The following is a 62,581-nucleotide window of genomic DNA, read 5'->3' as shown; positions in this document are numbered from 1 at the left end:
AAAAAAAAAAAAAAAAAAAATATATCTCCCTCTACGTACGTACATATTTAAACGGAGAGGTATCATGGAATTCTGCTTTCCAACATGTACGAGAATATTTTTCAACTAATTATTTCATTGATAGACAGCTAACGAAATTATAATATAAATATTTCTACTGACGAAGACGTCCAGTGTAGAAAAACGGCGATTTCAATTATTTTCACTTACTAAAAGAAAACTACATGTGGACCTACAGAATATGTAGGTACCAATAATACCACAGTAGGTAGGTAAATGATGTATTTAGCACAGTTAAATATTAATAGGAGTGTCATTATTATGTCAAAGAAAATAATGTTCTTACAGACAAGAATATATACCTACATATAGTAATTTCACACAGTGGACAGGTAAATATGGGTTCTAGCCTGAGAACAGATTGACATATTAACATATGATTCAGCATACCCATATAAATATGTAGGTACACCGCCAGGTATGGAGTTTGAACAAGCAGGCAAACAGTTTGTACCACATACAATTGTATAGGTATATGTACAAATAAAATTTTCGTTCTCGGAACGGCTGGCTTTCTCCTATCCTGTCTTCCTTCTCTCTTCGGTTTCGGGACGATAAGACCATAGCAGTTACAGTTCCCCCTGTCAAACCTCTTAAAAAAAAAGAAAGAAAAACTTAGAAGGCAGACACGCTACCCTCCAAGCTACCCTAAGCTGGTGTAACTTCAGCTTCCAAAATTAAAAGAATATTGCACATTGCATACGTAAATATTTATTAGGCGATCATAAAAATCTTTACGAATTTATTCATTCATGTAGGGTCCCTATGAAGTAGTGAACCTACACAGACTACACTCCTACAGGTAGGTACAGGCAAATACTTAAGAAAGTTTTAAAATAGGTACAGAACAGTTTGGTGAGGCAAAAAGTCTTCTAGGCTTCTAATGGCCCTGGCAGTAAGTAGTAAGTTGGTACGGTACAGGCAGTTTAATTAAATTGTCAAGTCCAAACGGTTAGTAATAGTTTGTTAGGTGTCAACTCCAAGATCCAATAATATAACAAGGTGTTATTTACAGATTTTTTCCGAGATTTATTTTACAATACGATGTTATCGGATCCAAAAACTTTCCACTTCGAGGTAGGATAACAGTTTTGCGGTCACCTGATACAAAGATTATACTGGTACACTGGTAGGTACCTACGACCTACGAGTATGTCAATAGCACAATAGCTGATATTGATATCGCTTTAATGGAAAATCACTCAGCTGCTGAACTTAGCACCAATATTAACTGAAACCATATTATCCACTTATAAGTATCTACATTTATAAGTACATAATTATGTAGCTATGTACAACATCTGTGTATTTATTTTCCGCGTATATTTACCGAGTATGCTATCGTTTAATTGCCCCCCTTCTTACTGCGTCTGTTAATCTATGAGTACCACGCTATTACTTTTAATTGCTAGAGTGCGCCAATGCACTTTTTGGGTACTTTTACATCGGAATAGGACTCTACCTCGAAAAAAATTGTCATTTGGTTGTGCCCCATTGCCCCCTTCTTTCTGCGTATATTAATCTATGAGTACCACGCTATTAGTTTTAATTGCTCGAGCATTGTGTACTGACGTTTTGCTGTGGTAATTCCATCAAATCCCTCTGTTATCTTCCTGGCTCTGTGCAACAAACAGGCTCATAAATCCATGCACTGACATTATAGTGAGTGGGTCAGGATAGATATTTTGTCCTATGGGGAAAATCAGCTAATCTTTTAGTTTTGTGAATTGTGTTGTTGTTGAGATTGTACAATAAGCAGTCAGTACTGTCCCTACTGTAGATTACAACAGTGCAATAGCCCTAAACGAAAATGAACGCGGCACACAAGGGATAAAGAAGAGACCGCCCTAACATAATATGTAGTCAGTACCTACTGTCCCTACTGTAGATTGTACTCAGAAAAGAACCCCCAAGCCCAAGAGCCAATAAAGCTAAAATTAAATGAGCAAATTGAGTTCATCTCCCACTTGCAAAAAAAAGCTCTCTCTTTTGATGTGGGTAGCCATCGTAATATTTAAATTGGTCCTTCGTAACAACATATTTTTCGGATCTGACTGGGATAAAAAGGGATTTAGGGATTTTAAGGGATTTTTAACCATTTTAAGGGATAATAATTTTTATTTACCTAATAAAAATACATTAATTACCTATTTATTTAAAGTCAATATTTAAGGGTATTTGAGTGAAATTTCGAGTGCATGGCCGCCATACACGCCCTACATGGACGCTACGCCACTGTACTCTATGTCCTATGATCTAGTCTCACAGGTTATCCAATCGCAACCTTATTAAGGTATTAGCCTTGTTTGTTTCCAAACTAGGTTAACAAGTTACGCCAATGTTTGGATTCCCGTTATCTCAATTAGGTCTCGGTTTCAACACAAAAGATTAGAGCATTAGAGACTGGATATAAGAAATGTGTCAGTGATAAGGGTCTGTCTTAATGAATTGGGTCATACAGCATACTCTATGTCCTATGATCTAGTCTCACAGGTTATTTATGCCAGGGGTTCTTAATAAATGCTTAACAAGGATCAGTCAGAATTCAAAAATTTCCAGCCTTTCAAAAGATAAAGGGGAAAGGGGTATCTTACAGGACTTCGGGGACTGTGAGGTAGCCGAAAGTAGTAGAAGAGAGAGAGAGAGAGAGAGGGAGAGGGAGAGAGAGAGAGGGAGAGAGAGAGAGAGAGAGAGAAGAGTTACCTACCTTGTACGAGTATTTTCGAATTTTTAGTGGATGTGTCAAAAGAACCAAAATTTTGAGTGTATGCAACGGTAATGGAACCCGAGCTCTCAATACGTAGGTAGGTACTAAGTAAGTAGGTACTTAAATTACGTAGGTATGTACCTACTATAGGTACATATTTCCCACCCATTATTACATTATCGTACCCACCTGGATGAATAAATTCATCACTAAAGTGATTTTATCTACGCAAAATTCATATTGTGCCTACCTAACTTCTTGAAGTACCTGCTTACTTGATATTTATTGGAGTTGTAGTAGGTATACAACTAGAAAGTTCAATAGAATTGATGAATATAGGTAATACCATGTGGTGTGGCAACCTCATAGTGTTAGGAACTTACGATGATGTAAATATTATGATTTAGGACTTTTATGACATAACATCAGCCTTGTGGTCTTCTGTGAGAAGATAACACTCGTTTATCGGTAGCCTGTTGGGAATTTGGGTTCGATTCAACCCCGTATAGTTCGGCTTTGTTATGAATCTAAATCTTCTTCCTCTTCTTCTCTCCTTTTTCTTCTTCTCCTTCTTCGCCTTCTCCTCTTCTTTCTTTTTCTTCCTCAACCGGTTACCGGATCAGTCGGTCCCTAGTTTTCCCCGTCTCCTCCACAGATATCGGTTCCAACATTCGTCGCTCGTAGAATTTCGAACCTCTGACCTTCACACTACCAGACCACGACAGAACACTCCGACCAGACACAATGCGAGGCAAACTATCAAAGGTTCCTATTTCCAACAAGACAGCAATTTCACGGCTGAAAGCACACTACTGCCAGTTATTATTTCGGACCCGATAGGTGGCGCCAGTTACCAGAAAAGTCCAGAAGACCAAGGTACAACGGGGGCCAAGGTACGACTAGACACCCTACATGATGCAAAGGGTTGGATTCTCCAAAATTTTGGAGTCTGGCCTACAGTAAACCCCCCTGAATACGGCAATCGAACCTGTTACCTTGCCAGCCTAGTTAGCTTAGTTGGTAGTGCATCTGCCTTGTAAGCGCTAGGCCGTGGGTTCGATTCCCGCCCGGGGCGGATTTTATCCTGATGGGATAATGTTCGTTCTCGGAACGGCTGGCTTTCTCCTATCCTGTCTTCCTCCTCTCTTCGATTTCGGGACGATAAGACCTTAGCAGTTACAGTTCCCCCTGTCAAACCTCTTAAAAAAAAAACTTAGAAGGCAGACACGCTACCCTCCAAGCTACCCTAAGCTGGTGTAACTTCAGCTTCTCAAAATTGAAAGAATATTGCACATTGCATACGTAAATATTTATTAGGCTATCATAAAAATCTATACGAATTTAAACATTCCTGTAGCCAGCCTAGTTAGCTTGGTTGGTAGGCTGGTAGCACGTTTACCTTGTAAGCGCTAGGCCGCGGGTTCGATTCCCGCCCGGGGCTGATTTTATCCTGAACGGATAATGTTTGTTCTCGGAACGGCTGGCTTTCTCCTATCCTATCTTCCTTCTCTCTTCAATTTCGGGACTATAAGACCTTATCATCAGTCAGTTCTCTCTGTCAGAACCTCATTTAAAAAAAAAATCTTGTTAGGGTCCCTAGGAAGTAGTGAGCCTACACTCCTACAGGCAAGTACAGCCCAATACCTAATAATAATAGATAATAATAATAATAATAATAATAATAATAATAATAATAATAATAATAATAATAATGAGAATGGTTTATTTTAACGTACCGTAACGCTACCGATTGGTAGCGGTTTCAGTTAGATAAAGTAATAATAACTTACCTTCCAATCAAAACAAATCGGAACGGCTGGCTTTCTCCTATCCTATCAATTTCGGGACTATAAGACCTTTTCAGTTACAGTTCTCTCTGTTAGAACCTCATAAAAAAAAAAATCCTGTTAGGGTCCCTAGGAAGTAGTGAGCCTACACTCCTACAGGCAAGTACAGCCCAATACCTAAGAAAGGTTTAATATAGATACGGTACAGGCAGTTTAATTGAGGAGCTGGATGCAAAAAGGGCAATAAATGAAAATCATCAAACTGAGATATTTAACGTTCTATTCAAAAAACCGTTTTACGCAAAAAGGGCAAAAAATCCATATTTCCCTTTTTGCACCCATGAAGTCCAAATGGTTAGTAATACCTATCTCGTTAGGTGTCAAGTCCAAGATCCAATAACCTAACAAGGTGTTAGAGCTGCGGATCCTATTACAAAAGATACCTATACCTAGGTACTCGTACCTATACTTACTCCTACTATCAGATAGTTGATAAAGCCATCTAGAATAACAATATTTTATTTATGGATTTTTTTCCAAGATTTTAATACATACTTACTATGTAGAAAATATTAAGTGTTTAGATGAGTCACTTAGGTGAGAAAATTACCATTGAATTTTGAGAGCATGACTTAACTTAAACTCATTCTCTCCCTCTTTCTCACTTACCCCTCTCCCTCTCTCTCCCCCCCTCTCTCTCTCTCTCCCTCTCTCTTTATTATTATTACCTATCTCCTTCTAAGCTACCTCTAAAATGGATAGGTATTAAAGCTCTTTTGTAGTTATCAATACCTATACCTACATTAATAATGGGAAATTTCCATTTTACTCAAGTACCTACTTACCTACCCCATTATTATAATATTAAAAAACTCTTTAAGTACTTACTGATTTATGTATACCTACTTAGCTATTTACTAGTAAGTTTTTAAGTAGATAGGTACTTAGTTACATATGTAGGTGTCCAAAACTTAGCACCAATATTTGTTGGATCCTAAGACTTTCCACTTTGAGATAAGATAACAATTTTGCGGTCACCTGACACAAAGATTATAGATAAGTACTGGGTAGTACTACGTCAATAGCTGATATTGATATCGCTTTAATGGAAAATCACTCAGATGCTGAAAAATAGGATTAAGTGAGATAAAGAGCCTGAAAGACTGATTAGGTTTGGAGTAGGTAGTCACCTACATTTGTCTGTTATATTTCGACGAATCTTAGACTGTGTTTTGGAGTAAAGTTATCTCCATGGAGTAATCTAGCCCCAGGTTACGGTAACTATAAAAATATCTTCCTTTTGTTCCCATAAAAGTACCCCCAATGGTACTTTACAGGAACGGTTTGAATTATTTATTTCATTAAAATTCTTGCTTCTGTCTTGATTCTATATTTAGTTTTAATATAGATACGGTACAGGCAGTTTAATTAAATTATGAAGTCCAAATGGTTAGTAATACCTCGATAGGTGTCAAGTCCAAAATCCAATAACCTAACAAGGTGTTAGAGCTGCGGATCCTATTACAAAAGATACCTATACCTAGGTACTGAACCTATACTTACTCCTACTATCAGATAGTTGATAAAGCCATCTAGAATAACAATATTTTATTTATGGATTTTTTTCCAAGATTTTTTATTATTAATATTTTTTATTAGAGTGTGCCAAATTTCCAAGATTTTAATTTTATTTTTTATTTACAATACCTACGATCTTGTTGGATCCTAAGACTTTCCACTTTGAGATAAGATAACAATTTTGCGGTCACCTGACACAAAGATTATAGATAAGTACTGGGTAGTACCTACGTCAATAGCTGATGTTGATATCGCTTTAATGGAAAATCACTCAGCTGCTGAAAAATAGGATTAAGTGAGATAAAGAGCCTGAAAGACTGATTAGGTTTGGAGTAGGTAGTAACCTATTCAGAACTCGGTTACTACTTTGGAGGCAATATGAAAGCAGAAAGAGATAGGCTACATCAACAAAAGCCTGTGTCCTAGCATGTCTATTTCATATCTCGTACTTCGATAGCATGTCCTCTATAAATCACGTGTGAAGTTATTTTGACAATAATCAGTGACTTTTAAAGGCCAAGCATAGCGTGTTTCGTTATGGGCCAAGTGACCAACGAAATTAAAGTTTAACTTTCAACTAATTGATTAGCATTCTTTTTGGCCAAATTTACGTCATTTTAACTTTTTATTATTATTATTATTATTGTTGTTGTTAACCAATATTAACTGAAACCATATTATCCACTTATAAGTATCTACATTTATAAGTACATAATTATGTAGCTATGTACAACATTTTATTTTCCGCGTATATTTACCGAGTACGCTATCGTTTAATTGCCCCTTCTTACTGCGTCTATTAATCTATGAGTACCACGCTATTAGTAGTTTTTTCCCCGAGGATGATGGAAGGGAGGCACCTAAAAACTGCTATAGAGTTAGAGATATATTGTTATCATTGCTCTTGACATAATTTCCATACTATGAACACTGTCTAGAGACTCTAGAGATATTATGAAATTTCAAATGCCTACCATTATATGTAGAGAGAGGCATGAGGAGTGACAGAAAAATATTGTAAATACTAAGTAATATTCCTTAGCATACTGAGATAAATAAGTATGTATGTACATTGTACCTACTTGGTAAATAGTAATAACTTAATAAGTACATAATAAGTAAGTTACATACTTACTATGTAGAAAATATTAAGTGTTTAGATGAGTCACTTAAGTAGGTGAGAAAAAAATTACCATTGAATTTTGAGAACATGACTTAAACTCATTCTCTCCCTCTTTTTCACTTACCTCTCTCCCTCTCTCTCTCTTTATTATTATTACCTATCTCCTTCTAAGCTACCTCTAAAATGGATAGGTATTGAAGCTCTTTTGTAGTTATCAATACCTATACCTACCTACTTTAATAATGGGAAATTTCCATTTTACTCAAGTACCTACCTACCCCATTATTATAATATTAAAAAACTCTTTAAGTTCTTACTGATTTATGTATACCTACTTAGCTACTTACTAGTAAGTTTTAAGTAGATAGGTACTTAGTTACATAATTATGTAGGTGGGAAGGGGGGGGGGGGGAAATACCATGGTAGAAAATGTTTACGTAACACAGTAAAAAAAAGGCAAGTAACTTTTGAACTTTTTATCACTGACATAGCATCATGTACCTACCTACTAACATTTCCTATAAATTACTACAAATCATGATTAGGTACAATGTACATAGGTATTGATTTTTCAGCCCCCATAGTTTTTTCCCCGAGGATGATGGAAGGGAGGCACCTAAAAACTGCTATAGAGTTAGAGATATAATGTTATCATACTTATCATTGCTCTTGACATAATTTCCATACTATGAACACTGTCTAGAGATATTATGAAATTTCAAGTGCCTACCATATATGTAGAGAGAGGCATGAGGAGTGACAGAAAAATATTGTAAATACTAAGTAATATTCCTTAGCATACTGAGATAAATAAGTATGTATGTACATTGTACCTACTTGGTAAATAAGTAGTAATAACTTAATAAGTACATAATAAGTAAGTTACATACTTACTATGTAGAAAATATTAAGTGTTTAGATGAGTCACTTAGGTGAGAAAATTACCATTGAATTTTGAGAGCATGACTTAAACTCATTCTCTCCCTCTTTTTCACTTACCTCTCTCCCTCTCTCCCCCCCTCTCTCTCTCTCCCTCTCTCTTTATTATTTTTACCTATCTCCTTCTAAGCTACCTCTAAAATGGATAGGTATTACTTAAAGCTCTTTTGTAGTTATCAATACCTATACCTACATTTTTTTATATAAAAAAAAAATAAAATACCTACATTAATAATGGGAAATTTCCATTTTACTCAAGTACCTACCTACCCCATTATTATAATATGTATTAAAAAATTATGTATACCTACTTAGCTACTTACTAGTAAGTTTTTAAGTAGATAGGTACTTAGTTACATACATCGTTCTCGGAACGGCTGGCTTTCTCCTATCCTGTCTTCCTCCTCTCTTCGATTTCGGGACGATAAGACCTTAGCAGTTACAGTTCCCCCTGTCAAACCTCTTAAAAAAAAAACTTAGAAGGCAGACACGCTACCCTCCAAGCTACCCTAAGCTGGTGTAACTTCAGCTTCTCAAAATTGAAAGAATATTGCACATTGCATACGTAAATATTTATTAGGCTATCATAAAAATCTATACGAATTTAAACATTCCTGTAGCCAGCCTAGTTAGCTTGGTTGGTAGGCTGGTAGCACGTTTACCTTGTAAGCGCTAGGCCGCGGGTTCGATTCCTTATCCAAGAATCCCTGAAGATTATCGCGTTTTGAAACAGCTTTTATTAGGTTTTAATTGAGAGAACGGTCACAACAGAAGTCTTATCTTCCCTAAATCGGAGAAGGAGTGCAGTATAGGAGAAAGCCAGCCTTATCTGATGAGGACAAATTCGGGCGAGAATCGAAACTGCGACCCACCGCTTACAAGTCAGTCGTACTATGTACCTTCCAAGCTAAGAGGCTGGCAACAAAGTTTCAAGTACAGTACTACTGTAATATTGTGGGAAACAAAGACTTTTTAAGATTTCAATTTTTTTAAGGGAAGTAGGTACAAACCGTAGATACTTACAAAGTCCTTGTAGAGGTAGATTTCTATACAGCATATGCAGGTAAGATTATTCTGGGAAGTCCAGAAAACAAGCATGGTATGTCCGATTATGCACTAGGTATGCAGATGCACAGTTTAGTAATTAGTACACAGCGTAACTGTATAGAACTAGCTTATCATTGGAGACTTCTTTTATGTACAGTTTGTAGACGTGTTTGTTGAAGACCTTACCCAAGACAAGTTGCCTTTAAAGGGTTTTCATAAGAGTCAAGTCTTGAATAAATATTTACTGACACTACACTTGTCAGAACGGGAATTGTGAAATTTGTGCGCTATGCTATGACCTGTGACTAATTGCCAAGGATGTTTCACACCTCTCCGGACAGGTCCTAGCAAAGGGTAAAGGTTTAAGGCCCATTTCCACTTGTGAGTTTAATCCGATTTATTTTCGAATGTCCTGTAGGCAATGTAATGTGACCCAAAGGACCCAAAAAACAACCCCAATCCCCCCGTCCGGGGCTGATTTTATCCTGAACGGATAATGTTTGTTCTCGGAACGGCTGGCTTTCTCCTATCCTATCTTCCTTCTCTCTTCAATTTCGGGACTATAAGACCTTATCATCAGTCAGTTCTCTCTGTCAGAACCTCATTTAAAAAAAAAATCTTGTTAGGGTCCCTAGGAAGTAGTAAAAAAAAAAAAAAAAAAAAAAAAAAAAAAAAATGTGCATGTGTGAAAGTTGTAGCTTACTTAGCTGAATCCTGCTCATCATCTTTAGTATGTAACAATTGTAACAAACTAGTCAGTTAGATCGGTAGGACATACAACATCTACCTATACTTCCTGCTTACCTGCTAAATATGCTAGAAGGAGGGGGGGGGGAAATACCATGATAGAAAATGTTTATGTAACACAGTAAAAAAAAGGCAAGTAACTTTTGAACTTTTTATCACTGACATAGACTACCTACTAACATTTCCTATAAATTGCTACAAATCATGATTAGGTACAATGTACATAGGTAGGTATTGATTTTTCAGCCCCCATAGTTTTTTCCCGAGGATGATGGAAGGGAGGCACCTAAAAACTGCTATAGAGTTAGAGATATATTGTTATCATTGCTCTTGACATAATTTCCATACTATGAACACTGTCTAGAGACTCTAGAGATATTATGAAATTTCAAATGCCTACCATTATATGTAGAGAGAGGCATGAGGAGTGACAGAAAAATATTGTAAATACTAAGTAATATTCCTTAGCATACTGAGATAAATAAGTATGTATGTACATTGTACCTACTTGGTAAATAGTAATAACTTAATAAGTACATAATAAGTAAGTTACATACTTACTATGTAGAAAATATTAAGTGTTTAGATGAGTCACTTAAGTAGGTGAGAAAAAAATTACCATTGAATTTTGAGAACATGACTTAAACTCATTCTCTCCCTCTTTTTCACTTACCTCTCTCCCTCTCTCTCTCTTTATTATTATTACCTATCTCCTTCTAAGCTACCTCTAAAATGGATAGGTATTGAAGCTCTTTTGTAGTTATCAATACCTATACCTACCTACTTTAATAATGGGAAATTTCCATTTTACTCAAGTACCTACTTACCTACCCCATTATTATAATATTAAAAAACTCTTTAAGTACTTACTGATTTATGTATACCTACTTAGCTATTTACTAGTAAGTTTTTAAGTAGATAGGTACTTAGTTACATACATATGTAGGTGTCCAAAACTTAGCACCAATATTAACTGAAACCATATTATCCACTTATAAGTATCTACATTTATAAGTACATAATTATGTAGCTATGTACAACATTTTATTTTCCGCGTATATTTACCGAGTACGCTATCGTTTAATTGCCCCTTCTTACTGCGTCTATTAATCTATGAGTACCACGCTATTACTTTTAATTGCTCGAGCATTGTTTACTGACGTTTTGCTGTGGTAATTCCATCAAATCCCTTTGTTATCTTCCTGGCTCTGTGCAACAAACAGGCTCATAAATCCATGCACTGACATTATAGTGAGTGGGTCAGGATAGATATTTTGTCCTATGGGGAAAATCAGCTAATCTTTTAGTTTTGTGAATTGTGTTGTTGTTGAGATTGTACAATAAGCCGTCAGTACTGTTCCTACTGTAAATTACAACAGTGCAATAGCCCTAAACAAAAATGAACGCGGCACACAAGGGATAAAGAAGAGACCGCCTTAACATAATAATATTATTACATAATATGTAGTCAGTACCTACTGTCCCAACTGTAGATTGAACTCAGAAAAGAACCCCCAAGCCCAAGACCCAATAAAGCTAAAATTAAATGAGCAAATGAAGTTCATCTCCCACCTGCAAAAAAAAGCTCTCTCTTTTGACATAGGTATCCCTATGAATAGTTCAATATGTTTATTTAATGTTTATCAATTTGACAAAAAATTGATAAACATTAAATAAACATATTGTCTTGATAATATCTTAAAACTACATAGGAAAGTAATAGGTAAAAGTAAGAAAACAGACAAAACTTAACTACAACTACAACATAGGGCTGCTCCGGCGCAGCGATACCGGACACGTAAGTGCCGCGACATCAGACGGGCGGATGCCCACCGCGTCCATACTCATGGGCACGCAGAACACCCAACCCACCCAACACCACAACACAGAGGTACACAGCTATCGTAATATTTAAATGGGTCCTTCGCAACCTTATTAAGGTATTAGCTATGTTTGTTTCCTAACTAGGTTAACAAGTTACGCCAATGTTTGGATTCCCGTTATCTCAAATAGGTCTCGGTTTCAACACAAAAGATTAGAGCATTAGAGACTGGATATAAGAAATGTGTCAGTGATAAGGGTCGGTCTTGATGAAGTGGGTCATGCTCAATGCTCTAGTCAGGTTATCTATGATTCTATGCCAGGGGCTCTCAATAAATGCTTAACTAGGATCAATCTTCTTCTAGTGAGTGCCATATCTTCAATAGATCTTGGTGTTCTTAATATTAAATTTTATTTCCTTCCTCAGAATTCAAAATTTCCTAGCCGTTCAAAATATAAAGGGATATTTTGTGTGGTAGTCAATTACCATTCGTCCTTTCGAGCATCGACCATCGCAGAAAAATACTAGGCTCAATTTCTTCATTTTCTGCGAGGGTCGGAGCTATGGTCAAGGCTCCATTGAGGACGCTTCTATTCATTAGCATGGTTTGTTAATTTTCTCTTGGGTCGGTACTAGGCTATGGTCGAGGGTCGGGACTTCATGGACGCCTACTAAGGGTTTTCCTCTGGAGCTCAATTTTCTCCATATTAAAATAATAATAAAACCTCACAGGTTTGATAAACCCTGGTTTGTTTTGTGCCAAGCGGAGACGATCGTTGGCTTCTCAATCAAAGATTCCCCACATAGAAAAGTAAATAAAATACCTCTCTGCCAACTCTTGGCCTGTTTGCCAATTTCTAGTCTATGGTCTATGTTTGTGCCAAACTCTTGCCCAACACAGACAGGGGAATTCCCATTTTTACTTTCTATTACTATACAGTTATAGCGAATCTAGAGGTACTAGTAATGAGAAAGTATTGAATAGGTCCAAATTTTCAAAATCGGGAAATGGGTGGAAATATCCGTTTTAGGGTCCCCTGATTCCAAAAAAGTTTTTACTTCTTAATTTTCACATTAGCAAAATGGGTGGAGATATCCATTTTAGGGTCCCCTGGTCAAAAAAAAGTGATTTCTGTAACTTTTACAACCCCTGGCCCCTGGGTCTGTTGTGCCAAACAACCTGATAGGGAGTGACGGAATGCCGCCATTACCGTAATGATAACAATGATATGAGCCGCATGCCGCACGTTTCAAACAACACGTGAGCACATGTTTTTCTTTACCATTATTCTTACCGTTTTTATTATTACTGGATACTAGGTATACCTAGTATCCAGTAATGAACTGAAGCGTCAAATGTGAGTGAAAAATTACATTGCCTGTTAAATTTTACTCAACACATTATTTCCCTGAGAAACGAATTCTACCTACCTCAATACAGTTCACTGTGGCCCAGTTAGGTTGGAAGGTAAAGCCTTGTAAGCGCCAAGTGGCGGGTTCAATTCTCGCTGGGGCGAACTTTAGCCTTTTTCGTTTTCCGTCCTCGTTCTTTCTTCGTTTTCGTATCGGAAACCCATTTCGTCGCTAATATCCACTGCGGCCAAACAAAATAAGAAGAGGTGCCAATAATTTATGAACTGAAGCGTCAAATGTGAGTGAAAAATTACATTGCCTGTTAAATTTTACTCAACACATTATTTCCCTGAGAAACGAATTCTACTTACCTCAATATAGTTGACTGTGGCCCAGTTGGCTTGGAAGGTAAAGCCTTGTAAGCGCCAAGTTGCGGGTTTAATTCTCGCTGGGGCGAACTTTAGCCTTTTTCGTTTTCTGTCCTCGTTCTTTCTTCGATTTCGGAACGATAAGACCTCCGTTGTTACATTTTTTGATGGCTACAAAAATTGTAAAGAGGATTTGATTACTTGATCAGGCAGGGAGGTGGTTATCTTTTGATGGCTACAAAAATTGTAAAGAGGATTTGATTACTTGATCAGGTAGGGAGGTGGTTACTTATCTACGTATACCTGTCATCTGATTAGCAAAATGAACTTGAGGAGTTATTTTCGATCGAATGGAATATTTCCAAAAATATTCCATTGAGCGTTTGAGCAGTTTGACCATCAATCAGTAATCCTTATGATTTGCGTGAATCATTCAATCAAGGACTCTGCAAATTATTGAGCTAAGGACTTGCTGTGTAGTTTCATCAATAAAGACTTTCTAATGAATCAGTTCCCGGTCCATGACTGTTGGTATACTTGCATAAGTTGTTGGTAACTTATTTTACATTGAGTCATTTCTTATCTTACTGTCAATGCTGTAACCCGCGAAATTTCCACTATATTATACTTTTCATTTATATTAGCTATTAAAAACAAGCAAATTACAAAGCAAACAAAAATAAATATAAAATGAATTTTAAAAATTGCCGCCGGGACAGCTATCTCACGTCGTCCGAGCTCATCTCAGCCCTGTTCATAAACACACCCTTAAGAAGGACACGAGATTTTGGTGATGGGGCCCGAGGGGTCTCCTGTTTATCCAAAACCCTGATGATTGATAGACTATTAAATTAAAGTGCCTGTTATCTTTCCTTGTTTACGAAGATACCACGTTATCACACATGAAGGTATTGGAGAGGGGATTTTCCACTCAGCCTGTATAGTGGGTCTATTCAGTGGTTTAGCATGCTAACTCATTCAATTAACAATACATATTAACAATAACATGGTGAATAAGATGATAAGCCATAATTGAAGGCTTTTTATCCAAGAATCCCTGAAGATTATCGCGTTTTGAAACAGCTTTTATTAGGTTTTAATTGAGAGAACGGTCACAACAGAAGTCTTATCGTCCCTAAATCGGAGAAGGAGTGCAGTATAGGAGAAAGCCAGCCTTATCTGATGAGGACAAATTTGGGCGAGAATCGAAACTGCGACCCACCGCTTACAAGTCAGTCGTACTATGTACCTTCCAAGCTAAGAGGCTGGCAACAAAGTTTCAAGTACAGTACAATTGTAATATTGTGGGAAACAAAGACTTTTTAAGATTTCAAGTACAGATTTTTTAAGGGAAGTAGGTACAAACCGTAGATACGTAGGTACAAAGTCCTTGTAGAGGTAGATTTCTATACAGCATATATGATATATGCAGGTAAGATTATTCTGGGTAAGTCCAAAAAACAAGCATGGTATGTCCGATTATGCACAAGGTATGCAGATGCACAGTTTAGTACACAGCGTAACTGTATAGAACTAGCTTATCATTGGAGACTTCTTTTATGTAGAGTTTGTAGACTTATTTGTTCAAGACCTTACCCAAGACAAGTTGCCTATAAAGGGTTTTCATAAGAGTCAAGTCTTGAATAAATATTTACTGACACTACACTTGTCAGAACGGGCATTGTGAAATTCGTGCGCTATGCTACGACCTGTGACTAATTGCCAAGGATGTTTCACACCTCTCCGGACAGGTCTTAGCAAAGGGTAAAGGTTTAAGGCCCGTTCCCACTTGTCGTGAGTTTCATCCGATTTTTTTCTGAATGTCCTGTAGGCAATGTAATGTGACCCAAAGGACCCAAAAAACAACCCCAATCCAAAGTATTGTCCCTCTTCTCGCCCATCTGATGAGAGGCATACTACGGGATGGGCATGCTACGACATAACGACACAGACCACATGCGTCCAATGTAGCAGTTGTTTCGTTGCTACGAAATAAAAACGGCGGTGAAACACTCATCTTAAAAAAAAAAGTTGTAACTTCGCCGAAAAAACGAATCCTCATCCCTATTAAAGGAAATGTAGCTAATTAGTTTCGTAACTCGAGATTATCGAGAATTAAGTGAGAGGAAAAGTGAAACAAATAATCACTCATCATTCTCATCAAGTTATCGCTTAACTAAATTATTCATCAATCCATTCAGACATTTTTCCATTGAAGAAATTATTCCATAGTTCGCAAAAACCCCACGCCAGATAACAGAGAAAGAATCTCTAGTCTCTCTCCGCACTTAGTTGTATGTAATTTTCTTTATTTGTGTGATGGGTGTGGTGTGTGTGGGGGGTGTATTTGTGTGTGTGTGGTGGTCCCGTACAAAGGACGGGTCAACCACTAGTACTTACTGAAACCCTAATTAAGTATGTAGCTATCAACATCTGTGTATTTATTTTCCGCGTATATTTACCGTGTACGCTATCGTTTAATTGCCCCTTCTTACTGCGTCTATTAATCTATGAGTACCACGCTATTACTTTTAATTGCTCGAGCATTGTTTACTGACGTTTTGCTGTGGTAATTCCATCAAATCCCTTTGTTATCTTCCTGGCTCTGTGCAACAAACAGGCTCATAAATCCATGCACTGACATTATAGTGAGTGGGTCAGGATGGATATTTTGTCCTATGGGGAAAATCAGCTAATCTTTTAGTTTTGTGAATTGTGTTGAGATTGTACAATAAGCCGTCAGTACTGTCCCTACTGTAGATTACAACAGTGCAATAGCCCTAAACAAAAATGAACGCGGCACACAAGGGATAAAGAAGAGACCGCCCTAACATAATATGTAGTCAGTACCTACTGTCCCTACTGTAGATTGTACTCAGAAAAGAACGCCCAAGCCCAAGACCCAATAAAGCTAAAATTAAATGAGCAAATTAAGTTCATCTCCCACTTTCAAAAAAAGCTCTCTCTTTTGACGTAGGTAGCCATCGTAATATTTAAATGGGTGAATGGGTCCTTCGCAACCTTATTAAGGTATTAGCCTTGTTTGTTTCCAAACTAGGTTAACAAGTTACGCCAATGTTTGGATTCCCGTTATCTCAAATAGGTCTCGGTTTCAACACAAAAGATTAGAGCATTAGAGACTGGATATAAGAAATGTGTCAGTGATAAGGGTCTGTCGTAATGAATTGGGTCATACTCTATGTCCTATGATCTAGTCTCACAGGTTATCTATGCCAGGGGTTCTTAATAAATGCTAAACAAGGATCAGTCAGAATTCAAAAATTTCCAGCCTTTCAAAAGATAAAGGGGAAAAGGGGTATCTTACAGGACTTCCGGGACTGTGAGGTAGCCAATCGCTGTTTTGGGGACAGTCATTTTGTTGCAGATACAAGAGAGTTTTTGAAAATCTCTGGTTTAGTTGAGGTTTAATCAAATTGTGGTTTACTTAATTTGAGGTTTAGTTTGTCCAGAAGTCTAGATGATATGAGAAAATTTGCGTCAGAATTTCATGCAGCTCTCTCGTTTAGGTACGCGTTGCAGCATGCAGCATCTGAAATCATTCAATTGTTATAGACATTGATTGGCTCTTGGGGTTTTCTCCATATTAAAATGAAAATGAAACCTCACAGGTTTAATTACCCCTGGTTTGTTTTGTGCCAAGCGGAGACCTCCGAGACGAGCATTGGCTTCTCCAAAGGATTTCCCCACATAAAAAAATTAACACCTCTCTTCTAACTATTGGTCTCTTTGCCAATTCCTAGTCTGTGTTTATGCCAAAGTCTTGCCCATCACAGACGGGAATTCCCCATTTTTACTTTCTATTACTAAAGTTTGCAATCGGTCCAAAATTTCAAAATTGGAAAATATGTAAGCTTTAATATCCATTTTTGGAAGGTACCTATTAAGAAAATAGCCGGTAATGATTGGAAGAAAACAGCAGAAGATAGATTTGTTTGGAAAAACTTGGAAGAGACCTTCATCCAGCAGTGAATTAATAATGGTTGACAATATGACAATGATGATGATGATGAATATCCTTTTTAAGGCCCCCTGATTCCAAAAATGTGAATACTTAATTTGAGGTTTAGTTTGTCCAGAAGTCTAGATGATATGAGAAAATTTGCGTCAGAATTTCATGCAGCTCTCTCGTTTAGGTAGGTACGCGTTGCAGCATGCAGCATCTGAAACCATTCAATTGTTATAGACATTGATTGGCTCTTGGGGTTTTCTCCATATTAAAATGAAAATGAAACCTCACAGGTTTAATTACCCCTGGTTTGTTTTGTGCCAAGCGGAGACCTCTGAGACGAGCATTGGCTTCTCCAAAGGATTTCCCCACATAAAGAAATCAACACCTCTCTTCTGACTATTGGTCTCTTTACCAATTCCTAGTCTGTGTTTATGCCAAAGTCTTGCCCATCAGTCCCATCACAGACGGGGGGGATTTCCCATTTTTACTTTCCATTACTAATGTTTGCAATCGGTCCAAAATTTCAAAATTGGAAAATATGTAAGCTTTAATATCCATTTTTGGAAGGTATTAAGAAAATAGCCGGTAATGATTGGAAGAAAACAGCAGAAGATAGATTTATTTGGAAAAACTTGGAAGAGACCTTCATCCAGCAGTGAATTGATAATGGTTGACAATGATGATGATGATGAATATCCTTTTTAAGGCCCCCTGATTCCAAAAAAAAGTGTTTCTGTAAATTTGACAACCCCTGGGTCTATTGTGCCAAACAACCTAATAGGGAGTGACGGAATGCCGCCATTACCGTAATGATAATAATGATATGAGCGGCATGCCGCACGTGTCAAACAACACGTGAGCACATGTTTTTCTTATTATTCTATCACCTGTGGGCAAAATAATGAGCCCAGCAGTTTTCTAAATTAAGTGATAGGTTTGTTATTTACATAGTAGTTTGACTGAGATTTTTCTATTAAAAATAGTGGCGTAGCTTGAGATTTTCTTAAAGGGAAGCTATTATGGCGTAATTACTCGTATACAGTATGCCTATGGTTTGTTATTTACATAGTAGTTTGACTGAGATTTTTCTATTAAAAATAGTGGCGTAGCTTGAGATTTTCTTAAAGGGAAGCTATTATTGCGTAATTACTCGTATACAGTATGCCTACCTGCTGGCGGTCTTAGAATACTGGTTCGACCCCAGAAAGTGGTAATTTTTCGGGGAAAATTCAGGGGAGAAGGAGAAAACCCGTAGAGAAGACGGGAAGCTGTGTGTCCCCTCGATTTCATGGATAAGACGCCACTGGTTTAAAATTAAATGATGGGATTGATATATTTACATAGTAGCTTGATTGATAAATAGGATAATAATTAGTAGCTTGACTGATAAATAGGATAATAATTAGTAGCTTGACTGATAAATAGGATAATTAGAATTGAATGCGGTTAATTTGCTCATGCTGAGATCTGAGATAGAATTGCTAGGGCAGGGGATAATGTGGAAGTTTTGTGAGGGGCAAAGAATCCTGGTGTCTTTTTTTTTAATTTTAGTACCTTGACTGATAAATAGGATAATTAGAATTGAATGCGGTTAATTTGCTCATGCTGAGATCTGAGATAGAATTGCTAGGGCAGGGGATAACGTGGAAGTTTTGTGAGGGGCAAAGAGACCTGGATTCGAATCCTGGTGTCTTTTTTTTTAATTTTAGTATAACGTCACTGCCAAGGTTTTTATTGACGGGGTTGATACCATCCCTTCACGAACAAGCTATAACCGTCTTCCTGGGTGAGGCCAGAAAAGTTAGCTACATGCGCTTGTCCTCGTGGTCACCCTTGTCCTCATGGTCACCCTTGTCCTCATGGTCACCCTTGTCCTCATGGTCACCCATTGCACCAACTACTAATTATGACCCTTGATCGTTTAGTTCTGTTTTGAACGAATCAAGAACAGGTGCATCAAGTAACGCTGGACCAAAAATCTAGCAAGAGTAAAACGGAAAATCTATATTTGCTCCAAAAGCAGTCCTATTTTGATGAAATTTGTTCCTTAAATTTTGGGTGCAAGTCGGCCTTGATAAAATCCGCCCCGGGCGGGAATCGAACCCGCGGCCTAGCGCTTACAAGGCAGACGCACTACCAATTAAGCTAACTAGGCTGGCTAACTATGACCCTTGAACGTTTACTTAGTCCTGTTTTGGACGAATCAAGAACAGGTGCCGCACCAAGTAACGCTGGACCAAAAATCCAGCAAGAGTAAAACGGAAAATCTATATTTGCTTCAAAAGCAGTCCTATTTTGAAGAAATTTGTTCCTTAAATTTTGGGTGCAAGTCGGCCTCTAGGGGCTTCGTATATAGATATAGGGACCCGTTCTGCGAGTGAGTTCTCCGTCCCACACTTCACAGAACCACTAGTAACTCGCGACTCGCGGCCTTAAAAAAGAGGGTACTTTCTTGTGAGAAGGACTCGAGATTTTGGTGATGGGGCCCGAGGGGCCTCCTGTTTATCCAAAACCCTGATGATTGATAGTATTAAATTAAAGTGCCTGTTATCTTTCCTTGTTTACGAAGATACCACGTTATCACACATGAAGGTATTGGAGAGGGGATTTTCCACTCAGCCTGTATAGTGGATCTATTCAGTGGTTTAGCATGCTAACTCATTCAATTAACAATACATATTAACAATAACATGGTTAAGTAATAAGATGATAAGCCGTCCCATCAGGATAAAATCCGCCCCGGGCGGGAATCGAACCCGCGGCCTAGCGCTTACAAGGCAGATGCACTACCAACTAAGCTAACCAGGCTGGCACCGATTTTCTTTTTCTTCACTATGACCTGCGTGAAATTTGGAACGCTCAAATATAACCTGCGGACAAAAAAGTTGAGAATGGCTGCTTAGCATTATCCCCCATTATCGTGTGGTTTACTTTATGGATGCCTGTTATCTTTCCTTGTTTACGAAGATACCACGTTATCACACATGAAGGTATTGGAGAGGGGATTTTCCACTCAGCCTGTATAGTGGGTCTATTCAGTGGTTTAGCATGCTAACTCATTCAATTAACAATACATATTAACAATAACATGGTGAATAAGATGATAAGCCATAATTGAAGGCTTTTTATCCAAGAATCCCTGAAGATTATCGCGTTTTGAAACAGCTTTTATTAGGTTTTAATTGAGAGAACGGTCACAACAGAAGTCTTATCGTCCCTAAATCGGAGAAGGAGTGCAGTATAGGAGAAAGCCAGCCTTATCTGATGAGGACAAAGTTGGGCGAGAATCGAAACTGCGCAAAAAAAAAAATGTTTAATTTGTGTCAGTCATTCTCAACCTGCGGTCGCTGTCTACTTCCGGCCTGCCAAGCTTAGCTGTCTGGCCTTTGGCAGCTTAAGCTGATACACTATGTCGAGTGGTACTCAATGCCAGTAAAAATATGACCAAACGGGGTCCACTCAGCCTCGTGAGGAAAATGAGTAGCTATGACATATAAATGCGCATAGCGACCGGTGTCAGCATTGGTAGGTAAACATGGGATGTTAGGATTATTGAGATATCGAAAAAAATGCTACAATGCTGCAGTGAGCACCAAAGTTGTGATGTAATAACACAAAGAAACTGCATTTACATTTTTTTTTTTTACAATATGACCAAACTTATTCACTTCGGTACCAAAGTACCAATCCAATTACGGGCCGTTCCTAGGAATCCTAGGTTCGTAAAAGCTTATCCCGACCTTTAGGGCTGTTCTCCCCTACACCTAAGCCTCAGAGTGGGATTTTTATGTACTAGTTACAGACCATACTTGACGGTACCTAACGAGTACCTACGTTATCCAGCTCTCAGAAGGGACCTTTACCGATTTTCTTTTTACTTTCCTTATCCTATAGGAAGGAAAGTAATGTAATCGGGTCAAATTTTCCGTGTAGACAGACTGGACTATACTAAGGGACTGGTACATAGGTGAGTGTGGGTTCGATACCCATTGCTATACCGTGTTATAATATTTCACACCTCTATTTTCTAGAATCAATACAGTTGCTACAGTGGAATCTAATGTCTCCATACTCTAAATAATATGTCATTGGTCCTTAGTGTAGACAGACTGGACTATACTAAGGGACTGGTACATAGGTGAGTGTGGGTTCGATACCCATTGCTATACCGTGTTATAATATTTCATACCTCTATTTTCTAGAATCAATACAGTTGCTACAGTGGAATCTAATGTTTCCATACTCTAAATACTATGTCATTGGTCCTTGGCTATACCTTCATCGGTGGTGTAGTGGTCAAGACCCTTGCCTGGTAAAAGGAGGGCGCGGGTTCGATTCGATGGAATGGGCATGGAATTTTATCACAATTTATTTGGATTACATAATAATGGAGCTCTAAGGGTTAGGTGGTAGAGAACGTTTGTACCTCACATCCTGATAATTTTTTCTCACCCAGGTCTTGATTCACACAATCTTTGCACCTTTACTTTGGTTTCCCTCGCCCTTTTCTCCCCCTCACTTCCACTCTCTCAACTCATTTCCCTAATCTAAAACACTAAACCCTCTATATTACAGATTGAAAGCATTCGAGACTCTGCTAGAAAAACACCCCGAGCACCTAGAGAAGGTCACCCTGCTACAAATTGCCGTCCCCAGTCGTACGGACGTCAAGGAGTACCAAGACCTCAAGGAAGAAATGGACCAACTAGTAGGTCGTATCAATGGGCGATTTACCACGCCCAACTGGTCACCTATACGGTACATCTATGGGTGTATCAGTCAAGATGAACTGGCGTCGTTCTATCGGGATGCGGCCGTAGCGCTGGTGACACCTCTGAGAGATGGTGAGTCACACTGTATTAAGGAGTGCTCCGCCCCGCCAAGATGAATTTTAATGGTATAAAATAAAATCAGATTCTCTCATCGGTTCCCTGGATTTTGACACACATGTAAACTTTGTACACCCTAACTAGCTTCTTTCCTTGTAAAAGAAAAGAATATCTTCTTCTTTTACTAAAACTTTTCCCAATATTATTTGATAAAAGAATATGATGGTTTGAATTATGTATTTAAAGTTTAAAGGCATAATTGGTTACAGAATGGAGCAACTCATTTAGTCGTTCCGGAAACTTTAGGATAAAATCCGCCCCGTCCGGGAATCGAACCCACGACCTAGCGCTTACCAAGCCACTATAACTAGGCTGGCTATAGAGAACGTCTATTATAAAGAAAATATTGCACTTATCTTGGGTTATTATTATTATTTTAGGGTTATTTTTTTTATTCTTTTTCTGATAGTGACAGGCTGACATAATTCATCTTAGGATGTCAGACTGAAATGACAATAAAATTATTTATGTTCTGTTTGGTCCAAAATAATTTTATTCCTTAAAACTACCTAAAATTAAATATTTTCATGAACCACCTTGAACTTTTAACTTATGTTCAAAGTTGTCCTTTACAAAAAATAATACCTACTTTGGAGTTATAAAGGCACATAGCATGATAAAGGTATACCTAATCCATGTATAAACAGGGTATAAACTTGTAAGACTAAAAACAGTGAAGTTATGAATACGTGACCTGATAGTAATGTTATTGTATGTACATGAAGTGTGTACAAAATAAATTGTATACGTTCTACAATGAAGATTAAATACAAATGTAAATAGTTCATCCCTGAAGGGAATTTAGAAAAAAGCCCTGGATTCCCTAGGCCAGCCACTCACTATCAGGTAGACCTGACGACAGATATACCTGATCAGGTCTACCTGAGAGTGTGTGTGCTCATCAGGTGTCAGGTATACCTGATAGTGGTGGCTAGCCCCTAGAGTCAACAAAAAGAAAAAAATTGGACCGACTACAATACTTCCTCATTACCTTGTATAGGTTCCCTATACATATTGGTAATAGAAAGTGTTTGTTCTTTACAAATGTCTGGAATATTGACCATTAGGCCATAAACCTACGGTTCTTCTTCTTCTTCCTCCTAGCCTTCATCTATTTAAATAGGAAGGAATTTTAATTGTGTTAAGCATAAATGCTTGTCACAAATGTCGTTCCCCGCTTAATGCACTACGCTAAATTTTTTGACTTGACTTGGACTCGAACCACCAACCTCCAGATCCGAAGTCCACCACGCTAACTACTGAGGTTGATGCCTTTATCTATTTAAATAGGGTCGTAACAGAAAGTAAAAATCTCAGTCGGGATTCGAACCCAGGACTCATTGCTTGTCTATGGTCTGAAAGAACCACTCGGTGAATCGTCTTAGTTGTTGCAGAGCGTTCTGAGATTCTTCCTTGAGTTTCTTATTCTCCTCGCGCAGATCTTTCAGTTCTTCCTCCAAAGTATGCCGTCTCCTCATTTCCCGCTAAAATCCGCCCCGGGCGGGAATCGAACCCGCGGCCCAGCGCTTACAAGGCAGACGCACTACCAACTAAGCTAACTAGGCTGGCTAAAGAAACTTTAAATGAAACTGAAACTACAAATAATTATTTTAAATGAACTCAACATCCGTGGCACAAGCTCCGGCTTTTACGGATGGGTATACCATTTGTTAACTATTTATTTATATTGAGAGATTTGTACCAAATAACAAATAAATGGAAAACTTCCTAAATAAAATAAATAATGGCAGTCAACTTAGTTAGCATGTAGGGCACTTCGCCGACCTTACAAGTCGTGGGTTTAATTCCAGCCCGGGACTAGCTTCATCTTCAACAGATTAGGTTCGTTCTCGGAACGGCTTTCTCCTATCCTGTTCTTCTTCTCTTTTCAATTTCGGTGTAAAGACTTTCATTTACATTCATTCATGGAGTCATACCCACGCACGTCTACCTACGTCTTTAATACTTATCGAACTACGGAAGATGATTACGATTATCATCTTTTTGGAAGAAATCTGCCTGCAAGCGTGATCCTGAGACATTCTGAATGGGAATACCCGAAATCGAAGAGAGAAGGAAGACAGGATAGGAGAAAGCCAGCCGTTCCGAGAACGAACATTATCGCATCAGGATAAAATCCGCCCGGGGCGGGAATCGAACCCGCGGCCTAGCGCTTACAAGGCAGACGCACTACCAACTAAGCTAACTAGGCTGGCAGAGAGAGACTGAAATCAGAGACAAACGATGGATGTATAAGAGAAGAAGAATCTGTCTGTACAAGGAGAGCCAGCATCATTAGGTAAACTAAACGTCTTGTCTCCTCCTACGTTACTGCTTTGACTACCTCCCATATAATCGTTCATCTGAAACAAATATTGAAATAAATCATTAGAGCCAGCCGGAAAGGAACATTATCCCTTCAGGATAAAATCTGCCCAGGGCGGGAATCGAACCCGCGGCCTAGCGATTATAAGGCAGACGTGCTACCAACCAAGCTAACTAGGCTGGCGCGAATACCTTGTAAGCGCTATAGGTCGCGAAGTTCGATTCCCACCCGGGATGGATCATTTTTGTATCACATTGGAATCACCTAAATCGGCCCCGTACCTAAGATAATCTCTTGTTTTTATCCCCCGTAGACAATGTGTTAAGTTTTGTTCTCAGAACGGATGACTTTCTAACCTGTCCTCTCTTCGATTCCGGGACGATAAGACATCCGTTGCTAGAGTTATCTATGTCAAATCATAACAACCTTTAGTTTGGTGATTTGAGTCCAAGACAAGCTATAAAAGTATTTAAGCGGGAAAAGACATTTGTGACAAGCATTCATACTCAACACGAGAAAATTAGATATTTTCATTTGTGTTGAACATATTTAAATGCTTGTTACAAATATCGTTCCCCGATTATTACACCTCGATAAATTTTATGACTTGGACGTGAACCACCAACCTCTATATCCAAAGTTCAACGCGTTAACCACTGCACCTTATCCAAATTTCTTATCAAGTCTCTTATTTTGTCACTCACCTTAGATCCAGTTCGAGTCAAGGTCAAATGATGATAGTCCAGATGGGGATTACTATCCGCATGTCTTCTCAGTTCATGACTCCGTTCCGACGCTTTGATGAGACAATTCGTCACCTTCTCCCCCACTTTGAACTCATGAGGTGCTCCCCCCTCCTCATGGGAGAGGGATAGCGTGGAGTTGGACAGGGGGAGGGAAGAGGAGGAGGATACTTTGGGATGGGATAGGATACGGGCGGGGAGGGGAGGAGGGGGGGAGTCGGTGGAGGGCAGGGAAGGGTCAAAGGTGTCGTACCAGCGCTCTTCAGGCGGGTTGGTCGACACGCTCGGGCTACCACTGGACGGGTGCGTGCTGGAGGGGTTCTGCGGGTGGAAATGAAAGAGGATGTGATTTAAATTTTACCAAGGGCGACTTAAAAAAAATGTAATCGCTAGGCCGCGGCGCGGGTTCGATTCCCGCCCGGGGCGTATTTTATCTTGAACAGGTAATGTTCGTTCTCGGAACGGCTGGTTTTCTTCTATCTTATCTTTCTTCTCTCTTCGATTTCGGGACGATAAGACCTTAGCAGTTACAGTTCCCTCTATCAAACAAACATCTTTAAAAAGCCACATTCTTTTACATGCATGTCTATCTGGCAGCAGATAAGTTAGGTCAGAAAATTTCCGCCCCGGGCTGGGATTCGAACCCAGCACCTCTGGGTCCAGAGTCACTGGTATTAACTCTTCGGCAGGACTTACCTCTAGACTGACGGGAAATCGGTTGTCCACTCCCATGAATGATCTACTGCTACTTCCAGTACCATAGCCTGAACTATTGCTTGATCTGGGGGGTGAGAAGCTTCTCTCATACCTGAAAATAGACAAAAACAGAATTAGAACAGGGAAAGTAGTCATATAAAAGTGTTCCAATAGGACTAAAGAGTCCCCTTTCCCCAATAGTAGGCTACACTGTTGTGGGTTCTTCAAATTAAATTGTCCTAAGAAGAACTATCGCCCGGTGCAGAACTCCCATATACCATCTGGAAGTCCCTGAATCGTCTTCGAGTTGGAGTCTCTCGTTGCAAACAAAACCTTGTAAGATGGGGATACACTCAAGATGACAAGTGTGAATGTGGTGCAACACAGGATGAACAACATCTTCTCAACTGTGAACAAATAGAGAATACCTGCACACACGATGACCTAAAGGAAGCCAACCAGAGAGCTGTTCAAGTTGCAAACTTCTGGAAGTTCAAGATTTAAAGGTGGTTCCGGAAACGGAAAGTAAGTAATTGTCCTAAGGGCAAGGTAAACCTAGACCCTTGACAAAAGGTGTGTGCCTGAAGGAATGTGAACTAGTTAGATTGCAGGGTAGCGCGCCTGCCTTGTAAGCCTCAAGTCGCGGATTGGATTCCCGCCCGGGGCGAACTTCATCCTAAACAGAGAAGGTTCGTTCTCGGAACGGCTAGCGGCTTTCTCCTATCCTATCTTTCTTCTCCCTATGGGTTTCGCGCTAAAAGGCCTCCATTGTTACAGTCCCCTCTTTCAAACTTCATCGCAAAAGAGGTCTACATGCTGACGTTGCTGACTTACTCAACATATGGCTCCCTTCTGGAGAGTGTCGGGTATAATGCGGGGACGCCAACGCTCCTTCTTCTTCGAACTGAACAGAGGCATTGCTGTAAACATGGAGAATAGAGAATAAAATTGAGTTTTAGTTGGTATTAGAATAGCATTATACTTTTCGACATCATCGTCAGGGTAAACCTATATTCGAAGAGCAACAACAGTCCACATGATGTAAAACATCTCTTCATGTGAGGAGCAAACCAAACTAACTTGGATATAAAATCACGTTGGACCTAATCAACTGAGGCGGAGCAAATTCCTTGATTTGGATATGGCAGATGAGGTCGATGCCTTGTTCTTATCGACCGAATAGTAAAAGGATCTTAAGGACACAACCTGCCTCAGTTACCTATGTAATATGTAATGGTTAAGACGTTTGCCTGGTAATCAGGAGGGCGTGGGTTCAATCCCAGCCGATGTAAATGGGGCAATTTGTAGACAACTTCCTCTAGCAGATTGGGCGATTTCAAGGAGAAGGCAAGTCTCATCAAAATTTTGAATTAATAAAGTGATCTATACTTACAGAATTTCTGTGAGGGTTCTATGAGTGTACTGGTGGCATAATTCTGAGTTAAATCCTTGAGATATTCCTGTCGGGTCCTGGTGGCCATCGTGGCAAACTTCTCAGATCTATGAGCCGCATTCTCACCGTTGACAACTGAAAACAAATAAGTAATTTAATCAATATGTAAGCTAACTCGAATTCTGGACATTTTTTATTATTTATTTTTGTGCCACAGTGAACCATACGCAAGCTACAAGTTCTACCGCTTAGAAAATCCCTCGTCCATCTCGGTTGGGTATCACTGCATCATTTAAAAAACATCTTTATTTGTAGCTGCGTTAGACAGCATTCAAAAATTCAATGAATATGCACAATTTGTATATGAGTTCTACCGCTTAGAAAATCCCTCGTCCATCTCGGTTGGGTATCACTGCATCATTTAAAAAACATCTTTATTTGTAGCTGCGTTAGAAAGCATTCAAAAATTCAATGAATATGCACAATTTGTATATAATTTTAGTATTTAGGTAAGGAATTAAAAATCTATTCGACTTACTTTTAGAGAGAAGGAAGTCTCGGAATTCTTTGGATTTGTTGAAGGTGGCGTTTTCAGGTATGGGGGGTCCAAACAGGGGAACTTCCTTCGACCTGGATACTGCCACACTGAAACATATAGGAGGTTTTGGCGAAAATTAATATTGAAAAATAAAATTATTTCCATGCACTGAAAAAAACACCCTTTTTTGAGGTTTGTAAGAGGGAACTGTGAATATAGGATAGGAGAAAGACAACCGTTCCGAGAACGAACGTTATCTGTTAAGGATAAATCCGCCCAAGGTCTGGATCAAAGGTAGACCAAAGAATAGATACTACTTACGGCAATAACATGGTAAATACACCAGTTCCCGATGGATCACTGAAGTTAAGCAACGTTAGGTGTGGTTGGTAACCAGATGAGTCACCATTTGTACAATCCCGTGCTGGGTTTTTCCGTCCCACTCACGGTCGGGTAACTTATCGCCGAATGGTGGGTAAAACACCCGTCACTAAAAACCGCAGCAGTAATACATAGTGACGTTAAAAAAAGGTCCCTACTCACCTATACTGAGTATGATCGGTATTCGGATTGAGGGCGCGAACCACTATGAACACATGCTGGAATTGGGAGCGAATGGTTTTGGGTGTGAACGGGAGAGAGCCCGGTTCTTGGAACACGATGGTAACTATGTCGTTCCCGATGTGACGTTTGCGGAGCAGTTCCTTATCCTATTACCTTAACTTTTACCATATCTCTAACCGTTTAGTCGGTATAGCTGAAAACCACCAAAAAACGGTCGAAATCGGTTCAAAATCGGTCGAAATACCGCCAAGCGCAGCACCTATCTTAACTGAACGTTTTCTGTTGCAGTTGCCGGTTGTGCGGAGTGAAGGGGAGCAGGGGGGAGACGTGGAACATCACTTGGCAACCCTGGTGCTCCGAGTAGACGGAGTAGAGGCCTGTGGAGTCCGCTGTCATGAGAGAAAAGAGAAATTTAATTATTAAAATGCCTGTATAAAAACTCTTTTGTTTTCTAGTAAAAACGATCTTTTTATCAATTTAATCCTCTTCTGTAAACATTAATCAGCCTAGTTAGAGTAGTTAGCTTGGAAGTTGGAAGGGAGCACCTACCTTGTAATCACTACGTAACGACAACGAGTTCGATTCCCACCCGGGGCAGATTCGTATAAAGTTAACCCAACTTTCAGGGCTGTTTGCCCCTACACCTAAGATAAGGCCTCCGTTATTACAGTTCCTCTTTTAAAGAACTCCACAACCCTCCATGGAACTTAAAACTTGTTAACTTGGTAGATCCCTCATATTTCAACATCAGGGCCGGCATTCAAGCTTAAAAAAAAAAAAAAAAAAAAAAAAAAAATTCATGGAGTCATACCCACGCACGTTTACGTCTTTAATACTTATCGAACTATGGAAGATGATTATGATTGTCATCTTTTTGGAAGAAATCTGCCTGCAACCGTGATCCTGAGACATTCTGAATGGAAATCCAGTTGGACTCACCTTCACTCTGTACACTATAGAATCTGTCTGTACAAGGAGAGCCAGCATCATTAGGTAAACTAAACGTCTTGTCTCCTCCTACGTTACTGCTTTGACTACCTCCCATGTAATCGTTCATCTGAAACAAATATTAGAGTATTAGGTAAACTAAACGTCTTGTCTCCTCCTACGTTACTGCTTTGACTACCTCCCATGTAATCGTTCATCTGAAACAAATATTAGAGTAAATCATTAGAGCCAGCCTAGTTAGCTTGGTAGAGCGTCTGCCTTGGTCGCGTTGCGTAATTGCGTAAGCGCTATTTCCCGCTATTAAGCGCTAGTTCAATTCCCGCCCGGGGTGTATTTTACCCTAAACAGATAAGGTTTATCCTGTCTTCCTTCTCCCTTCGATTTCGGGACGATAAGACCATAGCAGTTACAGTTCCCTCTGTCAAACCTCTTAAAAAAAAAAATATTAGAGTAAATCATTAGAGCCAGCCTAGTTAGCTTGGTAGAGCGTCTGGCTTGGTCGCGTTGCGTAATTGCGTAAGCGCTATAGGTCGCGGGTTCAATTCCCGCCCGGGGTGTATTTTACCCTAAACAGATAAGGTTCGTTCTCGGAACGGCATTCTTCTATCCTTCCTGGTGTTCTCATGTTGACCCAGCACCTAAATGGGAAGTAGGTATTGTGTCTCTTGTCACTCATCTGATGAGAGACATACTACGGGATGAGCATGTTACGACACAGATCAAATAAGTCTAATGTAGCAGTTCGTTTTATTGTAAAAAACGAACTAAAAATGGGGGTAAAACACTACACTCACTTCAAGTGTATTGGTTTTTGGTCCTACTCTTAGCATTATCAGGTCATCACTCACCTTAGTGGTGTTCTCATGTTGACCCAGCACCTAAATGGGAAGTAGGTATTGTGTCTCTTGTCACTCATCTGATGAGAGACATACTACGGGATGGGCATGCTACAACACAGACCAGACGTGTCTAATGTAGCAGTTTGTTTTATTGTAAAAAACGAATTAAAAATGGGGGTAAAACACTACACTCACTTCAAGTGTATTGGTTTTTGGTCCTACTCTTAGCATTATCAGATTATCACTCACCTTAGATCCAGTTCGAGTCAAACTAGGGAAGACGTTTTGAGTAGATCTACCATTTGATCATGAGATAACGTTGAGACGGCAACCTTGCAGATCTGAGGGGAAAAATGAAACATTGTGATTATAAATAGTATTTGAATAAACTTCTTTGGGTAGATAGAAAAACTTAGGACATGGTAAATCTTTTTTTTCTCCACCTTTTCCAGTGTTCAGACAGTGTCGGCGCTCTTCGTCAGCCTCTCAATCAGCCCTAGGGTTATTGCTTTGGGGACTTTGGGCTGACATTTGGTGTTGGCTACAAACATTTTACGAGTGGATGCCATCGCACTTAACCTTTGTTATTTCTTTAGCAAAGGAAATTTCCATTTTAAAAAAAAGATCCACTTGTGTTTCTGTTGCAAATTTTTCAACGGGTTTTCTCTCTGAATGGAGCAGTTGCAAATGGGAAAAAATTATAAATAAATGGTCGACTCTTATGTAATTTTTACTATCAGAGTGAGGCAAATTGGAAAGCAGGCTAGAAAACATGGCTCCTTGAAGAATGAGCTGAATGAGATGTTGTAATCTATTCTATTCTACCTCTATTCTGTTATCTATTATTCTATTCTATTCTCTGTTACCAAATGGGTAAAAATTATGAATAAATGGTCGATTCCCATGTAAAAAATTTCCACACATCAGATTTTTTCTCCCTCTTTTTTCTTTTTTATTGTTATTAATTTTTAATGCAAATAATATGCAAAGAAAGGAAAAAGCAAAAAATAAATTAAATAATAGAGCAGTTGCAAATGGGTAAAAATTATAAATAAATGGTCGATTCCTACATATGTAAAAAGTTGGGAAAAATCGAAATCTGAGGTCAAAACTCCGAAAAAATAACTGTAAAAGGTCGAAAATTCAATTTTTATTTTCCGTTCTAATGAAACAGTTCAAATATGTGTGACGTCAGACTTTACGCAGTTGTTTTTTCGTCCGTTAAGTAGCGCCACTATGCAAGCGCGCTAGCGGAGGAGCAGAAAGAACGGCGCAGAAACGTATGCGCACAAACACTTTAATGCGTCGCCTGCGAGGGAGCTTTGCTCGGGACATTTGATGTGACGTCATCGCCTACGGGAGCGTATGCCGTGACGTAAAATTCACGATTTACCGGTATTTATTTTTAAATTGATATATCTCGGGATCTAGAAGTCGTAGAAGAAAAAGAAAAATTCCGTTGGTCCTCATTTTTCCTGCTCTATGACTTTGAAAAATCACCCAAGTAAGCGCAACTGCTCCATTGAAACCCGAAGACATGAAATTGTTTTTTAGGGCGAAGTTAATAGCTATCTTACCTCTACTAGTCGACATCCCTGTTTGAGTCCCTCCTGATAGGCTAATCCGATATGTTCTACTTCAGTCACTAGTCCATCTGGCTGTACATGGAAGCCTAGCTGTCCCAATCCGTTTCTCTTCAGGGTTAACTCCTGGGCTGGGGAACCGGGGGTCGCCGCTCGAAGCCTGACTACGACTTCCATGAGTTCATCTCTATCCCCTCCCCCTCCCTCACGCATGTGGATACGCGTGACTTCACCTTGGTGATGATATAGACGGAGACTGAAATGAAAACATGATAAATGAAAATGTGACTTCACCTTGGTGATGATATAGACGGAGACTGAAATGAAAACATGATAAATGAAAATGAATTCAGTGACTACTTGAAAATCAAATCTTCTTCTTTACCTTTTCCCACTCAAGTGGGGTCGGCATTTTTAGTCAACAATTTCCAGGAACCTCGGTTGTGAAACTACTTGAAAATCAAATAAAATCAGTAATTTAATTACTTATTTAAGGCAAAAACATCCTCTTCACAACTCCAGTGGATAACAAAACATTCGTATTTATGAACAAATATTAGAATGAAGTAATCATAATAAAGCCCACTTAGGGCGAACCTTATCCTAAACAGATAAGGTTCGTTCTCGGAACGGCTGGCTTTCTTTTATCCTGTGCTTCTCTCTTCGATTTCGGGACGATAAGACCTCCGTTGATACAGTTCCCTCTGTCAAACCTCTTGGACAAAAAGTTCTTTTTACTTTCGATATTTTATTAGCCATTGCCACCTCGAGATATATTAGTGGCATGTTATTTACCTTTCTTCTTTGGATAGTTTCTTGTTGTCTGCAGGAGGTGTAGCTGTGGCTATAGGTCTGGCTGTGGCTGTCACTTCTCCATCTCCTCTCTCTTCCGTATTTCCATTGCTACTTGTACCCGAGTCACCCTGGGAAATAAAACAGTCATTAGTGTCAAATACAAGAGAGTGTGTGTATTCAATTCACTAATAAATTATATAAAATCGAGATTCATTCACGCACTGATCGTTCTATCTCCAGAACCCCAAAACGTAGGAATATTCCTAATATATTTTAGAAGTGCAATAAGAGAAGATTTTGCCAAAATCTTAAACGATCTCGAGTTTAGGAACGGCTAGCGGCTTTCTCCTATCCTATCTTTCTTCTCCCTATGGGTTTCGCACTAAAAGGCCTCCATTGTTACAGTCCCCTCTATTTAACTTCATCGCAAAAGAGGTCTACATGCTGACGTTGCTGACTTACCTCTTCCTCTGTGCATTGGACACGGGGGCTTGCTGCTGACTTGGACGGTGTAATGGTGAGTTTACCCACACCTAGATCAGAAGGTTTACATGCTGACTTACCTCTTCCTCTGTGCATTGGACACGGGGGCTTGCTGCTGACTTGGACGGTGTAATGGTGAGTTTACCCACACCTAGATCAGAAGGTCTACATGCTGACTTACCTCTTTCTCTGTACATTGGACACGGGGGCTTGCTGCAGGGCTGCTGACTTGGACGGTGTAATGGTGAGTTTACCCACACCTAGATCAGAAGGTCTACATGCTGACTTACCTCTTTCTCTGTGCATTGGACACGGGGACTTGCTGCTGACTTACCGTGTCGGGTATAATGCGGGGACGCCAACGCTCCTTCTTCTTCGAACTGAACAGAGGCATTGCTGAAATACACAGAGAATAGAATGAAAGAGCGTTTTAGTTGGTATTATATTAGAATAGCATTATACTTTTTAACGTCAAGTTAAACCTATGTCCAAAGTGTTTGACCGGTCCACATAATGTAAAATACCTGTTCAGATGCAGAGCAAACCAAACTAACTTGCATGTAAAATCACGTTGGAGCCAATCAACTGAGGCGGGGCAAATTTCTTGATTTGGATAGGGGGTTGATGCCTTGTTCTTATCGACCAAATATTATAAAGGATCTCAAGGGCACAACCTGCCTCAGTTACCTATGTAATGGTTGACGTTTGCGTCGTTTGCCTGGTAATCAGGAGGGCGTGGGTTCAATCCCAGCCGATGTAAATGGGGCATTTTTTTTTCCAAAGAATGTAATTTTATTTTGTTCTTTATAATGACATCAACTAACATTTAATAAGAATAGAAGGCAAGTCTCATCAAAATGTTAAGTTAATAAAGTGATCTATACTTACAGAATTTCTGTGAGGGTTCTATGAGTGTACTGGTGGCATAATTCTGAGTTAAATCCTTGAGATATTCCTGTCGGGTCCTGGTGGCCATCGTGGCAAACTTCTCAGATCTATGAGCCGCATTTTCACCGTTGATAACTGCAAATAATAATAACAATAATTCAATATATTTTGCTCATGCTGTAGGCTACCACCTACCAAGTATAGTGGTTAAGAGTTTTACCACCGTTTTTATTTCGTAGCACTCGTGTGGTGTGTGTCGTAGCATGTCCATCCCGTAGCATGCCTCTCATCAGATGGGCGATAAGAGACATAATAATCGCCATTTAGGTGCTGAGTCAATACGAGAACGATATTTATGACAAGCATTCATTCTTGACACAGTTAAAATTCCTTTTGGTATGCGAATGGGTACAAATTTTTCTTTATTTAAAAGCAAAACTTACTTTTGGAGAGGAGGAAGTCTCGGAATTCTTTGGATTTGTTGAAGGTGGCGTTTTCAGGTATGGGGGGTCCAAACAGGGGAACTTCCTTCGACCTGGATACTGCCACACTGAAACATATACGAGGTTTTGGCGAAAATTAAAATGAAATACTAAAATTATTTCCATGAAAAAGTAAGTAATACACTAATAGAGAACAGACACGCCGGCCGAGTTAGCTTCGAGGGGAGCGCGTCCACCTTGTAAGCGCTAGGTCGCAGGTTCGGAGTGAACTTTATCCCAAACAGATAAGGTTCGTTCTCAGAACGGCTGGTATTCTCCTATCCTGTCCTTCTCTCTTCGATTTCGGGAAGATAAGACCATTGTTGTTACAGTTCCCTCTATCTAATCTCTTGGAAAAAAACCCATGTTGGACTAATCGACGTAAACTCTATTGTCCTTGAACGTTAGGGGTCCATACCAAAGGTCCGTTCATACACAGAACATGATCACTGATCACCATGATCGCCACCCTAGTTAGCTTGGTTGGTAGTGCGTCTGCCTTGTAAGCGCTGGGCCGCGGGTTCGATTCCCGCCCGGGGCGGATTTTATCCTGATGGGATAATGTTCTTTCTCGGAGCGGCTGGCTTTCTCCTATCCTGTCTTCCTTCTCTCTTCGATTTCGGGACGATAAGACCATAGCAGTTACAGTTCCCTCTGTCAAACCTTTTTTTAATAAAAAAAAAAAAAAAAAAAAAAAAAAAAAAACACCAAAAGGTTTGGTATTTTGTAATTTTGTATAATTTTACCCCAATTTTTGTATCTTTATTATCTGGCTGCGCGGGTTGTCTATGTGGACTTATCTGGTGGGAGTAGCCCACAAATGATCACTGTTCTACTCACATGTTTGATCCTTGTGATTCTGTTGAGTTGTGCGACGTGGTAAATGTTAATACCTGAGCCGCGAATTGGGTTCGACTCCTTCCGTCGATTAGCTCAACACACGGGTATGATGATAGGTAGGAAACTATATGATCTATATCCCGTGGCTGGCTGCTCTATCCCTCTTCCTTCTCTTTCGATTTCGGGCGATAAGCCATAGCAGTTAGTTCTCTTGTCAAACCTTTTAAAAATAAAAAAAAAAACTTGAAAAAAAAAAAAAAAAGATCACGATAAGTGTGTTGGTAGTTCGTAGAGTTCGTATAAGCTTATAACCAATGTTTTTAATCTTGTATACACCTACGCTTCAGAGTAGGCATTAGATCTATTTTGTACGGATTAGCTAAGTATTGGTTTTTTCCGCCCTATCCCTATGAGATTTAGGAGTATGTGATCGGGAATTCGGATTGAGGCGCGAACCGACTAGAGCATCTCTAATTGGGAGCGAATGTTTGGGTGGAACGTGGAAGAGCCCGGTCGTGAAACACGTATGGGTATAACTATGTCGTTCCCGATGTGAGCGCTTGCGGAGCAGCTGTTGCCGGGTTGTGCGAGGTGAAGGGAGCAGGGGGAGTCACGAGGAACATCACTTGGAAACGGGCATTCAATAGACGGAGGTTGGGTCATACTCTTGGTGCTGCCGAGTAAATTACGGAGTAGTGAGGTGCCGCTGTGTAGTCGCCGTTTGCTGTGTATATTCAATGATAGAGAAATGAATTTAGATATTTACCAATAGTCCTGATATCACCATACTCTTTGGTTCTCTAGTTGTTGTCCAGCGCTCCGTATCGCGATTAATGAGTAGTTTTCAGAGTTAATTTCTGCCACTAACTGTTCCTAAATCCCTGGATACTAGCGTACGCAAGGGAAGCCGGAACGGTTCCGAGCAGAATGAGTCTCGGCGACCATTCTCGTACTCGAGCAGTCGACCGGCTAAACTAATCTCTTCTCTCAAAACCAGCGACCACGTACGTATCCTGCCTCTCTTTCTGTGTTCTTTATGTCCAATTTTTAAGCCGTATTTCTACTTAACTCTTGAGCTACCGAACACTAGTAAAAACGATCTTTTATCAATTTAATCCTCTTCTATAAACATTAATCCAGCCTAGTTAGAGTAGTTAGCGCTTGGAAGTTGGAAGGGAGCCACCTACCTTGTAATCACTACGTAACGAGTTTGTTAACCCAACTTTCAGGGCTGTTTGCCCCTACACCTAAGAAGGTTAACCCAACTTTCAGGGCTGTTTGCCCCTACACCTAAGATAAGGCCTCCGTTGTTACAGTTCCTCTTTTAAGGAACTCCACAACCCTCCATGGAACCTAAAACTTGTTAACTTGGTAGATCCCTCATATTTCAACATCAGGGCCGGCATTCAAGCTTACTTTTATTATCCAAGCCGGCGCGGTACTTCTCAAATCCCTTGAGCCGCACCCGATGTCCTATGGTATCCAGGAATTCATTCAGGGCCGGCCCTGCCTCCTCGTTGTTGTACATGTCTTCCTCCGTGCTTTGCCCGGCCCTGCAATACATCACTCCCACCTTGTAGTGGGAGGTGAGCGCTTGCTCGTCTAACTTGAGTAGCTGGTCTTCTACCGCCTGAGAACTCACGCCTAACCTTAAACTGAAAACAGAGAGAGGGGTGGATTATAGAAGAGTAAAATTAAATAAAAAAATAAATGTTCACAGATAAAATTGCTCATGCTGGCCTAGTTGGCTTGTTTGATAACTCGTCTGCCTTGTAAGCGCTAGGCCATTTTATCTCAAACGGATAATGTTCGTTCTCGGAACAGCTGGCTTTCTTCTATTCTGTCTTCATTCTCTCTTCGATTTCGGGACGATAACTTTCTAATTACATTGTTTACGTCTCTATTCATAATGTATCTGATAGAAAACAACCATAGACCCCATCGCGAATTTAAATTCGACTTTGTTTCTTCTTTTCAAGAGGTTTGATAGAGGGAACTGTAACTGTTAAGGAAGACAGGATAGGAGAAAGCCAGTCGTTCCAAGAACAAATTTAAAATCCGCCCCGGGCGGGAATCGAACCCGCGGCCTAGCGCTTACAAGGCAGACACACTACCAACTAAGCTAACTAGGCTGGCATACAGCAGAAAAAAGTACCTATAAAGAGTAAATAAGTACCTATGTATATACAGTATAAACACAGTAAGTAGTACCTATATACAGCAAATAATATGTACCTATTCAGTAAGTAAGTAAGTAGGTAGGTAGACTCAGAGTAGTCAGTGTTAACAAGATCTCATCGCATCACGAATCAATTCTACCTCTTCAGATCTTTGATAGCCACCGGCGATAGAACGTTGAATGCACAAATTCACGATAGATTACTCATGTTTGATAACTCGTCTGCCTTGTAAGCGCTAGGCCAATGGTTCGATTCCCGCCTGGGGCGGATTTTATCTCAAACGGATAATGTTCGATCTCGGAACAGCTGGCTTTCTTCTATTCTGTCTTCATTCTCTCTTCGATTTCGGGATAACTTTCTAATTACATTGTTTACGTCTCTATTCATTATGTATCTGATAGAAAACAACCATAGACCCCATCGCGAATTTAAATTCGACTTTTCTTCTTTTCAAGAGGTTTGATAGAGGGAACTGTAACCGTTAAGGAAGACAGGATAGGAGAAAGCCAGTTGTTCCAAGAACGAATCTACATAATATTCAGGCTAATGGGCGGAAATCGAACTATCGAACCCCACTCATGAGTTGTAATTTTTAACTCACCAACTTAATTGTACTTCTGGTGCAACGTATTCTAATACTTCTTTGGCATTTAAACTTTTACTATTGGAAGAGGAGGAGGGTTTCAAATTTGGTATGTTGTCTTCTAACACTGAACCTCGCAGCGTTTGTAACTGGAAAAAGAAACAAAGTTAATTAAATAAATAAATGGAAATTAAATAACTAAGTTAACACTGTTGGACTTTTAAAATAAACACTTTTTTATCAACCACGCAAAACGTTAATTAACTCAAGTGATCAGTCGGGAACTGGTACATTGCTAATATTGAACCAGAGGCGATAGGACCAGTCCCCTATTATTCTCTGAAGTTAACCAACGTTGCGCGTGGTTGCTACCAGGATAGGTAAACATCTGGGCTATTGCTACTGGTTTTTACTTTCCTTATCCTATAGGAAGGAAAGTAATGTGCGATGGTCAGTTTTTAGTGTCAAAACACGTTTTGAGGTCCCTAGAGCCTAAATCCAAAGTTTCAGCCATTGGTCCGTGGTGTGTCTGTCTGTCTGTCTGTAAACAAAATATCTCGAGAACGGTAAGAGCTAGAGAGTTTCTGTGTCTGTCTGACTGTAAACAAAGTCTGTGTGTAAATATCTCGAGAACGGTAAGAGCTAGAGACTTGAAATTTAGTATGTAGCTCTCAAATGTGACAAGATTGCGACACGAAACTTTTGGTTAAGACCGGTGCAACGGTTGGCGGCATTTTACAGCTTTTTGGCGGTTTTCGGTTGTGTGTGTCTGTCTGTAAACAAAATATCTCGAGAACGGTAAGAGCTAGAGACTTGAAATTTGGTATGTAGCTGTCAAATGTGACAGGAAACTTTTGGTTAAGACCGGTGCAACAGTTGGTGGCATTTTACTGCTTTTTGGCGGTTTTCGGTGTAATTTAACAATATCTCGGGAACGGTATAAGCTAGAGACTTGAAATTTGGTAAGTATGTAGTTCACAAATGTGACAAGGATGCAACACAAGACGTTTGGTTGAGATGGTTGCTGCGCTTGGCGGTATTTGGACCGCTTTTGGACAGATTTCGACCAATTTTTGGCGGTTTTCAGCTATAGCAACAAAACGGTTAGAGATATTGTAAAATTTAGGGTAAAAGAACACTCAAATACGCATTATTCAATAGGATAAGGAAAGTCGTGTGATGTTCACATTTATTCTAGTCCCTCTTAGGCTGGCTGAGGTTAATGTGCGGTGGGTAGCTTTTTGCCGCATGGAGGATAAAAGTGCCGTCACTAAGACTTGAGCAGTTTACACAATGATGTTTAAAAAGAAAGACAAATCCTCAAGATTCGAACCCAGGGCTATGTTGTCTTCTAACACTGAACCTCGCAGCGTTTGTAACTGGAAAAAGAAACAAAGTTAATTAAATAAATAAATGGAAATTAAATAAACAAAGTTAATAATAATAACTAAGTTAACACCGTTGGACTTTTAAAATAAACACTTTTTTTTATCAACCACGCAAAACGTTAATTAACTTAAGTGATCAGTCGGGAACTGCTACATTGCTAATATTGAACCAGAGGCGATAGGACCAGTCCCCTATTATTCACTGAAGTTAACCAACGTTGCGCGTGGTTGCTACCAGGATAGGTAAACATCTGGGCTATTGCTGCTTGTTTTTACTTTCCTTATCCTATAGGAAGGAAAGTAATGTAATCACGGGAGTTTCTCGTCTTTTTACTTTCCTTATCCTATAGGAAGGAAAGTAATGTAATCGGGTCAAATTTTCGATGGTCAAATTTTAGTGCCAAAACACGTTTTGAGGTCCCTAGAGCCTGAATCCAAAGTTTCAGCCATTGGTCCGTGTGTGTGTCTGTCTGTAAACAAAATATCTCGAGAAAGGTAAGAGCTAGAGAGTTGAAATTTGATTTGTAGCTGTCAAAAATGACCGGTGCAACGGTTGGCAGCATTTTACCGCTTTTTGGCGGTTTTCGGTGTAATTTAACAATAAGCTAGAAAGACTTGAAATTTGGTATGTAGTTCGCAAATGTAACAAGGATGCAACACAAAACGTTTGGTTGAGATGGTTGCTGCGCTTGGCGGTATTTTGACCGCTTTTGGACAGATTTCGACCGTTTTTTTTGGCCAAAACCGTTTTGGTTGAGATGGTTGCTGCGCTTGGCGGTATTTTGACCGCTTTTGGACAGATTTCGACCGTTTTTTGGCGGTTTTCAATCTCTCTAACCGTTTTTCGACAAAACGGTTAGAGAGATTGTAAAAGTTAGGGTAAAGAACTCTCAAATACGCATTATTCAATAGGATAAGGAAAGTCGTGTGATGTTCACACCAGATTTTTGTTGCCGCATGGAGGGTAAAACTGCCGTCACCAAGACTTTAGCAGTTTACACAATGATGTTTAAAAGACAAATCCTCAAGATTCGAACCCAGGGTTCTTACCTCGCTGGTTCGGATGAGCAGCCTATATCTGTACATTTGTTGACTTTCCTGAGTGTACTCGACTTTCTCTCGTTTCAAACTGATGGCAACAGGCCCCAGATTATCGTCCATGCCCAGCCAGTTCTGATGCTCTGAAATGAAGATAGAGACCGAACGTTCAATTTTTGGACACTTTTAAATGATCCCTTAGCCTATATCTGTACATTTGTTGACTTTCCTGAGTGTACTCGACTTTCTCTCGTTTCAAACTGATGGCAACAGGCCCCAGATTATCGTCCATGCCCAGCCAGTTCTGATGCTCTGAAATGAAGATAGAGACCGAACGTTCAATTTTTGGACACTTTTAAACGATCCCTTATTACATGGGGAGTATTTTGAGATATAAAATTTTCGACCAAAAATCGGCCGCCATATGGGACTTGGAAAAATTTTCACATTATTATTTATTTTTTTTTTCTTTGCAAATACGTATTCTGTAAATGTAATAGAAAGTCGTATGATGTTCATACCAGATTTTTTTTTTTGCAGACTATAAACAAGTATTTATTAGTTTAATTGAGAATTGTCCCGGCATCCACAGACTCAATATGTCTGATATTCTTACCTTGTCCATAGAAATATTTCCTATAATACAAGGCCCCGGCGTCCACGGACTCAATATGTCTGATATTCTTACCTTGTCCATAGAAATATTTCCTATAATACAAGGCCCCGGCATCCACAGACTCAATATGTCTGATGTTCTTACCTTGTCCATAGAAATAGTTCCTATAATACAAGGCGCCGGCATCCACAGATTGAATATGTCTGATATTCTTACCTTGTCCATAGAAATAGTTCCTATAATACAAGGCCCCGGCATCCACAGATTGGTATTTGGGAAAATCCTACAATGCTGCAGTGAGCACCAAAGTTGTGATATAGTAACACAAAGAAAAGACATTTATTTATTATTTATTTATAATAGAAAGTCGTGTGATGTTCATACCAGAAATTTTTTGCAGACTATTAACAAGTATTTATTAGTTTAATTAGGAATTGTAACAATAATGTCCCATCTCTTCCTTCTTCTATTCTTACCTTGTCCATAGAAATATTTCCTATAATACAAGGCCCCGGCATCCACAGATTCAATATGTCTGATATTCTTACCTTGTCCATAGAAATATTTCCTATAATACAAGGCCCCGGCGTCCACAGATTCAATATGTCTGATATTCTTACCTTGTCCATAGAAATATTTCCTATAATACAAGGCCCCGGCATCCACATTGTAACAATATCCACAGACTCAATATGTCTGATATTCTTACCTTGTCCATAGAAATATTTCCTATAATACAAGGCCCCGGCATCCACGGACTCAATATGTCTGATGTTCTGATAGGGACAGGTACCGTGTTTCCAATGTGTTTCCCCCTCTGGGTATTCCAGTATGGCCACCCCGTATGCTAGGGGGGGTCTGTGCAGGGGGCCCGGGCAAGGGGAGGGAGGGGAGGAGAGGCGACTGAGGCTAACTTCACGCACACCCTCCCCGCCTATCTCGTTACGGAAGAATGGACAGCTGGGGGAGAGAAAAATAAACAGAGGTCAAGTGGATTAAGGATAATGTTTATTATTACTTCCCCAATAGCGCAAAAGAGTCCCTTAGTCCCAGGATTATAAATGCAGCAGGTTTACTATTATTTTTTCTGTCAAATTCTGAAACAATGTTCTGGACAGAATTCCATAAATCGGGCGGGAATCGAACCTACGACCTAGTGCTTACAAAGCTCACTAGAAACGAATATAGCTGACTCTGTCCCTTAGTCCCAGGATTATAAATGCAGTAGGTTTACTATTATTTTTTCTGTCAAATTCTGAAACAATGTTCTGGACAGAATTCCATAAATCGGGCGGGAATTGAACCAACGACCTACCGCTTACAAAGCTCACTAGTAACGAATGATAGATAGCTGACTCTATCTATCCTTCCTTCAGTGATCTATCGAGAATTATTGCATTTAAAGGGCTATAATTCGTATAAGCTTAACCCATCCTATGAGACATTTGCCCCGACATTTAAGCCTCAGAGTGGGCCTTTTGTGTATGGAATTAAGGCATTTAAAGGGCTATAATTCGTAAATTCGTATAAGCTTAACCCATCCTATGAGACATTTGCCCCGACATTTAAGCCTCAGAGTGGGCTTTTTGTGTATGGAATTAAGCTAAGTGTTATAATAAGTGGCATTTCTTTTCTTATTCAGTTTCTTCATTTCGGAGGGAGGGGAGGAGAGGCGACTGAGGCTAACTTCACGCACACCCTCCCCGCCTATCTCGTTACGGAAGAATGGACAGCTGGGGGAGGGAAAAATAAACAGAGGTCAAGTGGATTAATGATAATGTTTATTATTACTTCCCCAATAGCGCAAAAGAGTCCCTTAGTCCCAGGATTATAAATGCAGTAGGTTTACTATTATTTTTTCTGTCAAATTCTGAAACAATGTTCTAGACAGAATTCCACAAATCGGGCGGGAAACGAACCTACGACCTAGTGCTTACAAAGCTCACCGTCCCTTAGTCCCAGGATTATAAATGCAGTAGGTTTACTATTATTTTTTCTGTCAAATTCTGAAACAATGTTCTGGACAGAATTCCATGAATCCGGCGGGAATCGAACCTACGACCTAGTGCTTACAAAGCTTACTAGTAACAAATGATAGATAGCTGACTCTATCAAGGATAGCTGACTCTATCTATCCTTCCTTCAGTGATCTATCGAGAATTATTGCATTTAAAGGGCTATAATTCGTAAATTCGTATAAGCTTAACCCATCCTATGAGACATTTGCTCCGACATTTAAGCCTCAGAGTGGGCCTTTTGTGTATGGAATTAACCTAAGTGTTATAATAAGTGGCATTTCTTTTCTTATTCAGTTTCTTCATTTTGTTCTCCACCCACCTCTCAATCAGATGATTACATCGGCCATCTCCGCCGTCCTCGTCCGAGTCTGGCGTCGACGCTCGCGTCGTACTGGACGCGGCCGACGCGCCCGTACTCGTATTCCTGCGTCTAGCTAGCAGCATGGACCTGACGCGCGCGGCATAGCCTAGGTTCGCGCTAACGGACGGTACGTCGTAATGGGCGAAGACACGCCGTCTGCCGGACACTTGGTCTGAGGCGGGGTCCAGGGGGGAGCCGTTGTGAAGACTCGATGGGATACCTGTTGAGGGGAAAGATTTAAATTAGTTGAAAAGGTGACGTAAAGGATTGAAAAGAATTTTCAGATATGAGATGGAAACGAGTTCTCGGAAAAATCTCATGAGTGGGGGAAAAAACTGACCATCGAAAATTTCACCCGATTACATTACTTTCCTTCCTATAGGATGAGAAAAGAAATAGTCTTCTAAAAGCATAAACTCAAACTGGTATTAATTACCTATCTACAGAAAATAACCTCTGGAACTTCCCATTTGGATTTATTAACTCTTGGTAAACTCTCTGTGCTTCCCTATTTCATATAATACCCACATTTCCCTAGACCCATTTTCTCTCTCTTCAAGGTAATAAAATCCGCCCCGGGCGGGAATCGAACCCGCGGCCTAGCGTTTACAAGGCAGACGCACTACCAACTAAGCTAACTAGGCTGGCTTGAAACGAGGATTTCCCTACACTTAATACACAGGTCAACCGTCGGAGGTGGTAAAATTCGACCTCAAGGTACTTTTGAGTCCTATGCGAGCAGTATAAAAATAAGCACTATTATTATCCAGCTATCCACTTATCAACTGAGCACTGTAACTTAGAACACCAGAGAGTTTTCAGTTAATAAAGAGTTAAAGAAAAACTGGGCTGTGTAAATTAAATGGGTAACGTCAAAGGAAACCTTTGGCACTGGGTTAACTCTCAGTGGTAAGATCGGCCATTAAGCCACTAAGCGTCTGAAGAGGACCGTACACATTTCTAGTCCTTGTTGTGATATGCTAATGACTCGGGATCATGGGGATGAGTCAAAGAGATGAATCATATTAAACAAATTAGGTAGGTACATAGGTACTGATCGAATAAACTACGGGCTAAATAATTCCCGGAGGGACGGGCCCAGCTTGTTAAGTGTCCTTTACCACTCTACGCCAGTCGAAAAAGCTATGTCTGATTATTGATTAAGCATGTTTTCAAAAGACCCTCTAGAACTCTAGATAAAATTGACTCTAGAAGACCCAAATCGTTTGAGTGACTCGGTATGAAACTGACCCAAAACTTCATCAGCATACTCGGTGGGATACCTGCCGGGGAGGGAGGAGGGTTTTGAATTAGTTGAGGGTTTTATGTGAATTGAGGATAGAATTAAATCTTTTTTTTTGCTCTGAAAAATTCCCTGACTTTTTTGATCTTTGTCCACTTTTTGTGAAATTCCCCGACTTTTTTTCCAGTCTCCATGAAATTCTTCTCGGGATTCCAGTCTGGTAACCCTGAATTAAGGATTAAACAGAGGTCTAGGAAAAATCTCGAGAAGGAAAAAAAAGCTCATCCCTAAAAACTACTTCTCTAGTAATATCTACATTTAAAAAAAAAAACCTCTGGTACTTCCCTCTTTCATTTAATACCCACATTTCCACTAGGAAAGCTAGCTCCCTTTTTTTCTCACTCTCTCTCGAGGTGATTCTCTTTCGTAGCAATAGACATGCATTAAATTCCTGTGGTCTGTGTCGTAGCATGACCATCCGGCAGGAGGTAGCCCAGGGGTCCTGAGTTGACACGAGAACACCTTTCCTACAAGTCACTCTAAACTATTCTAAACAAATCAAAATCCCCCCTCCCTACTCACCATTACTCTGCGGGGAGAGGGTCAGACTCGAATCGTCCAATGAGGACGGGGCTCGCAGAGGTTTCCCCCCCGCGCCTCCACTCTGCCCTCCAAACAGCCGCTGGAATTTGAGCTTCAAGTTCGGACTTCCACCGCTAGGTCGCCCATCTGTCTCGTCTACTAGGGAAGAGGAGAGGGAGCTCTGAACGTCACTATTTGACGGCACGGTCTCGCCGCGAGGTCGGAGATATTCGGCCGGTCCCGGACTGCGCTGATCTGTGACCATCATGCCGAGTACCTGGGGAAAGGGATGAAAAGAGTTGATGGAAATTATAATTAGGGGCCGTCAAGGGTTAAGTTAAGTATTGCAAATTCTCTGACGAATAGGGGCCGTCAAGGGTTGATTAAGATTGTATTCCAAATTTTCTGAAGTACCTAAAAGTGATCCAAATTGAATCTTCTTTACAAAGTGATAGCTTCAAGTTGCACTTGACACTACCCAAGGCGGTCGACATGACTGAAACACATCAAAAGTATGAAAACAAAGGACTTTATAGGACTGAAGATCATGGCTGCTTAAGGCGTGTCCACACATGGTCGACGGCTTTCAATCAATGTTGACTGAAACGTGAAACCGTCCACACTGCCTCGACAACGGCTGTCGACTATGTGTAGAGTACCTGGGGAAAGGGATGAAAAGAGTTAATGGAAATTATAATTAGGGGCCGTCAAGGGTTAAGTTAAGTATTGCAAATTCTCTGAAGTACCTAAAAGTGATCCAAATTGAATCTTCTTTACAAAGTGATAGCTTTAACTTGCACTTACACTACCCAAGGCGGTCGACATGACTGAAACCCATCAAAAGTATGAAAACAAAGGACTTTATAGGACTGAAGATCATAGCTTCTTAAGGTATGTCCACACATGGTCGACGGCTTTCAATCAATGTTGACTGAAACGTGAAACCGTCCCCACTGCCTCGACAACGGCTGTCGACTATGTGTAACACATAAAAAAAGGAATTCTACCTGAAAGGAGGACCAATCGATGGAATACTCACCGTTGGTCGATAATCCTGCAGCATGGCGAAGAAGCTCTCGCTCACTAAGGAGGACCAATCGATGGAATACTCACCGTTGGTCGATAATCCTGCAGCATGGCGAAGAAGCTCTCGCTCACCGGACCACCATTATTGGAGATGACATCAATAGACCCGTGACTACCATACTCACGCCGGAGGGTCGGGTTCGATACCCCGTGTGGTAGAGAATCTCCTGACTCGGCACGCGAGGTCGGAGATATTCGGCCGGTCCCGGACTGCGCTGATCTGTGACCATCATGCCGAGTACCTGGGGAAAGGGATGAAAAGAGTTAATGGAAATTATAATTAGGGGCCGTCAAGGGTTAAGTTAAGTATTGCAAATTCTCTGACGAATAGGGAGCCGTCAAGGGTTGATTAAGATTGTATTCCAAATTTTCTGAAGTAAAAGTGATCCAAATTGAATTTTCTTTACAAAGTGATAGCTTCAAGTTGCACTTGACACTACCCAAGGCGGTCGACATGACTGAAACCCATCAAAAGTATGAAAACAAAGGACTTTATAGGACTGAAGATCATGGCGGCTTCTTAAGGTGTATCCACACATGGTCGACGGCCTTCAATCAATGTTGACTGAAACGTGAAACCGTCCACACTGCCTCGACAACGGCTGTCGACTGTGTGTAACCTTTCAATCAATGTTGACTGAAACGTGAAACCGTCCCCACTGCCTCGACAACGGCTGTCGACTATGTGTAACACATAAAAAAAAGGAATTCTACCTGAAAGGAGGACCAATCGATGGAATACTCACCGTTGGTCGATAATCCTGCAGCATGGCGAAGAAGCTCTCGCTCACCGGACCACCATTATTGGAAATGACATCAATAGACCCGTGACTACCATACTCACGCCGGAGGGTCGGGTTCGAGACCCCGTGAGGCAGAGAATCTCCTGACTCGGCGTGCATTAGCTCCAGACTAGAATTACTCCTGTAGATGGGAGAAAAGTGGATTCAAATCAAATCATGAAATGCTTGTGGTAAAGCACGCTCACTGGACCACCATTATTGGAGATGACATCAATAGACCCGTGACTACCATACTCACGCCGGAGGGTCGGGTTCGATACCCCGTGAGGCAGAGAATCTCCTGACTCGGCGTGTCAAAATAATATTTACGCCTAATCCGTTTTGATTGACTTATCTCTGATTATTATCTGGATTTCTATCTCTACTCATTTATCTGACTGTAGGTACGAGTATTGTTTATTAACAATTTAACATTAAGGTCGTCTCTAGTCATTGATGGTTAAGTCATTAAATATAACGAGAGTCCGGAGATAAGTTTAAGCTCTATTATTACGTGATCATAGTGACGTATAAAACGTCGAATTAGATAGGTAAGTTATACATAGTGGTAGTTACTAGACTAGATACTCTTGACGGGTAAGTATATGGTTATTTGATAGAATGATTCTAGATAGGTAAGTACAGTTCAAGGGTAAGGTAAATGGATGACTCAATCTGATTCATCAATAACCCTGGCTTCAAGCATGGACAACTGACCAAGTATAGGGTAACCCAGTACTAGTATGTACCGTTCCAATCTCCACTGACGTCACAATATTTTATTCTTAGGTATTTATTTTTATTTAGTCTTAGATACTAGGTATACTTTTATTTTTAAATATATATATTTTCTTTCTGTTAATTCTGGCATGCAGTGAGAACACCTACAGGTATGTAGAGATGAAAGTTTCAATGGTAGAATGTGTATTAAAGCCAAGAAACCCGGGGATAAATAGTAAATAGAGCCATGGATAGATGATGAAATATGATTCATTAGTCCGTCCTTCCTTTATTTTTATAATGTTTTATTCAACCCATTGGGGTTTAAATGTAATTTAACCTTTAATAGGCAAGTAAAAATAAAGGATCTCTAAGCTGGACTTGTTTCCAACAAAGCGGGGAAAAGATTTTTAAGGCGGACGAAAAATTGGATATAATGTTCGGAACTTGCCGGGATGTGAACCCGCTAAATGGTTATTTGATAGAATGATTCTAGATAGGTAAGTACAGTTCAAGGGTAAGGTAAATGGATGACTCAATCTGATTCATCAATAACCCTGGCTTCAAGCATGGACAACTGACCAAGTATAGGGTAACCCAGTACTAGTATGTACCGTTCCAATCTCCACTGACGTCACAATATTTTATTCTTAGGTATTTATTTTTATTTAGTCTTAGATACTAGGTATACTTTTATTTTTAAATATATATATTTTCTTTCTGTTAATTCTGGCATGCAGTGAGAACACCTACAGGTATGTAGAGATGAAAGTTTCAATGGTAGAATGTGTATTAAAGCCAAGAAACCCGGGGATAAATAGTAAATAGAGCCATGGATAGATGATGAAATATGATTCATTAGTCCGTCCTTCCTTTATTTTTATAATGTTTTATTCAACCCATTGGGATTTAAATGTAATTTAACCTTTAATAGGCAAGTAAAAATAAAGGATCTCTTAAGCTAGACTTGTTTCCAACAAAGCGGGGAAAAGATTTTTAAGGCCGACGAAAAATCGGATATAATGTTCGGAACTTGCCGGGATTTGAAGCCGCTACCCTTTGCGTGCAAAACCCCAAGGATTCAAAGTTGCTATTTTTCCTTACCTTGAAATTTTTCTTTCTTTCCTTCTTCTTCCAAGTTCTTACAATGTTAGACATCGAGTATTTCCCCATAATGTATCTTAAATCTGTTGTTAAAACATTATCACTGAAACATTATCGTTAAAACATTATCGCGAACGACCTACTACTCCCCGTAGCTTAGAGTTAAAGCGCCTTCCAGAAGAAAAAAAAAACATTATCACCAGTCTCGGTAGTGTAGGGGTCAAGACGCTCGCCTGGTAAACTGGAGGGCGTGAGTTTAATCCCAACCGAGGTATGAAATTTTGTCCTCAATATTATTTGTGAACTTGACCACAACAACAGTAGTAGCCTAACTCTAAAACGGTTTTAAAACCAAATCGAGTACCAACCTACCAATTTTATGAAGAAAAAAAAAATAAAAAAAAAAATAAATAAAAAAAAAATAAAAAAAAAATCAAGGTGACTATATCTACATACCTATAATCCCGAGACTAAAGGGTAAAAAGTTTCGTTTGAAAACTTCTTCAGTATTTTAACCGTCCCCACTGCCTCGACAACGGCTGTCGACTATGTGTAACATAAAAAAAAGGAATTCTACCTGAAAGGAGGACCAATCGATGGAATACTCACCGTTGGTCGATAATCCTGCAGCATGGCGAAGAAGCTCTCGCTCACTGGACCACCATTATTGGAGATGACATCAATAGACCCGTGACTACCATACTCACGCCGGAGGGTCGGGTTCGATACCCCGTGAGGCAGAGAATCTCCTGACTCGGCGTGCATCAGCTCCAGACTAGAATTACTCCTGTAGATGGGAGAAAAGTGGATTCAAATCAAATCATGAAATGCTTGTGGTAAAGCAGAGCTTTTTCACAACTTTTGTGGATATCACAACATTAATAAGTGCATCCTTTGCAATTTGCTTTGCGCCTATCTCACGATAGGTGCCTATTTCACGGTGTTGGAAGGATTGGCATATCTACGGGTGTCCACAGTAATGTTAAACAAAGATTAAACATTAGTTTTAAAACGTTTGGTCTGGTATCTCACTTTTTTCGTTGAAAAACAAAAACTGGATATGTCTTTTTTGCTGTACTCAAAAGTACTAGTAAAAATATCCAAAATAAAATCAAAAACCGATAAAAAGTCCATACTGAGATTTTATATGTTCTGAATAATATTGTTCGCAAAGTGTTAGGACATATGCGGAATCAGACGGAGACAGTTTGGTCCAAATCAGGACCACACCAATGACTTAATGAGAGATTTCACAGTGGGAGAATTTTTAATGATCGAAAAGGAGGAGTTTTTAAGAATTCTCTTTTGGATGATTGATTATTAATTCTCCCATTAGTAAAATCTCTCATTAAGTCATTGGTGAAATCCACCGTTAGTCTGGTCAGAATGGGATCAGGACCACTTAGTCCCTCCCACACAGACCACACATAGTGGCCATAAGGTGAAGTTGATGGCATATCGGTATTTGGTATCGATTTGCATGGGGACCCGATATTTAATATCACAAGGGACCAAATGAATATCGACTATACCATAGTATTAGATCGACACATATGTATCTAGACAAAAACTAAGTTCTTTACTATTTATCTCTTTACGAGTAAAAGTTAGACAGACCTCTAACAAGATGTGTTGAGGCTTTACATGGACCTCTAATAAGACATATTGATGCTTTTATACCTCTAATATTGAGGCTTTTAGTTCTCTAACAAGACATACATACGAGTATTGAGGCTTTGTTCGATGTGTGAGAGCAAGACCCAGGAATTTCCTGATAATAAAATGTTACTTTTCATCAGGACCACTTAGTCCCTCCCACACAGACCACACATAGTGGCCATAAGGTGAAGTTGATGGCATATCGGTATTTGGTATCGATTTGAAAGTGTCGACTAATGGGGACCCGATATTTAATATCACAAGGGACCAAATGAATATCGATTATACCATAGTTTTAGAATTTAGATCGACACAAAGAAGGTAGACACATATCTAGACAAAAACCAAGTTCTTTACTACTTATCTCTTTACGAGTAAAAGATAGACAGACCTCTAACAAGATGTGTTGAGGCTTTACATGGACCTCTAAAAAGACATATTGATGGCTTTTATACCTCTAATATTGAGGCTTTTAGACCTCTAACAAGACATACATACGAGTATTGAGGCTTTGTTCGATGTGTGAGAGCAAGACCCAGGAATTTCCTGATCATAAAATGTTACTCTTTCTGTCCACATGTAAAACTATGCAATTCCAAGTCTCAAACATACATAGTTCTAGTGACATCCACATTCTAACCAGAAGAATTTACGTTGCACATGATTGCAATGGAATGTCTGAGCCACAGGGTGACACCAAAAGCACAAGGTGGTTCACGATCTCTTTACCATGTGCCTTGACGTCTCGTAACTTCATATCCTCACTGTAGGAGAATTCTACAAGTTTCAGAATCGACAGTCTACAAGATTTTTTTTTTTTTTTGCTGAACAAACTCGGTCCATTTTAGCATATTCGGATTTACATGGTTGACACTCTCATGCTCCCATTGGTTCATGCTCTATTGAGTCCAAGTCTCAAACATACATAGTTCTAGTGACATCCACATTCTAACCAGAAGAATTTACGTTGCACATGATTGCAATGGAATGTCTGACCCACAGGGTGACAGCAAAAGCACAAGGTGGTTCACGACCTCTTTACCATGTGCCTTGACGTCTCGTAACTTCATATCCCCACTGTAGGAGAATTCTACAAGTTTCAGAATCGACAGTCTACAAGATTTTTTTCCAAGTCTCAAACATACATAGTTCTAGTGACATCCACATTCTAACCAGAAGAATTTACGTTGCACATGATTGCAATGGAATGTCTGAACCACAGGGTGACAGCAAAAGCACAAGGTGGTTCACGATCTCTTTACCATGTGCCTTGACGTCTCGTAGCTTCATATCCCCACTGTAGGAGAATTCTACAAGTTTCAGAATCGACAGTCTACAAGATTTTTTTCATTTCTTTTTTGCTGAACAAACTCGGTCCATTTGAGCATATTCGGATTTACATGGTTGACACTCTCATGCTCCATTGGTTCATGCTCTATTGAGCATTGGTTTCCTCACCTCTAATGAACACTAATCTGACTCATCAGATTCGATAGGAAAACTCAAGGAATAGAATCACCAGAAGAGAAAAAATTATATCAACAATATGAAAACCCAAGTAATAGAACCATTGGAAGGCCTAATTAATAATGGAACATGAAACTCACCCAGAAAATATTGAATGAACAATTGATGATCTGACTCATCAGATTCGATAGGAAAACTCAAGGAATAGAATCACCAGAAGAGAAAAAATTATATCAACAATATGAAAACCCAAGTAGGTAGATAATAGAACCATTGGAAGGCCTAATTAATAATGGAACATGAAACTCATCCAGAAAATATTGAATGAACAATTGATTGGGTTTGCCCAATAGGACACAGACGAGTGGGTGCATTTGTGCAGAAAGAGCAAAGATGGGATTCGAATTTCTGGAATTACTTTTTTTCTTCTGAGAACCTCCTCTCTGTTTAATAACTAATAAGACAAAGAAAGAACCAAAGTTAAGAAAGTAAAAAAAGATCATTTCTTTACTGGCAGACGAATTGGATTACTGTTTAGGGTGCATTTGTGCAGAAAGAGCAAAGATGGGATTCGAATTTCTGGAATTACTTTTTTTCTTCTGAGAACCTCCTCTCTGTCTAATAAGACAAAGAAAGAACCAAAGTTAATAAAGTAAAAAGAGATCATTTCTTTATTGGCAGACGAATTGGATTACTGTTTTTGTCCATTTAGATTTCACATTATAAACAAGAACTTCTTGGACATATCGGGCACATACCTGCGGTTTGAGCGCCCTAGCAATGTAGCAAAAAACCAAATCAAACCAAGAAGAAGGTAATTGAAATCATCGCGATTGCTGTTCAGGAATGTGGTATTAATCTACTTAAGTACATTCACGTGTAAAAAGATCGGGATGGATTCATTTTGGATCTTTTTCAATAACAATATTTCCATTGCAAATAGAGCCAACTAGAAAACCAGAGAATAAATACGAGTGTAAGTATACGGTAACCCAGTACTAGTATGTACCGTTCCAATCTCCACTGACGTCACAATATTTTATTCTTAGGTATTTATTTTTATTTACTTTAGTCTTAGATATGTGCTAGGTATACTTTTGATTTTAAATATATATATTTTTTTCTGTTAATTCTGGCATGTAGTGAGAACACCTACAGGTATGTAAAGATGAAAGTTTCAATCGTAGAATGTGTGGTGAAGCCAAGAAACCCGGAGAATGTTGGTAAATAGAGCCAGGGATAGATGATGAAATATGAGCCATTTTTATAATGTTTTATTCAACCCATTAGGGTTTAATTTCACCTTTAATAGCCAAGTAAAAATAAAGAATCTCTAAGCTAGACTTGTTTCCAACAAAGCGGGGAAAAGATTTTTAAGGCGAGTAGCCTACTGCTGGAGTAAAGGGACTTTTCAGTCCTATGCGAGCAGTATAAATAAGCACTATTATTATTATTATTATTATTATTTACCACTCTACGCCAGTCGAAAAAGTTATGTCTGATTATTGATTAAGCATGTTTTCAAAAGACCCTCTAGAACTCTAGATAAAATTGACTCTAGAAGACCCCAGTCCACTGAAAGAACCCAAATCGTTTGAGTGACTCGGTATGAAACTGACCCAAAACTTCATCAGCACAAGAATGCATCTGAAATGTCTCTGAAATCCAAGGGAGCCCGATCCCTATCTGATGAAGATAAATAGATGCATCTGGCAGCATCTGATAACCCAGAGAAACACGGAGACTTCAAAATCTTCAAATACGGTCTCGGGGTATTTTCAATTAAAGAGGAGCTTGTTAGGAGAGTTCAAAACGAATATATTGATTACCTATAGCGTAACACTGATTATCATATAATGGTAAATAGTCAATGCCCAATGGACAATCAATCAAAACTCAATCATGCCGGACTGAAACAAGAATTCCAAGGCTTCGCTAGCACCTCTACTTGGTTAACTGGAAGAATGTACATAAATGGAATTTGTTTGACTATATCACTAGATAGAGATACAGTAGAACCTCGATTATTTCAACTAATTTCAACTAATTAGGACCGAGGGTAGTTGAAATAATTGAAATTCCGTATAAAACAATGAACAAGCTGGGTCCGTCCCTCCGGGAATTTTTTAGCCCGTAGTTTATTCGATCGTGGTTAAAGAATACCTATGTACCTACCTAATTTGTTTAATATTCAGTTTATTATTATTCTTGATTTGATTTTTTAATTTTACTTTCATGTACCATTTAAAATCAAGACTAGAGCCCGTTCTCCCTTTATTCCCAATATAAGTTTAAGTCACCCATCCATTTATTGGCCTTTCTCGGCGTAGCTTAACATAGGTGACGCTAAAACCCGTTCTCCCTTTATTTCCAATATAATGTTTAAGTCACCCATCCATTTATTGGCCTTGCTCGGCGTAGCTTAACATAGGGGACGCGTTCTCCCTTTATTCCCAATATAAGGTTTAAGTCACCCATCCATTTATTGGCCTTTCTCGGCGTAGCTTAACATAGGTGACGCTAAAACCGGTCTTAAATGATCGACTGAAGTGTTATCTAAAACTTTCTCGCTTTGAGTTCATAGGTCGTCGCGACAAATTTCAAGATCAGAGCTCATTTGTGTGAGAAAATGTGAGAAAAATCCCCCAAAAACCAGTTTTTTTGGACTTTTGGCTTTATGGTTTTCTGGACAAAATTTGCACCACCATTTTCGTGTTCCTGGTAAAAAGACCTTTAATTTGATATATAGGTCGATTAGGTTTGGATAAGTCCTTCTATGGTGACAGACAGACCGACAGACCGAGCGAGCGAGCGAGTGACAGACACCGAAGCGAATACAATAGTCCGTCCCTTATACCTTTTTATTACTATTAGTAATAATAAAGGAAGGACGGACTAAAAAGGGGCGAAATTTAGATTCAAAAGAACAGAATTGTTATATAAATACCCTGTTTTGAACTGATTTTGGGGTTGGAATAATAGAGAGTTGACATAATGGAGGTTCTACTGTACTGATACTTTGACTATTGTATCACTATAGGCAGTGATATAACTAATACTTTTGTGTCTTGTATATCTATCATTTCTTTGGAATGTGTTCGTGTTGTACCTTGTACGTACGCATACGATGGGAACATATTATTGAATAGTTTAAGGACAGTGTATCATATATCATATTGGTGTAAAATTTCAATGAATGTCAGGTTTATCCTGATTGAATTTTTAAAATTTTCGGTGTAAGACGAGAATCATCGAAACTTTGTCTACATAAGTGACCCTAAATCACAGACCATTAAAATGGTTCTCAAGTCACTGTATATATAGATGTAGATCTGTCCTAGGACAGGTTTCAACACGACGTTCTCCACTTTTCTCGATCTTGGGCGTCCTCCTTCATTTGTTCAAGTCACTGATTGAACCAAAATTAAGATTATCAAGATTATCGTTTTTCAAAATTTCAGCAGTCAACCATCGACGAAACACATCAAATACGGCGCAAACGACCTACCAGTTAAATTTCAGTCGCCTCACAGGGGGGGAAAAAGTGCTATCAAACGATCACTGAACCAAAAACCAAACCAATTGGAAAATTTGAATGATTCCAACTTCCCAACAATCGTGAGACAATCAACACCATTGAAGTAAACAAAACAAATACCTCCTTCAGCAAATCAATGGTCAAATGGTCAATTCTCAAGGTGCGGAGCAGGCTACTCTTGTCTTCTTAACGACCTGAGACTATTCTTAGTATTCTTCTTAACACTTCCAACATGAAATAACAATCGACATTATTTTGGCACTCTTAACGACCTGAGACTATTCTTAGTATTCTTCTTAACACTTCCAACATGAAATAACAATCGACATTATTTTGGCACTGATTTGCATGAACATTGGAATGTACCTAACAGGAAATGCCTTAGCGCTCTGCACTCCTCGGAGCACTGCACTTCACTTCACGTGAGAATGAGAAGTGCATGAGTCATACATGAAGACTCTGGTTCTGGATTTTTGGCACTGATTTGCATGCCTGTGACCACTGGAATGTAACAGGAAATGCCTTAGCGCTCTGCACTCCTCGGAGCACTGCACTTCACGTGAGAATGAGGAGTGCATGAGTCATACATGAAGACTCTGGTTCTGGATAAAAGACTAATCGGCCCATGTGGTTGTTGGCCTGAGAGAGGATTAATGGTCTGTACTGTAGTGAGTTCAATACACCAATCTTGGTGGCGTAGTTGTTATCAGATCTAAAAGTTGGTGGTTTGAGTCCAAGCCAAATCAAAAATTTGCCAAAACAATTAGGGGGAATATAAAAATTCCTCCTAGGAGGGTTCAATGAACTTCAATTGACGAATATGTGATTCAGTATTCAAGTATGTTGCTATGTTGCTACCAAAATCCCTCAAACACACAAGTGAAAATTTCGATAAAGGAGGACCGAATTTCGGAGTCTGGTCTCCAGTAAACGAGGAAAATCTGGTGTGAACATCACACGACTTTCTATTACAAACTACGTATTTGAAAAAGAAAAATAAAAATTAAAATTTAGAAAGTTAGGTAGAGCCCTGTTGATTCAAGAAAAACTCATCTGAAAAGATTCCCTAGGACTTAGGACCCATGTTCGAACTGCTTTGAAGCAGATAGGGAGAGCGTAAAATACATCGATACTGAATTACTGATAGCTGATAGCACACATAAAATTTAGAGTGATCTACGAGTATTCTTATATTTGAGAAAAACTCATCTGAAAAGATTCCCTAGGACTTACGACCCATGTTCGAACTACTTTGAAGCAGATAGGGAGAGCGTAAAATACATCGATACTGAATTACTGATAGCTGATAGCACACACGATGTTCATATATTGAGGCCACAAGCACGCGAGAGAGATATGCATTTCTAGTGCATTGCACCCGTTCAATCCCCGGATGCAGATTATAGCTCGTATAGACGCATACGTTATCAATGCATTTTCCTTTCCCTTCCTATGGGGATATTTCTGGGCAGCAACAGAAAAAAAACCTCCATAAGGCAAGGCCGTTTAACATAGCTCGTATAGACGCATACGTTATCAATGCATTTTCCTTTCCCTTCCTATAGGGATATTTCTGGGCAGCATTGAACAGAAAAAAAACATCCATAAGGCAAGGCCGTTTAACGATGATTCTCTTTTGCTTAATGCTGTCCATTTCTGGGCCCTATTCCATGAACAACTCTACACTTCCCACTTTTCACTGCACACATTGAAAAAACCTCGCGTTGTCGTGCCGTCTTCAGTGGAGTAAAAAGTAGGATTCATATAATCCTGATTTGTACGACCTAAAAAAAGGCCTATAAATGAATGTATAGTAGATATTTGCAATGGCCAAAAGGCTAGATTCTACCAGAAAAAAGTTCAATCCTTCTCCTCACTCCCTACTTATTTCAAATCATGAACATTATAAAGTGGCCCAGATGACAAACTTTATAATCTACTTCATGCTGATAACACTAACATGTTTAGTCCCGAATCTTACACCAAGTTATCAAATTGTGAACTTGTATTACCGACATTGACAGTAAGTCACTAAAATGGGGAGTTTTCAGCCCTTCACAGTTCCGTATTTATTAGGCTACCCAATTGGGGACAAGAAATTAGACAATGATTTGGTCAATACAATGATTATGATACAGGGGAACTCTATCGGTAGTTTCGGTTTATCGTGAATGTTTGTGAGGAGCTCAGGGACACCGGGGAAAACGCACTTGGTCATGGGAAGACAAGGGAAAAAGTAATTACTTGGTAATGGGAGAGGGAGAAATTTTGTTGAATTCTGTCATAGTCAAGGCTTGTTGTTGTTGTTGTTGTTTGGTAATGGGAGGGGGAGAAATTTTGTTGAATTCTGTCATAGCCAAGGCTTGTTGTTGTTGTTGGTGGTGGTGGTGGTGGTGTTGTTGCTGTTGTAGCGGCTTCAGCTGTAGCCGAATGGTGATGGTAGAATAAATGGTGGTAGCAGAAGCCTTGTTGTTTCTGGTTTCTGTTCTATTCTCAAGATGCGTTGACACTACAATCCCGAATTTGATAGTATGGCTTACAGTCCTTTTTAGTCCCGAATATCTTACACCAAGTTATCAAATGATGTTCATATATTGAGGCCACAAGCACGCGAGAGAGATATGCATTTCTAGTGCATTGCACCCGTTCAATCCCCGGATGCAGATTATAACTCGTATAGACGCATACGTTATCAATGCATTTCCCTTTCCCTTCCTATATGGGATATTTCTGAATCCATGAACGACTTACGACTCTCTCTAACCGTGTTATCCCTACTTTTTACTTCACGCGTTAAAAAATCTCGCGTCGTCGTACCGTCACGTCTTTAGTGGAGAAAAAGTAGGATCCATACAATCCTGAGCTGTAGAACTTGGAAAAAAGGCCTATGAAAAGTCAATATGTAGTTAGATATTTGCAATGGCCAATAGGTTATATCCTGCCATGAAAAAGTCGCCATACTCAATGTATTCCTTCTCCTCACTCCCTACTTATTTCAAATCATAAACAATATAGGTGGCCCAGATGACAAACTTTATAATCTACTTCATGCTGATAACACTAACATCTTATTGACCGGGAAAATAACCAACCATTAAACCATATGAATCATGTGAAAAGAAAATACCACGTATAACCATACATATCGTATAAAATACTTATATTCATATGAAAAGAAAAGACTAGCACGTGTTATATTGAACCTAATGCCAGTCCTACCACAATATTGCCTCCCAATAGCCCTAGGCCATCATTATCAATGGGAACTCTCAATCAATCAATGAGCAAACAATCAGCACTTACTGTGAATGTACTTTCACCATTTCATAGCCTCAAGATGAAGTATGAGTGAAAGATTTGAAAGAACAATCAGAATTACCGGTAGAAAACGGTTTCAGAAAACCACAAGGACGAATTCCTGATGGGTTTGAAAGTGTTAGTGTACAGCTCAGTACACGTATGAATTTATGAAAGCTATTGGTTCTAAAGTTTCCATGGATTAAGAACTCAAATTGTTTCCATGGATTAAGAACTCAATTTTTTTCCATGGATTAAGAACTCAATTTTTTTCCATGGATTAAGAACACAGCTCAGGACTGTAACTAGGAGTGTATCGTCGAAAAACTTCTAATATTTTTGAAGTAATCAGTTATCCATTTTTGGGGGGGGTGTGTCTAACGCTATTCGTTCATGTGTGATATTCATGCTTTTAGTGCTTTATACATAGCTGGACGATTTGGAACACACATCAACATGCAATTTAACACTTGAATTATCTTTTTCTACTCTAAAACGTGTTTAAAACCAAATCGAGTACCAACCTACCAATTTTATGAAGGAAAAAAAAAATCAAGGTGACTATATCTACATACGTATAATCCCGAGACTAAAGGGTAAAAAGTTTATTTATTTTATTTATTTATTTATTTACACGCTAAGCATCAAGGCCATGTGTGGAAAAAAAATGTTTTACAAGTTTTTCAGGAAATTATCTCTCTTGAGAAATTGGAAAACTTCTTTCAGTGTTTCTTCGTCATCTTTGAGGATATGTGAGACATTGGACGTCGAGAAGCTGGGGGGTCTGAAGCGCATTTTTCTGCAAGAAATCAGGATGTGCTCAATTGTCATTGGTTCTTGTAAAAAGTTTCGTTTGAAAACTTCTTCAATATTTTGTAAACAAATTCAGAGTAGGTAGGTAGGTAGTCGTAAATTTTTAAGAAACAAATACAAAGAACGATCTCGGGGTGTAAAATTGTAAATTATACAGAATTTGAACAAATAACATTTTTTGGCTAGATCGCCCACACTGGTTATGCAAATATCTACGGGTGTCCACAGTAATGTTAAACAAAGATTAAACATTAGTTTTAAAACGTTTGGTCTGGTATCTCACTTTTTTCGTTGAAAACAAAAACTGGATATGTCTTAAGCTGTACTCAAAAGTACTAGTAAAAATATCCAAAATAAAATCAAAAACCGATAAAAAAAAAATCCATACTGAGATTTTATATGTTCTGAATAATATTGTTCACAAAGTGTTAGGACATATGCGGAATCAGACGGAGACAGTTTGGTCCAAATCAGGACCACTTAGTCCTTCCCACACAGACCACACATAGTGGCCATAAGGTGAAGTTGATCGCATATCGGTATTTGTTATCGATTTGCAAGTGTCGACTAATGGGGACCCGATATTTAATATCACAAGGGACCAAATGAATATCGACTATACCATAGTATTAGATCGACACAAAGAAGGTAGACACATATCTAGACAAAAACTAAGTTCTTTACTATTTATCTCTTTACGAGTAAAAGTTAGACAGACCTCTAACAAGATGTATTGAGGCTTTACATGGACCTCTCACAAGACATATTGATGGCTTTTATACCTCTAATATTGAGGCTTTTAGACCTCTAACAAGACATACATCGAATTTCGGAGTCTGGTCTCCAGTAAACGAGGAAAATCTGGTGTGAACATCACACGACTTTCTATTACAAACTACGTATTTGAAAAAAGAAAATGTAGAAAGTTAGGTAGAGCCCTGTTGATTCCAGAAATACTTATCTGAAAAGATGAATGGTCTGTACTGTAGTGAGTTCAATACACCAATCTTGGTGGCGTAGTTGTTTTCGGATCTAGAGGTTGGTGGTTTGAGTCCAAGCCGAATCAAAAGTTTGCCGAAACAATTAGGGGGGGTATAAAAATTCCTCCTAGGAGGGTTCAATGCACTTCAATTGACGAATATGCGATTCAGTATTCAAGTATGTTGCTACCAAAATCCCTCAACACACACAAGTGAAAATTTCGATAAAGGAGGACAAAAAAACAGCCTTGAAAAAATTGACCACAATGTTTGCGCTACCTTAATAGATTCCGAAGCAATATAAGAAAGTAGGTAGGTATAGGTACCAGTTGAAAGTTCTACATGCTTAAGGAACTTTTACTATCTGGCATGCCAGCAAGTAGGAGGTACCTTTAGAACGGTAAGTAGACCTTAAATCTGGCATGAAGCAAAGAAATAAGCTCGCATATTTTATCTATCATAAAGTGCTTGTAGAAATAACATGAAGTATTTACTGTATTTATGAGAATGCACACACACATTTTAGTCAGGACTGGTCACAGCCTGTCGAGTTGTACGACCTAAAAAAAGGCCTATAAATGAATGTATAGTAGATATTTGCAATGGCCAAAAGGCTAGATTCTACCAGAAAAAAGTAGCCATACTCAATTAATTCCTTCTCCTCACTCCCTACTTATTTCAAATCCCAAACAATAGGTGGCCCAGATGACAAACTTTATTATCTATAATTCTATATACTTCATGCTGATAACACTAACATCTTATTGACCGGGAAAATAACCAACCATTAAACCATATGAATCACGTGAAAAGAAAATACCACGTATAACGGTATAACCAATTAACCATACATATCGTACAAAATACTTATATTCATATGAAAAAAAAAGACTAGCACGTGTTATGTTGAACCTAATGCCAGTCCTACCACAATATTGCCTCCCAATAGCCTCCCATCATTATCAATGGGAACTCTCAATCAATCAATGAGCAAACAATCAGCACTTACTGTGAATGTACTTTCACCATTTCATAGCCTCAAGATGAAGTATGAGTGAAAGATTTGAAAGAACAATCAGAATTACCGGTAGAAAACGGTTTCAGAAAACCACAAGGTCGAATTCCTGATGGGTTTGATTCGTTTTCGAATGTGTTAGTGTACAGCAGTACACGTATGAATTTATGAAAGCTATTGGTTCTGGAGTTTCCACATGGATTAAGAAGTCAAAATTCTTAAAATCCACAGCTCAGGACTGTAACTATAACTACGAGTAGGAGTGTATCGTCGAAAAACTTCAAATATCTTTGAAATAATCAGTTATCCATTTTTTTTTTCTTTTTTTTTTAAGGGGCATTATGTCTCTGACGTTGCTGGATTTCCATTATTTCGTTCCACAAAAAATAAAATAACTTTGAAAAATATCCAGCATTAATATTTCCTCGTTCCTCCGCAGGATCGAAGAAGGACAGTTAACTTTTGTTCGCAAACATCCCAAGGTCGAAACTATTACATGCACCCCTAATTTAAACCATTGCTCCTTACTTGTTACAATTAGCATTTGCAACAGCAGGGGGTGGGGAAATATCACATTATGGGGATGAGTTGAGAGAGTCAAAA

General features: G+C 39.3%; 2 protein-coding genes across 2 annotated transcripts; one reads left to right on the top strand and one right to left on the bottom strand.

The window, feature by feature from the left end:
• Positions 1-21,583: 21,583 nt before the first annotated feature.
• LOC103510825 (alpha,alpha-trehalose-phosphate synthase [UDP-forming]-like) lies at positions 21,584-22,428 on the top strand. Its single transcript, XM_026824786.1, has 2 exons — positions 21,584-21,639; positions 22,077-22,428. The coding sequence occupies exons 1-2, from the start codon at positions 21,584-21,586 to the stop codon at positions 22,387-22,389; spliced, it is 369 nt and encodes a 122-aa protein (XP_026680587.1). The 3' UTR covers positions 22,390-22,428.
• Positions 22,429-23,661: 1,233 nt separating this feature from the next.
• Positions 23,662-50,691, bottom strand: LOC103510824 (signal-induced proliferation-associated 1-like protein 2). Its single transcript, XM_026824785.1, is given in 31 exon segments — positions 23,662-23,874; positions 24,634-24,753; positions 25,421-25,780; positions 26,156-26,267; positions 26,424-26,562; positions 26,995-27,075; positions 27,549-27,683; positions 28,087-28,193; positions 28,630-28,735; positions 28,920-29,039; positions 29,590-29,707; positions 30,710-30,778; positions 32,015-32,276; positions 32,816-32,943; positions 33,278-33,413; positions 33,589-33,694; positions 34,187-34,321; positions 34,630-34,736; positions 35,509-35,561; positions 36,174-36,232; positions 36,925-37,163; positions 38,290-38,420; positions 40,710-40,840; positions 42,023-42,273; positions 43,651-43,912; positions 45,518-45,794; positions 46,631-46,780; positions 46,783-46,845; positions 47,350-47,538; positions 49,819-49,996; positions 50,645-50,691. Coding segments are annotated over 31 exon segments (4,518 nt in total). The 3' UTR covers positions 23,662-23,727.
• Positions 50,692-62,581: the final 11,890 nt, after the last annotated feature.

This window comes from Diaphorina citri, unplaced genomic scaffold (assembly GCF_000475195.1).
Source record: "Diaphorina citri unplaced genomic scaffold, Diaci psyllid genome assembly version 1.1 scaffold648, whole genome shotgun sequence".
NCBI classification, from domain to species: domain Eukaryota; kingdom Metazoa; phylum Arthropoda; class Insecta; order Hemiptera; family Psyllidae; genus Diaphorina; species Diaphorina citri.
This window is presented reverse-complemented; position numbering and strand designations above follow the sequence as displayed.

Excerpts from the sequence above, each read along its gene's own strand:
- LOC103510825 (XM_026824786.1), top strand. The coding sequence starts at position 21,584 with ATGTCATTGGTCCTTAGTGTAGACAGACTGGACTATACTAAGGGACTG. Across the intron at positions 21,640-22,076 it reads ACTAAGGGACTGGTACATAG|ATTGAAAGCATTCGAGACTC; the intron begins GTGAGTGTGGGT and ends TCTATATTACAG.